The sequence below is a fragment of the Papaver somniferum genome, chromosome 9, assembly GCF_003573695.1.
Source record: "Papaver somniferum cultivar HN1 chromosome 9, ASM357369v1, whole genome shotgun sequence".
NCBI lineage: Eukaryota > Viridiplantae > Streptophyta > Magnoliopsida > Ranunculales > Papaveraceae > Papaver > Papaver somniferum.
This window is the reverse complement of record NC_039366.1, coordinates 6,808,116-6,876,250: the sequence shown is the minus strand read 5'-3', so window position 1 is coordinate 6,876,250 and position 68,135 is coordinate 6,808,116. Positions and strand designations below refer to the sequence as shown.

Here is a 68,135-nt window from a genome sequence, read left to right as displayed (position 1 = left end):
ATCTCTTCTTCTAGATCACCATGTATGAATGCCGTCTTGATATCTAGCTGAACTAATTCTAGATCATATTGTGCTACCAACGCCAACAAAATTCAGATTGATGGGTGTTTCACAATTGGAGGTAAAACCTCATTATAGTCAATCCCTTATCTTTTGGCATAACCTTTCGCAACTAACCTTGCCTTATAGCGTACTTGATTCACCTGATATTCTTCTTTCTTAGCATATGACCATTTGCACCCAATATCCTTCTTACCGTTCGGAAGCTTCGTAAGAACCCAGGTGCCATTCTTGTAAAGAGATTCCATATCATCACGCATAGAAGCTTCCCATTTTTCACGCTCTACACTGTGTATAGATTCAAAATAGGTATTAAGAATTTCTTCTTCAATAACTGGTAATGCATAAGATACAAAATGATCCATCCAACCAGGCTTTCGGGTTTATCTTCTTGGTTTGCTGGTTTCTATGGTGTCAGTGACGATAGCTTCTGTATCTACTTCTTCTTGTTCCTCTTCATTCACAATGTTACTATCGTTTGGAACTTCAGTAGTTACTAAAAAAGACGAGGGTACCCAAATACACCACAATCTTTTAATATCAACATAATGTTTGTAGTAATTATTCTTAATTCTATCATCTATCTATTTTATTTCCTGATGAAGCCGTTTTTTGAACTTTGGGACATTAAAGATACTGATGCTGATTATGAGAGAGAAGAGAGTCACGAACTTGATGGTTGGATATCACCTGATATAATGGCTAGTGAATGCTTATTTCTACACCTTAGATCAGTTTGCTTCAAGCCCATGCTTAGGAGACCAATGACTGTGTGAAAGTAATTTTGAGGAAGGCAAAAGCTTTTGCAATCGTTGACTATTTATCATGATTTCTGTAGACGTCCTTTAAAAGTGACAGAACAAAAACTTATGGTGCAGATAGGAAGTTTTCCAAGAGGCTCAGCAAGTTGCACATTCAAAATATGCTCAAAGTATGGAAGTCGAAACCTTCAAGCGGACTAGTAGTAAAACCGAATCTTATATTTTTAAATTCTTAAATGCTATCATATGGAGGTACTTCCAAAAGAAATTAAACTCCAAGTTATATTTATTTTTATTGTTTTTGATGGTGAATAAAATACTAAGAATTTTAGAAATCCCAAATGACAGGAGTATATGAACGTTCTTCAGCCGGTAGATCGACGTCGAAGGATTTAATTAATATCTTGTATCAGTCTCGTATCGGCAAGGTGCGATAAACCCAAGACAAATAATTATATCGGATTTTATTGGTGATACACAATTAACTTTGTAATTTTTTATAATTTATAGGTAGATGTGCATTATGTTACTCATAGTTTTACTGAAAATAATTTATATAATATAAAAACATCAATTGAACTAGTTTTTTAAACCTAATATCCTCTAAACATAGAGTTTGTACGAGAAGAAAATTCAAAACAAAACGACGAAAACAAACATTGCTAATAAATACATTTATATCTTTCCCTATATTATCGGTCGATACTGTGGTATATATATTTGTGCGATATGACCGATAGATCAAGATGTTCATGTATTGCCGATATTTTGCGTACCGTCTAAGCTTATCTTTTTTATTATTGTTAATTATTAAAAAAAATTTGCTAGAAAGGAAGATTCATTAAAAGAAATTTAAGTTATAATTTTATGAATAATCAATGATGTGGGCATATTTAGCCATGCACCAGTTATCCTGTTTTTGTGCAATATTTAGCTGCGACGTCTGCAGTAGAATTGTAATTTCTATTAATATACTTAAATTATAAAAAAATGAAAAAACTTTGCCCGATACACGATATATTCAGATATTATCGGTCGGTATGAACGATATCAATATTGATTAAGGTAAACTTGAACCAAATTGGAATTGATGTTTTGGTAGCGGAATAAATTGATTTGGAATTAATCATCTATTAAATTGATGATTAAATTGAATCTTTTAACATTGTCATCCGAATCTATAGGAATGCATGATGGTCGAAAGTTAAGGGTGAGTATGGGCCGGTATGGCCGAATTTTTTCTTATCCGCATCTAATTTAATAGATGAGGTATTCTAAATTTGGCATCCGCATCCAATCCAACATCTTATGGATGCACAGATGGACGGACTGGACGCGAATGATTCAATGGATTTTTTTTTTTATAATTAAATTTCAAACTAAAGAAAATAAAACTAACGAAAATGATTTGAATAATGAAAAGAGAAAAAATTGACTTGATTTTGCGTCTCAAGACCTAAAGAAAAAAGGAAGAAGAGATAAATCGACTATATGGTGGGCTAATAAAATTATATAATGAACTTCATATTTTATAAAAGGGGAACTTAGGCGCAGGCCAAAAAAAAAAATTTCTTACCGCCAGGCCCACAATTAATTTCTGATACAGTCGCACCCATAATTATTTAAAAATATTTAAAACATACCGAAAGACTCTATTACCCTTCATCGTTTTTGGGCATAATTTTTTTTCTTCTCCGCCGGTTTCTTTCCCTATTCCTCAATTAATCTCTGTAACGGATCTGCAAAGATTTTTTCTCCATCATTTAAAGAAATAAATGATTTAAAATCGATGATTCAAAGAAGTAAATCATTTTTGACTAAACCCTAGAATACATTTCAACAAAAATGGATGAAACAGACGAAGAAGAAAAAATCAAGTAGAAGAAACAGAAAAAAAGTTATGCAGCTGAATTTTCCCTTATATTGTCTTATGCACTAAACAAAATGATGCAGAAGACATTATGCACGTGCATAAAAATCCATAAATCAGAAAAGTGAAAAAAGTAATGCATAAGACAATATGCAGCTAAAACAAAATAATGCATAATGTCTTATGCATCTAAAAAAAAACTGATGCATAACCAGAAAAGTGAGAAAAGTAATGCATAAGACATTATGCATCTAAAACAAAATAATGCATAATGTCTTATGCATCTAAAAAAAACTGATGCATAACCAGAAAAGTGAAAAAAAGTAATGCATAAGACATTATGCAGCTAAAACAAAAATAATGCATAATGTATTATGCATCTAAAAAAAACTGATGCATAACCAGAAAAGTGAAAAAGTAATGCATAAGACATTATGCGCTAAAAAAAATAATGCATAATGTCTTATGCATCTAAACAAAACTGATGCATAACCAGAAAAGTGAAAAAGTAATGCATAAGACATTATGCAGCTAAAACAAAATAATGCATAATGTTTTATGCATCTAAACAAAACTGATGTTATGCATAAGACATTATGCATAACATCTTTAATTCAAATCTAATCATAAATTTCCGATTGAGATCAAAAACATGGAGACAAATAAGGTATGAAAATTTCCAATTCAGTTGATATCGAAATACTGCAACACACTTCTTACCCTTTTCAACTTCAATTTTAATTTCTTTTTACTTCTCGAATAATCAAAGACAACAGAAACCCAAAATCCCCAGATTTAAACCGCAGATTTTGAAACAGAAACCCTAGTTTTATTGAGAAGATTATTCAGAAAAGGATTTGGGAAAAGATTTGACAAAGGGAAAAATCCAAATGTTAAAAACGAAGAATCGGGGTTCACCATTGTTTTCTTCTCGCTTCTCTCTGTTCGTCGCTCGAAGAAAAGGGTAGTTTGGCCTTTTGAAAACTAAAGCAGAATTTCATAAATTATGGGTCTGCTACGAATTTTTGACGGGAAAATGGGTGCGCGCCTGAACTTTTCTGTCCGTGGGTTTGACAGTGAAAAAATCTGGGAGAATGAGTCTCTCTGTAGTTTTCACTTTATAAAAATATTAAAAGTATTTCAAATCTAATGAATGCGGATGTCCAACTGATTTTTAAGAATGTATCCGCTTCCAATCCAATATCGGTCGGATTCTAAAATATATATCCACGTTTAATCTACTAGTAAACATTTCGGGCGTCCATCCGCCGGGCCACATTTTATCAAAAGTAACAGATCGAAAGTAAGCCCAGTTGACCAATTTAGGGGAAACAATATCTATGGGGTTTGTATTTGGGCTGGACAGCAGGTTCAGTTTGGTGGAGGGTAAAACTGTAATTATAACTCCAACGAAACCCTACAAGAGAATAAGGAAATCATATAAATAGAAGAATTGCTCTGGATAAGGCAATACCTGCCTCGCCTACAGTCTACCTGATTAAGAAGGGGAAAAAAAGCGGCAGCGATGTATAAAATATGATGAATTAGGGTATCTGGTAAATCACTCTTTGAATAGCCTACTGTTAATCAATGGTTCTTTGTATCGATGCTAATTCATGATATTCTCTCTTTCGTTGACATCCCAGGAGATTACTGGGTATTTAGTTCAGGAGCCAGGAGGAGGCGGTGATTTCATAGTTGGGTTTGTATATTTCCAGATTTTTTACTAATTTTATTTCTATCTTCCATGGACATTGCAGATCTGGCATCCATTTCTCAATTGATTTGATTTACCTGTTGTTTATGTAATATGGTAATTCTGTTTGTTTCATACATGTGGTGGTGCACCCCGTTCTAAGGCTCCTCAGCAGAGGTTTCTTTTTAACTTTTCTTAAAATATAGAGGTGGTTGTGACAGAGTAGTTATCTTCTAACTAAGACATGTACACCTAATTAAAAAGCTAAAAATCAGAGATTTGGAGATATCTTCCCTGGAAATAAATAAATTTTGAACTTATTATTATTAGCAGAAAGCAAAATAGAACATGCTAGGATTTTAGTCCCACATTGCTAAGATAGTGTTTCATGGATTTGAGTTATATCCATGTTTTAGCTAGAACCTTATTCCGTCTTAACAATGTGGGATTAAGGTCCTAACAGAACAATCTCATATCTGGTCGTCGACTGCTGAAGGGTAATTGTTCTTTGTTGAAATTGTTGCTTTATAATATAGAAAGTAGTAGAGTGAAGTGTTCGCTTTGAAATTTTGAGCTTACGACAACCCTACGTCTCTTCGGATACTGATCTGATTGGTATTGATTTTCTTTAGTTTCCAATAAAGAAGAAAGTTTCATGAAAATTGAATTTGTATGATAGTCTGTCTAGTTAGTACTAAATGATAGCAAATGGGTTTGCTGATATTTGAGCTATGAACAACAATTGCTATACCAAGTGCTTTGGAGCCAGTTGGGCTAGGGGTGCAATTACACACCCCTGCACTTCGCTGGATCTGCCCTGGTTAAGTCATTTTGTTAAACCAGGTCAAACTTTTGTGATAGATGTTATGGCATGTTCTGATTGTTATATACGGAAACATAAATGGAGGCATTTTGGTGGCTACAGATCATGCTATTATTTTTTATTTCGCTATCTTTTCTAAGTTTCTCATTGGGAAGGAAAGCCCATGTTCCCTGCCATGTCAAGATTAAATATGTTCATGTACCCACTTAAGATAAAATTATGAAGCACAATTAGGATCTATTAAAGACGTTAGCGGATCTGCAAAATAAGATACATTGTCGGGTATATGTACACATTCAATTTTGATCATATACTGCCCTAGTAACACATGATTTTGGCATATATACTGCCACTTTTTGATCATATACATGCTACTGCTATGAGGGACATGTACACAAATAGCAAATGGTTGGTTACGGGCTTTCCAAACACAATTTGGTATATTCTTCTCATCATGCCTTTTAAGATTCTCCGAGAAATCTTTTGTTAACTGTCTATCATTTTCTAAGATGCACTTACATCATATTAATCATCCTAGGATTAAGATGATTCAAGTGCATCTGAGAGAATGATGGATGATTAACAAAACCAACGGAGTCATTTGACATCAAGGAAACAAAACACTTATGCTTTGAAGCAGCTGGAGGATGACGCGAACCCTGAATAAGTTGGTATTATTCTTTGAGTTTTTAAAGTAATATTCATACAATTATATGGACTTTTAAGTTTCACTGTATTGGATAATGCTATTGGCATATGCTATGAGAATATTCTTAACCACCAGGTCCAAAACCGAATGCAAGTGATCCGTTTGTCTTCAGATAATGCCATTTTTCCATTTCCATTTGAAGGACCTGCATCAAAGTTGCAGACTACTAGTGTAAATTTATTTTGGATCAATGTGGCCAGTGAGGACTAAAACTTCATGACCATTTTGAGGAGACTGCATATATTATGGAATACGGTGCTGTGGCTGGTCCATTTTGTCTGATATTTATGGAACACGTTGCTGTGGCTGGTCCATTTTGTCTGATATTTACGGAATAAGTAAGTGCATGTTGGAAACGTCAGGTGTTCTTAATGTTTTCCTTGTACCTTGTAAACAGATTGCATCTTTCTTCGACTGTTGTCCATCAGCTAAAATTCTATTGATACGAAGTAGCAATATATTTCATCAGAAAGTTGCAGCATTGGTAGCACCTTGCCTTATTCTGCTCAGCATATGGTAGTGATAATTGACTTATTCTGCTCACAGCATATAGTAGTGATAAGCAGATTATACGGCAATCTCCATAAGCATGGAAACTGAGGAAACAAAGCTCAAAATGTCAGATATGCAGGCAGTCGAGAATACTCTTCCCTTGTCAGTTGTCACCCACCGGGGATATTTTTTTGAAAAATGTCTCAAGATTTTAGAAAACCCAATTGGTAGATTAAGGTGAAGTTGAATCACAGGTTAATCCAGTGTTGAGCCCTCTCCCTTTTTACCTGCACTACCATGGCAGAACAACCAATGAGACTATGCCATATACCGTCAGAGTGAACTGTGGGACCCATCGTAACAACTTTATAATCCCAATGTAGAGAAACATTCCTAGGACCACACTCATCTTTGACTTGTGCACACGAACAGTCACGTACTAGACTCAAAAATTCAACACAAATACCAAACTCCACAGAACTCAAAAAAAAGACGTGGTAATGGAAGATGTGATGCAGTACAACCCAGCAAGGCAATCCTTGTTCTTGTTCATGTTGTAAAAAAAAAAACACACCATCTGTTATAATGGAGGCAGGTCATTGTTGGTCGATAACCGTCTTTCAAAACACCAGCAATTTAAACTAATATTTCAGATTAAAACTTCCACTTTAATTCAAGCAGGTTTTATATCATCAAAATGACAAAATGCATAAGTATTTTTGGGTACGTAATGGAATCGCACAGGCTAAGTTCTTGGTGAAGTTAATTAAGCTACGTACAGCTATTCAAAAAATTCTTAACTTAAGAATTCTATCTAAATACCAGTAAAAACTCAACAAAAAGATTATCTTTAAATGTGCAATAAGAAATAAAATCATCTACTAATTATTATTATATGCTGTTACACACCAATCGCAATCACCATAAGTCGATAAAGCATTCTTGTTGTCATACCAATAGTGGAAATCATTCTCATCAAAATATTTTGGATGTCTTCTTTTCTTTTCATAACATATGGCCGGCCCTGCCTGAATTAAATCCCATTGTTTTAACTCCATGTCATAAGAGTAGGTATATCTTCTTTTCTTTTCTGTCGACAAAGGTGAATATAATTCTGCATTTAGGATCCGTGACAATTATAACGGGCTCACGAACTCCAAGAATATCTTATTAGCTGTTGTGAACTAATACAAGTTTCCAAGTTAATAGTGCACTTTGCAACCCATCCATGATCCCTGTTGCCACCATTGTGCTTCTTCTTCTTCAAATACTACAACTTCAATCGATTATTATGGCCATGAACCGAATGAATGAACCATAGCAATCCTCCCATCCCCAGAAGGCGACACCATGTAGATGAACCCTTTACCGGTAGTCTAATTATTGAAACTTCTTCTTTACAAGCATCAGATCTAAGTATATCTCCATAATCGGCAGTTCCTTTTTTTCTGCATATCCAATGTAAACCGTTATTTACGTAAACGGCCGGTTTCCCAAGTATATGAGTGTAATGGCGAGGCTTTGAAACACGTCTCCATTCATGGTGTTCACCAACAGTGAAGACAAAAAAAAATTCTTTATCATACCCAACCACTTTGTATCTTGATACGATTGGGTCATAAGCTAAAGAAAAATCAAGGATGATCACACGCTTGTTTTTCTTTCTCACAAGACATTCATTTTGATTTTAAACTCATGAAATAAATTAGAAAAACTCACTCACTAGAAAAGTCTTCTAAAATTCTCCTAATTCTTTTCATAAAAAAATTCTGATTTTTGCTTAAAAACCAAAGAGATAAATGTGAGTAAATGAAAGACATTATTAAGATGTTAATTAGCTTAATTAACTCACTCAATAAAAAACTGTTTTTGATATTAAAACAAAATAAATTCACTCTTTAAGGAAAAGAATAATGGTCACATTTAAACTCATTTAACTGAGAGAATAAAAATTTGGAAATTAATTAATGTTTTTAAAAACATATATCCCAACATCTTCATAATAGGTTGCTTCGTGTTCTCTGCATATCTTCATAATAGTAAGTAATATTGGTGTGTCTATTACTTCTGACACCCACCTATTAATTCAGTAACCCACTCATCTTTGACTTGTGCACACGAACAGTAAGTACTAGACTCAAACATTCAACACAAATACCAAACTCCACAGAACTCAAAGAAAGACGTGGTAATGGAAGATTTGAGGTTACTTAGTGTATGGTACAGCCCTTTTGGTTGAAGAGAGTTAAATGTGATAGGTCTTAATCATGAATGCATTGAAGAAGATCTTAAAAGCAAGAGTGATTTGTTACTGCAGTACAACCCAGCAAGGTAACCCTTGTTCTTGTTCATGGTGTAAAACCCATTGTTGAATCATTCTTCATTGATCATACTCGAGTACATCGATGAGACATGGCCCCAGGAATACTCAGTACTTCGCAAAGATCCTTATGAAAGGTTGGTATTGGACAAAATTTCTGGCAGACAAGTTAAGATTGTTTTATACGTTACATTTTTCATTGGTTCTTGGATTTTTTTTTATTTTTTTTCATTTTGTTTACTTAGTAATCAACATTTTCGAGTTAACATCTTGCTACTGGGGAAGCCAAAGAGAAAAGAATCAGTGAAAGTTTTCAGCGGAGATGATATCGGAATCATAGACTTAGTTAGTAATTGGAACTGTAGTTCATTGGTTTAAGGTAGTTGAAGACATCAATGAAGTGAAGATAGTTGAAACTTGTGCAGGTTTGCAGGCTTGGCTCGAAAAGGTTGAATGAAATTCCTGTAATCAAATACATATCAAGGCTGTCTGCTGCCATATGCTTCTGGGCATTACGTAGTCGGATTAATTAGACTACGTTCATATCAGCACACCAAAAAACAGTCAAGCCATGAATATTCTACCTCATGGGATCTATATCATCAGAAAAATGCGCTAAGTATTTTAGGGTACTAGGATTCAAGGACTTGGGGAATCTACCCATGATCCACAAGGCACAGGCTAAGTTCTTGGTGAAGTTAATTAGGCCAGTTAAAAAGATTCCAAATTCAAGAAATCTTAACAAAAAGAGGTGAAGATCAAGGCAGTATAGTCTTCCATTAGAACCTCAAGAGCGGTGATCAAAATGATTATCATTAAATGTGAAATAAGCAATAAAATTCACTACTTCTACGTGCTATAGTGCTAATATAAATTCATAATTTTATTAAAACCCGAGAGCAGAGAACAAAAAAAAGTTTATTTAAATGTGCATTGTGCAACATGCAATAAAATCATCTACTAGTTACTACTATATGCTGGAAAATACCAATGGCAATCACCGTAAGTCGATAAAGCGTTCTTGTTGTCATACCAATAGTGGAATTCCTGCTCATCAAAGTGTTTTGTAAATATTATTTTGTTATCATAACATACGGCCGGCCCTGCATGAATTAAATCCCAGTGTTTCAACTCGATGTCAAAAGAGTAGGTATATCTGTTATTACCGTCTTCTTCGACAAAGCGATTCCAAGAGTATCCACTAATAACAGTATCCAAGTTAATACTGCACTTTGCAACCCATTCATGATCAGCATTGTGGTTCTTCTTCTTCAAATACCACAACTTCAATGGATAACTATCGTCCGAATTGGAATGAATAAACCCTAGCAATCCTTCCATCTCCCGCAGACAACACGATGCACATGAACCCTCTACCGGTAATTTGATTATAGAAACTTTATGAAAGGACAAATAGTCTCACATCCCTAGTTTCCGCATAATGAACTTAAAATATAATATGGAGGGACCGCTCCACTCATTGCCAATTGGTTTTGAGTTGGATGCCCGTGGAGTTTAACATGGTATCAGAGCTAGGTCCCATACGCGGGATGTAGGCCGAATTAGTAGCCGTCGTGATCCGAGTGGGAACATGTACACCCGTGACCGAATGACTGGTCACTTGTATGACCTGTACGTGGGATGGACCGTGACCGATGTCACATGCACACCCAAGACCCACACGTGCGTAGGTCCACGTGTTAGGCCGAGTGACTAGCCTTACACGTGAGAGAGGGTGTGAAAGGACAAATAGTCTCACATCCCTAGTTTCCACATAATGAACTTAAAATATAATAGGAAAGCGCCGCTCCACTCATTGCCAATTGGTTTTGAGTTGGATGCCCGCGAACTTTAACAAACTTCTTCTTTAATATTATCAAATCTAAGTATGTCTTTAGAATAGGTTTCTCTGCATATCCAATGTAAAGCATGATTTACGTAAACAGGTTTACCAAGTATATCATCAGCGTAATCTGCAGGCTTTGAAACACATCACCATTTATGGTCTTCACCAACAGTGAAGATATAAAAAGTTTATTCATCATACCCGACCACTTTGTATCTTGATATGATTGGATCATAAGCCAAAGAATAATCATCCAGTGTGAGATCCAAACAAACAAAGCGCTATGTGTGGTGATAAGCACCCAGCCACCACAAGCCGGGTTATAAACATAATATCGATTATTATGAGCGCAATGTATCTGGAAACGTAAAAGCAACACACCGTTAAAAGAGTCTTTAATACTCATATTAGCACCGTTCATGCTTATTTTATAAGCATAGTTATCTCCTGGTAATTGAAAAGGAATTCGCTTAGATTTCTTCTTATCAATATCAAGGAAGGAAAAATATTTGTCTGAATTTCCATCGACGAAATAGTCCTCTTCGCAGCAGATGAAACCTCGTTCGTTATAAGCACTACTAGTAATATTGTTACTTCTATGATGTAAATATGAAGATCTGAATAAAGGATCATGGCGTAAGTTATACCACTGTTTGCATACGCACCTGATTTGGTTCAAACTCTTATCATCGGGTACTCTAGTGAGTATATTGTAGAATATGATATCCTGAGGGAGATTAGCAGCTGCAGGAAAGCCGTCAATACCGTTGTTGGATGGTTCCATGGCAAATTAATTTGCAAGCTGAAACAAAAAAATATTATGGAAGGAATCAGACTGATTCACATTGATTATGATTAGGGTTTCATAAGAGAATTCTTTTTCTTATAAAACCTTTGAACTTGATTCCCAAGAATCGCTGGAAAAGTTTCCGGCCGGTTGCAATTTGCAAAACATATGTTAAGGATCGAGCAAGAGAGAGGAGAGTATAAACGCGGAAGCATAAAAGACTACATTGATAATAATTCGGTGTGTCAACTTTCATGGCTCAACAGCCTATTTATATTGTTCACAAACTTGACGACCACTCAAGGTACTTTCCTAACTAAGATCAAACTCTAAAATAGACACTTTATTAATATAACTCTCACAACTTAATGTGCATATCTCCTAAATATAGACTCTCATATATTATTTCCTAATACCCTCCCTCAAGATGGAGCATGTAGATCACGAATGCCCATCTTGGACAAAAGAAATTTAACTTCAGTTTTCTTCTTTTTTTTTTCAACACTTTTGTGAAAAAAATCTCCAGATCGTAGTTTAAGGACATTTCGGTCCCCTTCGTAGTTTAAGGACATTTCGGTCCCATCTTCTTAGTTTTAGGACATCTCGGTCCCCTTCGTAGTTTTAGGACATCTCGGTCCCATCTTCATAGTTTTAGGACATCTCGGTCCCCTTCGGAAGTTTTAGGACATTACGGTCCCATCTTCTTAGTTTTAGGACATCTCGTTCCCCTTCGTAGTTTTAGGACATCTCGGTCCCCTTCGTAGTTTAGGGACATTTCGGTCCTCTTCGTAGTTTAAGGACATTTCGGTCCTCTTCGGAAGTTTAAGGACATTACGGTCCCATCTTCGGAAGTTTAAGGACATTTCGGTCCCATCTTTATAGTTTTAGGTAGAATACTTCTTGTACTCTTGGTTTCTTGGTTTCTTCGATAGAATACTTTTTGTACTCTCTCGACAACTCGTAGGACTTTAACCTACTATTGTTGTTTCTTTTCTTTTTTTTCTTTTTTTTTCTCATCACCTCTTGGTGATTTTTCTTTGTTCTTCAAGATTCTCTCACAATCTTTCTTTTGTTACGCTTCTACCACAAGCAATAACTAACACAAAGTCTGCCACACTTTGTAATTTTTCCAAGTTTCTGTCACAAACTCTTCAAACACACTTCAATCTTCCAACATGTTTGAGCTTAAACTCCTACCATCCTCCCTTAAGCTCAAACAACCACTCACCCAAAGCTTCTTTACCTTCTAAAATTAACCAATGCTCTGCCATAGAAACCCTTGTTCTCGATCATCATTAATTCTGATTTCTGCAACACCTCTTACGGAAAGTGCCACACTTCTTCATTGTTATAACCCCTTTGTCACGTTCACTGTCACAACTGTGACATTTTGTAACTGCAACACTAACCTTTGTAACACCCAAACTTTTCAATAACACTTTCCCTTTTCCACCAACTCTGCCAAACTCAAACTCAGCTTTTCTGAAATACTCAGAACAGATTTTTGCTTACTTTTGATCTCGCCAGATTCTAGCCACCGACCTACATCTTGGGTTGCTTGCCATCATACCATGGAACACCATCCACGAACGACCATACGATCAAACCACAACAACAACAACTCTCGTCTTGCCTCTTACTACTCGGCCTCTGTAACAAACCATCAAGTCTCGTGTTGTTCGAATCTTCCAAACAAGCCAATCTTCGCAACCAATCAATCAAACCACGCGATTAACAATCTTCTTCTCTAAACACAATGACAACACTCAACTTCTTCCTTCTCGAACTCACGTACTCCTTGGAATCATGATCAATATCATCGTCTTACTCGTCTTCATCCCTAGACCTTCTCATATCAGCATCCATCCGTAGGTGATTAATACCTAATTTTCATCATCACTGTTGGTTTCTTAACTCAAGTTCGAATACGCCAGCTAAACCCAACACACAAACCACGGACCCTAATCCATCAAATCCAGGAAACTGATACAACTTCCTTATTTATTTTGACTTCCAAAAGAAGCCCATAAACATTCGCAAATACTGACATCAATCATCGCAACAACCACTCTCTCTATTCATCTTTGCCACAGACTTTCAAGCACAATGATCAACCCATTGATAATCAGTTTGGGCTCTTTCTTTGAAATCACCACCATGATCAACCATGGTTAGCACCAACCTCACAGATTCATGATCGATAACACCAAGCCTTCACAGCGTCGAGTATCTCTCAGTTTTATTCACCTCCAATGGTAATAGCGAAACTATCTTCTATTGCTGTCATCTTCAGCTCCATCAGTCACCGGTTGTGTTATCACTTCCAATCACTCATCGTCCCCATCGCTTCCATGCTCCATGCAGATGAGCATTGACCATAAACACATCAACTCAGGCTCAAACTTTTTCAGCATCAACGAACTCGCCTAAACCAATGTTTTACGGCGATGACCTTAGCACTTAATCAACAACCCAGCTTTGACATATTGAACTTACAGACGTGATTCAATCACCAACGAACACTTCAACAACATCAACAAGGCTTGACAAACCTTCAACTTCTTTCTTCTTCACGCAAACAGCAACCAAACAACGATTTTTTTTTTTTTTTTTTGATAACCCTAAAACGAAAAACAATAGAACTTCTGTATCTCTTTCTCCTTCTCCTCTCTCTTCCTCTCACCTTGCTCTGATACCATGTTAAGGATCGAGCAAGAGAGGAGAGAGTATAAACGCGGAAGCATAAAACACTACATTGATAATAATTCGGTGTGTCAACTTTCATGGCTCAACAGCCTATTTATATTGTTCACAAACTTTACGACCACTCAAGGTACTTTCCTAACTAAGATCAAACTCTAAACATAGACACTTTCTTAATATAACTCTCACAACTTAATGTGCATATCTCCTAAATATAGACTCTCATATATTATTTCCTAATAACATAACCTAAAATAAGCTAGACGGCGGCTAGGTTTGGGTGATGGTTTTCGTGTAACTACCTGGCATCGTAGTTAGACGGTCCATTTAAGAAAGCCAGGTATTAATAGTCCAAAAATAAGATACATGAAAAACAATTAATGCCGATATGGCTCCACCGCCCCGGATCCTCCGTCCCGATTTCTCCCCTGTGCTCCTTTCTAATGCTGCTAGTGCTAACAGACAATTTGTAAGCAAAGGGACATCATATGGATTCTTCAGGCCTACAAAACTCATCACCTTGAAAATATCCGTGTCGTAATAACCGAACATCCTAAGTAGTTGGTGTTCCACATAACATTTATGGGTGGTACTTGGGACATTCATAAAACTCAATGCGGCTGCATGCCATGTCTCAAAGGATAGTCAATACTAGCACGACCATCACAGTTAAAGTTGCAATTTTACTAGCAAACCAAAACCTATTTTGCAGTTGTAAGGATTCATCTACTGAATCATCTACAGAGTCAGCTACAATAATAGAGTTAGTTTGAGTCAGTCTTGTAGGTGTGTGTTACACACATGTCTTGTCCTGTAACTGACAATAACAGCTCAGCTGTAATATCAAGACTGTTATGTCTGCATATACACAGAGTCTGTCTGTATTTGTTTTTAATGAAAAATTAATAAAAATATCTCATTCACCTTTTCTTTCATGGTATTAGTCTTCTAAGGAAGATCTTGATTCTTTCATCTCTTTTGATCCTACATCTCTCAAAATTCATTCCGTTGCAACTACTCAATTCTAGAATTTCTTAAAAATTCTACTATCAATCTTTACAACAAATTTATTCGGACTCTGAGTTTTAGATCTATTATTTCTTGATATTAAGATTTGGATTTCTTCAGACTCTTTACACATTGTTGTGTTTCAATCTTGAAAGTATGTCTTCTTCATCATCTTATGCTCTACCTTTTCAGAACATCACTAATTTTGTTTCTGTGAAACTTCGAGACGATGGATCAAATTACGTAATCTGGAAAAACCAATTCGTGTCCATTCTCATCACGACGGATTTATATGAATTTGTTGATGGAAGTGTAGATCAACCACAAGAAACAGTTGAAGTTGATGACGATGTTACAGTGAATCCTTTATATCTTCATTGGCGCAAGATGAATATGTTCATTATGTCCTGCTTGAATGCTACTTTTGATGAAGCGATTTCTCGTTGGATAATTGGGTTTCCTTCAGCAAGAGACATTTGGGTTTTCTAGAACGCAAGTTTCTTCAGAAATTTGCAGCCAAGAAATCTCTTCTGCGCAGTCAGCTTCATTCCATAAAGAAAGGTACTAAAAGTATTTCTACTTATTTTGATAATATTAAGATAATTACTGATTCCCTTGCTGCAATAGGAGAAGTGGCAGAGGAATATGATATTGTCATGTATGCCTTAATGGGGTTAGGGAAGGAGTATAGACAATTTGTCATATCTGCTCATAATAGGGATAGTCCTTTTCCATTACATGATCTTATTCCAAGGCTATAACATCATGAGCAGTGGCTTAAAGTAGAAGATGATGAGTCCTCATCGGTTCTTGATTCTCAGAGTTCTGCTTTTTATGCGAAGGACAAGAACTCTCACAATGCTTTAATGTCTAAGTCTAATAATGATACTAAAAACAAGAATGTGATACATGACTTCAGTGAAGTTGAGTGCCATATTTGTAAAAAGAAGGGACATACAAGGAATAAATGTCATTTTAGGTACATTCTTAATAAAGTTTCTTCTGATAAGGGCAAGGATAAGGCTGAGAGTAGTGGTGCTACAAATACTCTTCAACAAGCTTTTGCTTCAATACAAGTGAATTCTGCATCCTTAACCAGCTCAGACTGCAATGTGGGTTCTGTTTGGTTACCTGACTCAGGAGTAACCAGTCACTTGACCAAGGATATTCATCTATTAGGCAATGCCAGAAGTTATGATGGGACAAACAAAGTTATGGTAGCAGATGGCACCATGTTACCCATTGAGAAGACATGTAATATTGTGTTGGATACTAATCACAGTCAGTTTCACTTAGATGATATTTTGTATGTGCCTACAATCAAGCAGAATTTTTTGTCAATAGCCAAGTTTACAAAGGATAACAAAGTTTCTGTAGAATTCTTTGACTGGGGATATGAGATCAAATGTGTCAAAACTAGAAAGCTTCTAGAAGAAGGAAAAATTAAGAATAATTTGTATCCTATGGAAGGTATTACTTCCTTTGCTTTGACTGCTACTACTTCTGCTTCTTCAAATACTTCACTTTGGCACAGAAGATTGGGCCATACTTCTGATTTGATTCTCAACAAAATAGCTTGTACTTCATCAATACAACTTACACAAGCTGAGGAATGTTTATGTGAAGCTTGTCAGATGGGTAAGAATCATAAACTACCTTTTTCATTTGTCTAAAAGAACAACAACAACTCCATTAAGCTTGATCCACTGTGACAGCTGGGGTCCAACTCCAACACCATCAAATTTGGGGTTTAAATACTATATTCTCTTCATTGATGATATCTCAAGGTTTAATTAGATTTATCCATTGAAGGATAGAACATAATTTTTGTCTTGTTTCCGGCACTTCAAAGCTATTGCTGAAAATATATTATCAGCTTCAATCAAATTTTTTCAATGTGATGGTGCTTGGAGTTAGTGAAGGGAAAGTTCAGAGAATTTCTTGATTTGTCAAGGATAGTTTATAAAGTTTCTTGTCCTCATCTACATCAACAAAATGGTCTAGCTGAGTGCAAGCATAGACATATCACAGAGATTGGAAATACCTTATCATTTCAAGCCTCTCTACCAAAACATTTTTGGTATGAATCCTTCTTAACAGCTTCATATATTATCAACAGACTACCAGCAAAGGTTCTGCATTTTCAATCTCCTTATGAAGTTCTTTTTAATACTCTGCCAGACTACTCCTTTTTTCAATGTTTTTGGATGCTTTTGTTATCCAAATTTAGAACCTTATAGAGCAGATAAACTTAGCCCTAAGAGTGTGAAATGTGTCTTTCTAGGCTATAACCCAATTCATAAAGCGTATAAGTGTTATGACTTGAAATGTAGAAAGACATACATATCGGTTCATGTGAACTTTGATGAAATTTATCTTCCTTTTGATGAGAATTCCCAGTCTTCACTAGTTATTGAGGATAATTCTGATTCTCAGACTTCATCAATTTTTTTGGGAATTGAAGCAGCATTTCAGAATAATTCAACTCAACTATTACTGATTCAGCAAAAGTACACAATAGAAATATTGCAGAAGTATGATTTGATAGACTGTAAACCTTCAAAGACTCATGTTTCTAAAGGTCCAAGATTGTCAGTATCTACTGGAATTCCTTTATCAGATGTTACTATGTTCAGAAGCTTAGTTGGTGGACCACAACATCTTACAATGACAAGACCTGATATAAGTTACAGTGTTAACTATGTTGCACAGTTTATGCAAGATCCTACAGATGAACGCTTATTACTGGCAAAGAGGATTTTAAGATATCTAAAAGGTACTCTTGGCTCAGGAGTATTGCTTTCAGTAGGAGATATTTCTTTTATATATGCATACTCAGATTCTGATTGGGCTGGGTGCCCTGATACAAGAAGATCCACTTCAGGTATGTGTGTATTTTTGGGTTCTTCTCTTGTTTCCTGGTCCTCAGCTGAAGCTGAGTACAAGTCATTGGCAGTGACTGCAGCAGAGGTAGTTTGGATATCATTTCTTCTGAATGAGTTTGGTATTACTCTTAACACTCCATTTACTCTCAATTGTGATAATATATCTGCAAACAACTTAGCCACAAATCCAGTCTTTCATGCTAGAACTAAACATATAGTAATTGATTATCACTTCATCAGAGAGCTTATTAGTTCTGGTTTCTTGAAAGTTAGCTATGTTACTTCTTCACAACAACTGGCTGATTTGTTCACAAAGAGTTTAGTTCACTTTGTCTTTCTATCATTGACCAGCAAGCTTCAATGCTTACACCAGTATCAGCTTTAGGGGGATTGTAAGGATTCGGCTACTGAATCAGCTACAGAGTCAGCTACAATAATAGAGTTAGTTTGAGTCAGTCTTGTAAGTGTATGTTACACACATGTCTTGTCCTGTAACTGACAATAACAACGCATCTGTAATATCAAGACTGTTATGTCTGGATATATACAGAGTCTGTCTGTATTTGTTTTTTAATGAAAAATTAATAAAAATATCTCATTCATCTTTTGTTTCAGCAGTTATGAAGACTATCTTGTTCGGTTACCGTATAATTAAACCTTGTTTCAAGTGTTGTGATTGAAGATCAAGTTGCTAAAGTGCCATGATTGAACATCAAATTCCCCGTCAACTCTTGTATTCAAAGTTCAAGTACACGGTGTGTCATGAGTTTTTTGGTTCAAGAAATTGTTCTAAGTTGCACCTTCAATTCTCTATGTGTCCAACTTGAGGGGGTATTGGAATATATGGCATGTTTATTAGCCACCGAAGTGAGTGAGGTGACTGTGAATCAAGTTAGTTCAAGTACATTCAGTTCACGTACACATAAGACCAAGGCAAACAAATCTAGCTAGTAAATCCTGTTTAATCATCTATCTAGTTTTTTTTTTATGTTCTGATTCATCCTATCATTTCTTATAAATAGGAATCTCTTGTGTAAATGTAAATCATCTCAGCAGTTACTGAAGGTCATAGTACAATACAATCATCCCTCCAGGTTCATCCGGGGGCGTAGGCCGTTAGTGGCAAACCACGTTTCATCGTTTTCTCTTTTATTTACCTTCCTTCCTTACCCTGCTAATAATTTAATATGTTACAGAACAGGAAAAAAAATCCATTGCTTTCGTTTTATTAATTCCAGTCATCACCCGAGACTAACATGAGTTTTTACTGTTTTTTTCTTTTTTAGCATCATATTATTTTTCTTTTTCTTGTTCAACAAAATTAAACTGCCTCCGCTTCCAATATTTTTTTTCTCCATATCATTTTGCATCAACTATATTCTTTATGTAAGACTTATAATTATCAATTTATCGATTTGTTTTATTTATGTCGACATTCATTGACATTGTTTTCACCAAGCAATATTCATGGATCTTCTCTAATAATTCCCTGTTCAGATCCTTAACTACAGTTTATTGATTTCTTATATTTTTGTATTGGCAGTTCAAAAAAAATACGGCGACGACTTGGCCTTAGACGAACATCAATGCATTAGTTGGTTTCCCTAGGCAGCTAGGCTATCCCAATGCATGTGCCAAATTATTTGATGTGTATTACTGTTCGGTTGTGTGCTAGACAGGTAAAAAATAAACTGCACTTAAACATATAGGCCTTGCAACTGCACTTGCGAATCACATCTTTTCTGTGTCTCAGTTCTCTCAGTTCATTCTATGAGCATAGATATACATCATCAACCACATAAGAGGTAACGCTCTGTAGAGACATCGAAAATCAGGTGTTGACTTGATTCAGAGTTTACTCAACAGAGCAGGAAAAAAAAACCACTAGTAGATATAAAAGATATAGATAGACTAAAAATTAAACTGATTACAGCTAGGATTTCTATGGCAACTTAGAATCTGATGATGAAAAACATTGGATTACTATGCGATGAAGTAAGTTGGGGCTGGGCTAATCCAACGACCAACTAAGATATCTCAATTTGATAAAGGCAGCATAGTCTTCCATCAAAACCTCCAGAGCAGTGAACAAAAAGATAATCTTTAAAGGTGCAATAAAGCAATAATATTAACTATTTCTACGTACTACACTGCTTTATAATTTCATAGTTTCATTAGAACTTGAGAGCAGTGAACAAAAAAAGCTTTTTTAAAATGTGCAATATGCAATAAAATCTCCTACAAAAAACTTCTACTTCCGTACCAATTGCTACCACCATAAATCGATAAAGCGTTCTTGTTGTCATACCAATAATGGAATTCCTGCTCATCAATATCTTTTGCATATATTGTTTTCTTATCATAACATACGGCCGGCCCTGCATGAATTAGTCCTCTTTGCAACAGATAAAACCTCGTTCGTTATAAGCAGTGTTTGTACCCTATTCAAATAGCGTACGTGCGTATCACACGAGGCTTACAATGGAAGTCTAAGTCCGGTTTATTACGGAACCAGTCGGTTTATTATGGAAACCGGTGGGTTTGTCATGAAAACCCACAAGGCTTATTATGGAAGCCTGGATTTGGTTTATTATGAAAACCGTTGGGTTTATTACGGAAACCCACTTGGCTTAATATGGAAGCCCAATTCGGTTTATGTTAGAAACCCATTTGACTTATTATTGAAGTCCAAAAGTCCATGAATAATAAGATCCTAATAAAAAGAAGTTAAGATTTCCATGAGATAATTATTATAGATAATTATTAATATTATTTAAGATAATTGCAAAATCCTAACAGAAAGAGGATAATTATCTTAAGTGGTTATAATTATTATTCAAGATAATAATTATTTAAGATGAATAAGGATTATGATAAGTAATCGATATTATAACAAATTTTATCATGAATCTGGTTGTTATTTGGGATTTATACAGATGGGAAAGTTATTTGGATAACTATTAAACCCTAAAGCTACATCTACTTTCTGCCTATATATAATCAAAAGGTACAAAATTCTATTCTTTCACCACAACACACTTGCATAGAACATCCTCTGACTTTAGCATCATAGTGTTTTTGCACGTACCCCACCTCTTTGCAACAACTTTTTGGAGATTTATCATCAACGGTAGCGATTGGATTAACTCACACGCATACTCACACGCATCTCGAAGATTCTTGGAGTGATCAATTTTTGCACCAACATCTTTTGACCCCGACTAAGGGGAAACGAATGAAAGAAACGTGCTTTCCCTGCAATGGAAGTATTTCAACAACTTAAAAGTTATGTTCGAGAAAAAAGATGTGTGTGTCCTTCAACAGCGTAAGGAAGCATGAAAGAGATGAAACCAAAGGAGTTCTCGATATGTCACATTTAAAAAGAAAAGAAATACTGTAAAAAAAAAAAAGACCGTTCTTAGTTATTTTGGTCTTTCCTTTAATCAAAAGATGGTGAGGTTTCACCGGAATCTCTTTGGTGTTCGTATTGTCAACGGTGGAAGGAGAAACGCACCTCGAAAGACAAACTTGTGGGAAAAGCCTCACAATTATAATACGGTCATCCTCAAAGGATCAGATTTTCAAAAGAATAAGACCCGAGAAGATCGAGAAAATCGTTTCCAACAACTTCACTAAGGAGAAATACGTCTTCGCTGGGAGGCGCTCCTGAATCAATACCACCGGCTGCAGTCATGGTTTTGGTAACAAGACCAAATAGCAACAAGCTCCGGAAGCAGCACATTAAAAGGGGATAAGATTCTTCTATCCTTACTCTCCTGTTACTTTGTTTTAGTTCCATTAATTCCATGCCTAACATGTTTTCACAACGGTGATATATTGAAATAAAAGAATGAACACCACTTTTACATGCACCTTCCTGCATTAGGCGAGCACTAATGCACACAGATAGCATGCATATATGAACAAAGTTCAGGGCAATTATATATGAACCGCATGTAATGGGGCTGTTATTTCTCTACTGACGTCTCTTTCCAGGGAAATTCACTAATTAATTAGTGATCACTACTGCAAAGAATAAGCCTTTGCCATGACCACATCAAAGCCTCACCCTTGCTGTGAGCACCGGAAGTCTCACGTCTACACCAGACATGACCGGAACTGAAGACGCCATGGAAGATCTGTACGATTGGATATAATCTGCCGTCCAGCTTGCGTGCTCGCAACTCACAGCCTATCTTGTACCAGTTAAAACCTCAAATCACCACAGCTCCAGTGGTGAAGTTTATAATGCCGTTGTGTATCACGAACGTACAATCTGCAGCATTTCTCAACCTAATCCACACTTGATCATTGGAATTGGCGTTCAAGAACCCAGAACAGGCTATTGGGACACCAATGATACATCCAGGATGCAGGTTCACTATGCAAAGAAAAACCCAGTGTTATCCATCTCGACTAAATTTTTTACAAAGTTCCCATATATTAGATTGGGGGCGAAAATTGGGTTCACTTAGTAGTTGTTACCCAACCGTCATGTTTATTTCCAGGCACGAAGTTATAACATTACAACGGCCAATACTTCATAATGATGGCAAAATATTTCTTCTGGGATTGGATATCTTTCGTTTTCCAACCAATTTGGACCATACTTATCACCAGCATCAGCACATTATTTATTTTCGATAAACGAGTGTGCAGTCAATTTTTGTACCAGATTCAAGTAATTAAGCCTCCCCAGCGCTCCATCCTGCTGATTGAAGGAACTAGCTATCAGCCGTATCATACTATTATCAAATACGGCAAACGACATCACTTCAGCTAGATCGACAAAACAAGTTTCTGGTGCTCTTTCTTAAGGCGGCGAAAGTATGGGCATTCTCACAACGAGCAGCAAGAATCTATAGAAAGGATCCTTACTATAATAGCTATCTTCATATGGTCATAAGACAACACGAAGGCCTAATAAAGAAAATTAAATCCTTCAGGCATTCGCGCAAGAAGCCTTCCAGGCATTCAGTAAATCCTGAGGCAAGAAGACGTCATCCAGCACTGCAGCTCGACGTCATCATTGTTGTTGCAAAAGGAAGGCTATTACCTCCAACAAGAACTTATGGTCCAACATTTGTGGCTGCTTTAGAGATTAATTCTCGGTTTTTGATTACTAGTTCGTATTCAAAGTCAGAAACATCAGGACATAGGAAGGAGTAATCCTTCATTACCAATCGACTCCGAGGAGTTCAACAGTTCAAGAACATATTGGCGATCACCCTTCTATGGAGATGTTTGCTGGTATATGATCAACTATGCGAAAGTTTGAGGACCTACAACGGGACAAGTTCGAGGCCAACCGCTCAAATTAGAGCACACAACTAGTTTGATAAATCTGATTATCCACCTAATGGACAGTGCCAAAGTTCAAATGTGGAAACAAGTTTCTGCCGAAAAGAAATGAGTTTTACTTTCGGCCATAGGCGTACGACAAATATAGCTGCAACGTTACACCACCAAACTCACTGCGCCAACCATCTTGCAACGTTAAGGGAAAGTTACAATTTGAGGAATACCAACACAATGGGTACTGACTGTCACGGAATCACCCAAGATAAGCTTCCCTCAATTCAGCAAGGACGGGCAGCAGAGTGCAGAACCATTATACCATTATATCTAAAGAGCTACAAAAAGGCAACGAAATCATCCGCCAAATCCGTAGAGTTGGCATCCTGGATTCAAGCTCGTTTATAGAGATTTCGCAAGGTCGCCAATATTACAACCGAGAACTTTAACCTGTATGATGTGGTACAAGCTGCAGTCCATCTCGAATAGATGAGTCCCCGTCTTGTTTACTAGAACGTCAATGAAGGACGGTGAACAAACTAAGGTCCAAGGACCACGAGTGGGAAAGATCTCACTTGCATGTTTGTGGCCGCAAGAGTAAACTCACAAGCACCACACCATGACGCGAAGATGAGGAACACTTCCTTTCTACTGCTACGATATCGCAAAAAGTACAACGCCACTTATATGAATTGTAAACTAGAGTTTGTATAAGAAGCAAATTCTAAAGGAAATCAAAATATGATTTGATTTGGTGGTTCTCTTTTAATCGATCCAAGGAAGAACATAACACTACAAGTATTACCGAGGGCCACGTGTATTTGATAGAGAGGAAATTGTTCTCTTTGCCCGCAAGTATAGGAGTTTTACCAGCCGTATGGGGAAGCCACTACTAGTCACTCCAGAACACACGCGTTTGTGCATAAATACTTGGGATTGGTTTTTGGCTCAAACATTAAGATGGAGCTAGCAAGTGGGATCATACAATTTTCTTAAACCAATACCAATCTGAAATTGGGGTACACGTGGATATCTATGAGGTTTGCGGGTGGATTTATAACCTTTCTTCATATATGCTAATGTGTTATCGGTTTTTATAGAAGGGAATGCAACTGTTGGTGACTTCGTTATGTTAGCTAGCGGTTGGAAGCTATTGGAACCGTATGAAGCGTGACGCTCAATTTGTGATCGTCACACTAAAAATTTAAAAGAAAAGTTTTGTTGGATATCGACCACCCAAGAAAGAACTGCAAAGGTCCTGTCAAAGAAGGATTCAATCGGGTCGTGGTATATTGTTTATCCTGCAGAAGATGACTTGGCAACGTTTACACATATGTCAAGGAGGCTCTGTAAGGAAGTTAGTGATGTTAGAAAGGTTGATGCTGCTCTCGTAATGTAGATATACAAGAATGCATTGAGTTACAACGTGCTTCGAATTTATATCTCCTAATAGTTCAACTGGGAAAGAAAAGAAAGCAAAGTTAACACGTACGTCGAAAGGGTCTGGAATCGAGGTACACGCTACACCAAGATAATATTTCGATGACGATTCCGAAAAGAAAAATCATGATGGACCCAGAAATAGAGATGGCAACGGAGAAGATACCCAATTATAAGCCCGGAATCATCTAGCAAGTAAGGAACGGATATAATAGATCTGTTTCCTGTTTCATCTGGGGGCGTCTTTGCTATTTGAAAATATCTCTACGGATAATGGGGGCGGCTAAACTGTCTCCATACACGCAATTAAAGTCAACTTGTTTAAAGAAGTCGAACAATAGAAGACATGTTTTTCAGTATCTCTTGAATTGAGGGCGGCTAAGGTTGAACGAACGAACGCCTGGGGAGTAAAGAGAAAGACAAAAACGAAGTATTTTGATTGTTAAGGAAACAACTACAATGTCTTTCTAATAAAGAGAAAGGCGAAAGAAAAATGTTTCAATACAATTAAGCCGAAGCTAAAATGGATCAAAAGGAGCGAAAGGAAAATATTAGAGAGCGTATGGATACGTAAAGCCTCAATGCCGGTACGTGGTAAATTTATATATAGTACATTATTGGTACTTTGGACATGTTTCCAGTGTGCTAGGTACTTGGAGTATGTGGGTGCATGGAAATTTTAAGTATAATTCCTATATTTAGAAATATTGACATAAAACCGAGCGCACTCCGAAAAGTTAGCTACGCTAAATTCGTGGCAAGATGATCGTAAAAGTAACGGGTCATCGTAGGCACGCTGCGACGGACAGTCGGAATTATATTTTGACGAGTTTGAAGTTTTAAGAGAGATCAAACTCTTAATTCCCATGGGGATTGAACTTCTGCCAGCTATGAGAACACAGCGTAAAGTAATTGAGCTGGAGTAATCATAGGAAAACAGAAGTTGAGATCGATAGGAACTAGTTTCCTAGTTCCACAAGGAATCGATTCTACAGTTTTATGCGGATTTGGACTCTTGATAAGCGATGATGGTCAGTGGCTAAGAACGGTAGGATTTAGTTCCTGTGGAGGAGGAGAGTCGAACGGTGTTGCACACGGCAAAGATCTGGCATAGTTTCATGTGACCTCAAAAGCCATGCGCTAATGCTATCTCAGTCCGGCCGTTAAAGGAAGGTGAAGGCGCGAGATAAGGTCATGAATGAACGTGTATGGGCTGCATATTTTGGATGGGCAATGAAATTTGGATTTATGGATTCATTACGTGGATTTGTGACACCAAACGACTGTTAGGATTACAAATAAAGGCATTCTTGGATGAATATGAACTTGACAAGCTGCATACTTAAGAAGAGGAATTTCAGGTATGTATTACGTTCTTTGAGATTATGAGTTAGCATGTGTATATCTTACAGGAAAGTCACGCCGGACATGCATTAGACTGTGCCATGATACATTCGTACATTCATGCAAACAACGCCGTTGCATGTAGCCTTAATCTTCTTAACTCTTCGACAAGTAGAGAGTTAACAAGGGGGCGATGTTTGTACCCTATTTAAATAGGGTACGTGCGTATCACTCGAGGCTTATAATGGAAGCCTAAGTCCGATTTATTATGGAACCGGTGGGTTTGTCATGGAAACCCACAAGGCTTATTATGAAAGTCTGGATTTGGTTTATTATGGAAACCGGTGGGTTTATTATGGGAACCCACTTGGATTAATATGGAAGCCCAATTCGATTTATGATACAAACCCACTTGGCTTATTATTGAAGCCCAAAAGTCCATGGGTAATAAGATCTTAATAAAAAAAGGTTAAGATTTCCATGGGATAATTATTATAGATAATTATTAATATTATTTAAGATAATTGCAAAATCCTAACAGAAAGAGGATAATTATCTTAAGTGGTTATAATTATTATTCAAGATACTAATTATTTAAGATAAATAAGGATTATGATAAGTACTAGATAGAATAACAAATTTTATCATGAATCTGGTTGTTATTTGGGATTTATACAGATGGGGGAAGTTATTTGGATAACTATTAAACCCTAAAGCTACATCTACTTTCTGCCTTTATATAGAGGCTAAATCTCAACTCAAAAGGTACATAATTCTATTCTTTTAACCACAACACACTTTCATAGAACATCCTCTGACTTTAGCATCGGAGTGTTTTGCAGGTACCCCACCTCTTTGCAACAATCTTTGGAGATTTATCATCAACTGTAGCGATTGGATCAACTCACACGCATCTCGAAGATTGTTGGAGTGATCAATTTTTGCACCAACAAGCAGTACTAGTGATATTACCATCAATATTGTTAATTTGATTACTTCTATGATGTAAATATGAAGATTTGAATAAAGGATCACGGGGTAAGTTAGACCATTGTTTGCATACGCACCTGATTTGGTTCAAACTCTTATCATCGGATACTCGCGTGAGTATGTTGTAGAATGTGATATCATGAAGGAGATGAGCAGCTGCAGGATGGCCGTCAACACCATTGTTGTGTCGTTCCATGGCGATGATTTTCATTGATTAGGGTTTCATAAGAGAATTCTTTCTCTAATAAAACTTGATTCCCAAGAATCGGTGGAAAAAGTTTTCGGTTGCAAACCAAGCATGCATGACCTAAATATAAGCTTGCCGGCACCTAGGGATGTTTCTTAGACTATGGTCACCTTTTATGCCAGGTAGTTAGGTCCATCTGAGAAAGCCTTGTCTTACTCGTCCAAATTTGAGAGTGCGTCTACTAGAAGATGAATGTAGGAATTACTGTTTAGTCCAATTTTTCATGACCCAGTTAATGGCTAGTCCACCCGTGAAAAACATTTTCTCCCTAGTCCAAAAACATGTTTTTGGACTAGATTATTTACTCTCTAGTCCAAAAACTTCGTGGAGATTATAAAGTGTATTTTCTAAATACCTAAAACACCCTTCCAGATCTAATTAGTATCAACACATGTAAATGTTACTAGTAGTATGTTACTACATACTAGTAATATCAATACAGTGATACTACACATTGATATGTACTATACTAGTAGTAACAAAAATATCTTACTAATTTGTTACTAGTAAATTAGGTAACTACTTTACTATACTAGTTACTACTAATATACTATACTAGTAACTAGTATACTAGTAGTATATTAGTAACTAGTACTAGTAGCAATACATAACAATTTTTTGATATGTAGTATCAATACATAACATACTACATATCAATATATAGTATCAATATATAACATACTATTTATCAATATATAACATACTACATATTGATATGTAGTATCAATATATAACATACTATTTATCAATATGTAGGATTATGATAAGTACTAGATAGAATACCAAATTTTATCATGAATCTGGTTGTTATTTGGGATTTATACAGATGTGGGAAGTTATTTGGATAACTATTAAACCCTAAAGCTACATCTACTTTCTGCCTTTATATAGAGGCTAAATCTCACCTCAAAAGGTACATAATTCTATTCTTTTAACCACAACACACTTGCATAGAACATCCTATGACTTTAGCATCGGAGTGTTTTTCAGGTACCCCACCTCTTTGCAACAATCTTTGGAGATTTATCATCAACTTTAGCGATTGGATCAACTCACACGCATCTCGAAGATTGTTGGAGTGATCAATTTTTGCACCAACAAGCAGTACTAGTGATATTACCATCAATATTGTTAATTTGATTACTTCTATGATGTAAATATGAAGATTTGAATAAAGGATCACGGGGTAAGTTAGACCATTGTTTGCATATGCACCTGATTTGGTTCAAACTCTTATCATCGGATACTCGCGTGAGTATGTTGTAGAATGTGATATCATGAAGGAGATGAGAAGCTGCAGGATGGCCGTCAACACCATTGTTGTGTCGTTCCATGGCGATGATTTTCATTGATTAGGGTTTCATAAGAGAATTCTTTCTCTAATAAAACTTGATTCCCAAGAATCGGTGGAAAAAGTTATCGGTTGCAAACCAAGCATGCATGACCTAAATATAAGCTTGCCGGCACCTAGGGATGTTTCTTAGACTATGGTCACCTTTTATGCCAGGTAGTTAGGTCCATCTGAGAAAGCCTTGTCTTACTCGTCCAAATTTGAGAGTGCGTCTACTAGAAGATGAATGTAGGAATTACTGTTTAGTCCAATTTTTCATGACCCAGTTAATGGCTAGTCCACCCGTGAAAAATATTTTCTCCCTAGTCCAAAAACATGTTTTTGGACTAGATTATTTACTCTCTAGTCCAAAAACTTCGTGGAGATTATAAAGTGTATTTTCTAAATACCTAAAACACCCTTCCAGATCTAATTAGTATCAACACATGTAAATGTTACTAGTAGTATGTTACTACATAATAGTAATACCAATACGGTGATACTACATATTGATATGTACTATACTAGTAGTAACAAAAATATCTTACTAATTTGTTACTAGTAAATTAGATAACTACTTTACTATACTAGTTACTACTAATATACTATACTAGTAACTAGTATACTAGTAGTATATTAGTAACTAGTACTAGTAGCAATACATAACAATTTTTTGATATGTAGTATCAATACATAACATACTACATATCAATATATAGTATCAATATATAACATACTACATATTGATATGTAGTATCAATATATAACATGCTATTTATCAATATGTAGGATTATGATAATTACTAGATAGAATACCAAATTTTATCATGAATCTGGTTGTTATTTGGGATTTATACAGATGTGGGAAGTTATTTGGATAACTATTAAACCCTAAAGATACATCTACTTTCTGTCTTTATATAGAGGCTAAATCTTAACTCAAAAGGTACATAATTCTATTCTTTTCACCAAAACACACTTGCATAGAACATCCGCTGACTTTAGCATCGGAGTGTTTTTCAGGTACCCCACCTCTTTGCAACAATTCTTTGGAGATTTATCATCAACGGTAGCGATTGGATCAACTCACACGCATCTCGAAGATTGTTGGAGTGATCAATTTTTGCACCAACAAGCAGTACTAGTGATATTACCATCAATATTGTTAATTTGATCACTTCTATGATATAAATATGAAGATTTTAATAAAGGATCACGGGGTAAGTTAGACCATTGTTTGCATACGCACCTGATTTGGTTCAAACTCTTATCATCGGATACTCGCGTGAGTATGTTGTAGAATGTGATATCGTGAAGGAGATGAGAAGCTGCAGGATGGCTGTCAACACCATTATTGTGTCGTTCCATGGCGATGATTTTCATTGATTAGGGTTTCATAAGAGAATTCTTTCTCTAATAAAACTTGATTCCCAAGAATCGGTGGAAAAAGTTGCCGGTTGCAAACCAAGCATGCATGACCTAAATATAAGCTTGCCGGCGGCTAGGGATGTTTCTTAGACTATGGTCACCTTTTATTCCAGGTAGTTAGGTCCATCTGAGAAATCCTTGTCTTACTCGTCCAAATTTGAGAGTGCGTTTACTAGAAGATGAATGTAGGAATTATTGTTTAATCCAATTTTTCATGACCCAGTTAATGGCTAGTCTACCCTGAAAAACATTTACTCCCTAGTCCAAAAACATGTTTTTGGACTAGATTATTTACTCTCTAGTCCAAAAATTTCGTGGAGATTATAAAATGTATTTCCTAAATAGCTAAAACACCCTTCCAGGTCTAATTAGTATCAACACATGTAAATGTTACTAGTAGTATGTTACTACATACTAGTAATATCAATACAATGATACTACATATTGATATGTACTATACTAGTAGTAACAAAAATATCTTACTAATTTGTTAGTGGTAAATTAGGTAACTACTTTACTATACTAGTTACTACTAATATACTATACTAGTAACTAGTATACTGATAGTAACTAGTACTAGTAGTATACTAGTAACTAGTACTAGTAGTAACATGTAGTATCAATACATAACAATTTTTTGATATGTAGTATCAATACATAACATACTACATATCAATATATGACATACTACATATGAATATGTAGTATCAATATATAACATATTACATATCAATATATAACATACTACATATTGATATGTAGTATCAATATATAACATACTATATATCAATATGTAGTATCAATACATAACATAACAATATTGAACATAACATATTGATACTACATATTAATATATGGTATCAATATATAACGCACTACATATTGATATGTAGTACCAATATTAATATGTAGTATCAATATATAACATATTACTACTAGTACTAGTTACTAGTAGTATACTGCATATTACTACTAGTATATTCAGGGCCGTAGCAAAGGTTTTAGAGGCCCTAGGCGAACTTGCTAAAATTGGGGCCTATATACAAAACAACAAAATTCAAGCTATTTGATATAACATAACACTGTCAAAGATAAAAAAAAAAGAGGCTAAAAACATAAAGCAAATACATTTATCTCATAATAAAAAATGATCTTCCCGCTTTTTCCAACGCGAAATCTTCAATTGTACTATCAAAATCAATGTCATCTAACATCTCGATCTCAATATATAGATAATATTGCTAACTCATTCAACCTTTCTTGTGACATCGTCGACCGAAGATAATTTTTGATTTACTTCAACTTCGAAAAACTTCGTTCGGCCGAGGCGACTGTAACTGGAATTGTTAATAAGATTCGGTATGCAATAAACACATTCGGGTAGCAACCTTCCGTATCCTTTAAGAAATTCAGTACATCAATTGCTTTACTGGTTTCAGCTGGAAAATAAGTTTTTATAACTTTCAATTCCGCATACAAGTCATGCCAATTAATATCTGAACTCATACCATGTTTTAGATGATTTTCAAGATTATACAAGAAGCCATTAAGATATCATCATCAAGAGAACGCAACTGATCAACATTATATAACAATCCAAAAATTTCTGCGAACTCTTGAAATTGTTTAAATCTACTATTGAGTGAAGATATAGCTTGATCTAATATGTAATTGAAATAATTAACTTCAAAGGAATCTTTACCTGATGGCGGTGCTTCTTCAGGTGCACTTTCATCATCAAACTGTCTTATTCTTTTAATTATGCGTTTTTCTGGAAAAATAGGTTCAATCCCCATTACTGCGGCGACCGTTGTAGCTTCAATCAACGAATTCTCAAATCCAGTCTTTCTATAGTTGTCAATGAAGGAAACAACATCTTTAATCGCATCACGGCAGTATCGAGATGCATATCCTTATTTTGAAGCAACTTACTAACTGAATTAACCACAAGCAATAGATGGTGCCAAACAACCTTCCCAATTATAATTTCAAAATTCTCAAATTCATACTCTAATGGTGAAAAAGCTTCAGCTTTTTTTTCGGCAGAAAACTTACTGGACTCTGACAAGTAAAGTAAAGCCTCTTGAATTTTGGGAGCTTGAAATCTTATTACTCTAATAGCCTCAATATGGATTTCCCATCGAGTATCTGACAATGCTTTAACTGTGAGACCACCAACCTTATCTCAATAAAGCTCAAAAAATTACCATTATGTGCTTCGCCAATCTTGTAGACATCTCCACGGAAATCCAAATTATTCTTGGCAAGAGTTTTAACAAGAGACACTATTCTTATCAAGACTTGCTTCCAATAATCCTTCTCTTTCTTGATCTGTTCCTGCATCTCCTTGTCTATGGTTACCTTCTTTAGCAATCTATTTTCCAATTCAACCCACTTAATAAGATTTATGATATGTCTTAAAGAAGTTTTATGACTACTATGTTTAGCAGTAATATTCTTCCAATCTTTAGAACCCTTTGTATCCAACTGAAACTTTTTCCCATCTTGTTTAAATAACTTGCAGCAAAAACAAAAAACTTTGTCCACTGTACTTGAATACACTAGCCATTTCCTGTCCCAACTTTCCCCATTCTCCATCTTCCGTATGTAGTGATCATCATTGTAGCATCTATTATATTTGTCAATAGGAAACCGAAAATTCTTATCTATTTCTCTTATTGGACCTTTCTTTACCAAAATATCTCTCAAACTTCGGTTAATATTGTTACGCCAATTTCCTGGATCATAGATATTCACTGGTCTATATTCTTCATGTTCAACTTCATTTTGTACAATCTCGTTTGTATCAGATGATGATAACTCTTCCCCGTTTGGATCTTCATCTGGCTGGATATCAATTGTATTTGGTGGTAACAATTCTTGCCCCATTGGTTCTTCATTCTTCCTATGTGCATTCTCATCATTCACCAACAAGTCACCATTTATTTCCTTCTTAGTAACCAAACTTTCTCATTCTTCATCACTGTCAGTCATTGCTTCTTCATGGATGTTATTATTTGAAACCAAATACTTATTCATTGCTCCTCGTAGAGAATTCTTAAGTTTTTCATCTCTTGCCTTTGCCTTTTTTTTAGCAGCACCACTCTTGCATTTTGTTCTTCTAAATTGACCCATGATTAGAATCAATGTTTGATCACTTCAAGTTCAAGAATCAAAAGATACAAAACCTGTTCACAAACATGCCAATTTTGTATCTCCATGTCAGTTAACTAGCAATTGAAATTTAACAATCACCATTTGACAACAAGAATAATTCAACAATCAACATAATCTAATTCAAAAGAGTAACCACCACTTGAGAAAATCTGAATCACTGAGTGAGCCTTAAAGGCTGATGCTAACTGAATTAAAAAAATCCAGAAAAAACCCAATGGAAACTGAATCAGAATTTGACAATAGATAAAATCAATTTTCCCCCAAGACCCTAAATTTCAATACTGTGAGCACTTTTCATATGTAATAACTAACGAATTCTTAAATAGGAAGTAGAAACAAGAGAAGATTAAGACTCTAAATTGATGGGACTTACTTGATTTCAGTAGTCTTCTTCTTATTTTTTGATTAAAGATCTGTTCGGAGGAAACCCTAGAACTTCCGTTAAGAGAGATAATAGGAAAGGAGAAAACAAGATGATGATGTACACGATAGACCATACCGATGCCTCCAAAGCTTATCAAAAAGGAATATTCTATGTTCCTCTAATCACCCATTGCCGACAAACAAAAAACAGGAAATCAATAAAAAAAACTGCGATGGCAATAGCTTTCCAAGGGTGTAGACATATACTATATACCACCAGACATATTATTTGGGAATTTTAGGGGACCTAGGAAGTTTCCTAGCTGGTCTATAGCCAGCGACGGTCCTGTATACTACATATTACTATTAGTATATTAGTTACTACTATACCACTAGTATATTAGTAGTTACTACTATACCACTACATATTTCATACTAGTATACTAATTACTATTAGTTATTACATATTACTATTAGTTATTACATACTACATATGTAGTAACATATATTTGTATTAATATACATAATATTATATGTTAGGATTAGTAAAGTAATTTTTTTTTTTTCAAAACTTTTTTGGATTAGCGAGTAAATATGTTTTCCAGCTGGACTAGCCATTAATTCAGATGGTTTACTGGACTAAATAAGAAAGTTCTCGAATCTGCTTATCTTAGCTAACCGGTTGACACTGGGGTGGATGAGCGCTTTCGTAAAATTTCCCTAGGGCTTTAAGCCCTAGCCCACCCATCCTCAAAAACAGCTAAAGAGAGATACCGACTTTAGGCTAAACTACAATGTGGTGATAAAGCAGAGAGTAGAAAAACGCACTTGTTAATCCGTGTATGGACCATTGAAGAATAGTGGAGGGCGCCGACATGGCAATATTTTTGATGTTTACTTCCCACATCCTTGTCGCTCATAAGTCGACAGGCACATTTCTTAGTGATTGTGGATGGAATTCGGTAATAGAGAGCTTGAGTCGAGGATTACCTATCATCGGATTTCCCTTACCATCAAAGCAATGTTATAATTGTAGAGGAAATGGGTGTTTGTGTGGAATTGGCTAGAGTAGATTGACCAGTAGTCAGTAAAAATGTGACAAGTAATGGATAATAGTACAGGAGAAGAAATGAGGAAGAATTCAATGGTGATTCAGGAGTATTGATTTTAGTATTTTCAGTCTTTAATTAGGGTTCTGTATATTTTGTATAAATTTCCACGGATTATGATTTTCTGCGTTCTCATTTGAATTATGGTTTTTCTAGTTAGTACTTATGGAGGCCAGGAAAAGACAAAAGACAGAAGGAATAATGATAGACCAAAAATTGAGAAAGACTTTTGTTTTGGTTCATCTATCGCGGTATCGGTAATTTCGTGACCAAATTTGAGAAACTTGGTTTGAAGTTTACAGATAAAAGTGATTTTCGTATAACAAGTTTATTTCTTTGGTGCTTTTTTCTTCATGTCATCTGAAGAGTGTTACGAGATACTATAGTATCTTTACATATCCTCTTCTTAACTGCATATATACTTAGTGTTATCATAATATTGTACGTATCCCTTGTACGTATCTTTTGTATATTTTGTTTCCTTTCTTTTCGTTGTAATCTCTGTATATGTACTACAGCTTTGCCAATCTAATATACACAATGCAATAGAGATTTCTCTCTCAATATGTTTAGTTTTCCTCTGATGCTCATGTTCTATCATGGCATCAGAGCTAGGTAAGATCTGATAGGCCACCTTCTGCTGCAAACAAACAATCTCCTTAAGCCAGCCAGGAATCTTTTACTCTTGTGTCTCAGCACCTTTTTATCTTTAGTTTTTAAACCCTAATACAATTTTTTTTTTCTCATCCTCCTGACAATCATGTCATGCGAAGATTTTCAGCATATTACTGCAAAACTAGATGGTACTAATTACACTCACTGGTTTTTCCTTATGAAAAGCTTTCTCAAAGGCAAAAGCATGTGGAAATACATAGATGGGACAGAAACAAAACCCAAAGAATCTACCTCTATCATCAAAGATAAGGGAACCGAAACATTAGCAAGTAGTCTTGAAACCTGGGAGACAAACAATCACAAGATCCCGACTTGGATTGGCAACACATTGATTACTTCAATAAGTATGCAACTTACAAGTTTTGAAGTTGCTAAAGATGCTTGGGACTTTTTCTCAAAAAGGTACACACAAATTAACTTTGCTCAAAGATACAAACTTGAACAAGATATTCGTTCTATGAAGCAACCATTAAATCAATCGATTTCTAACTTTCACTCTGAGATGTATGTGATTTGGAATCAACTTGCACTTATGGAGCCAAAATGGATAAATGATTTGGAAATATGGGAAAAATATAGAGAAGATACAAGACTGGTTAAACTCTTGATGGCCCTATGAGAAGAGTTTGAATCAGTCAGAGGTGTTATTCTTCATTGGTCACCTCTACCATCCGTAGAAATTGCTTTATCTGAGCTGATCACTGAAGAAACATGCAAACGGATCAAGCCAGAAATCTCAGGAGTATTTGCTATGCCTGCACCTCGTCCAAACTTCAACAATCAGAAGAATAGTTTTGCAACACACCGTGATTCTTCACAACCTGTTTGTCATAATTGCAAGAAAACTGGTCACATAGCAAGGAAATGCACTCTGCAACCTGTTGCAATACCGCAAGATACTCCTACCACACAGTGCAACTACTACAAAGAACTTGGACATTCTACCAGAAACCGTACATCTCCAACCTCCAGGAATATACGGAGATTAAATGCTAACGGTACAACCAGGTTTAATGGTTCAAGTAGATTCTCTGCTGCACCAGTTTCATATGCTGAAGCAATACCATTTGCACCATCTCAATCAATAGTTCCGTCTGATACATCATCACCTAGTCTTGCTGACATACAGGAGATGATTAAACAAGCTCTTTTAGTCAGTAACAATACTGCAGTTGCATCAGTCTTTTCTACTTCCTCAGGTATTTTCTCAATTGGATGGTATCTAGATTCTGGAGCATCCAATCATATGACTTATGATTCAAATTTTTTTCACAGTCTTTGTCCAGTTGTTGCTCCTAAGATTCACACTGCTGATGGAACTGTTGTAACCGACAGTCACATTGGGGTGGTTAGAGACTCAAATAACATTTGTGTACCAGATATTCTTTCTGTTCCTAAGATTACAATGAATCTCATCTCAATTGGTCAACTATGTGATCAATGTTTTAACATTGTTTTCTCTCCTATTGGTTGTTCTATTCAGGATCTCAAAACAGGGAAGCTAGTTGGGATAGGCCGTAAAGTGGGTCGATTGTATCTTCTACAGACTATGATTATTCCATCAAAACCCAGAAATCATGTTGCACATACAACCTCTACATCTCATTCCACATCTCCTTTTATGTCTTGGCATTCTAGACTAGGTCATGTTTCATTTTCTCGTCTTTCATATATGGTCAATAAAGGTCTACTAGGAGATATACAAGTAGAGAAAGAAGCTAGTTTCATTTCTTATAAACTGGCAAAACAACCAGCACTTTCTTTTAATGCAAGCACCTCAAAAACTACTGAACCTTTTGCTCTTATTCACTCTGATGTTTGGGGTAAATCTCCAGTGATGTCAAAAGGAGGTGCATTATACTATGTGAGTTTCATTGATGATTATTCTCGGTTTACTTGGGTTTATCTATTTAGTTCAAGAACATAATTTCTTAACTTATATATAACCTTTTCAACTATGGTCAAAACTCAGTTTGGTAAATCTATCAAAATCTTGCGTGTTGATCAAGGAAGTGAATATATATCCACTCCTTTCAAAGATTTTCTCAAAACTCAAGGCACATTATTACAACTATCTTGTACTGAAACTCCAGAACAAAACGGAGTTGCAGAACGTAAACATCGTCATATTATCGAAACAACTAGAACCCAACTTGTTTCTGCATCAGTTCCATCAAATTTCTGGGGAGAGTCAGTTCTTACAACAGTTTATACCATCAATCATGTTTCAAAATCTATCATTGGAGGTATTTCTCCTTATGAATGCCTTTATGGTAAGAAACCTGATTACTCAGAGCTTAAAATTTTTGGTTCAACATGTTTTGTTCTCCTTCCTGAGCGTGAACGAAATAAGCTTACTCAAAAGAATGTTCTTTGTGTGTTTCTTGTCTATGGTATTGAACAGAAGGGATATCGCTGCTATGATCCTGTTAGTAGAAAACTTCGAGTCTCTAGACATGTAACCTTTTGGGAAAAGGTTCCATTTTGGTCTCTTCCAAACAGTAAATCATCTTCCTTTGAGAACTTCATTTACACTGATCTTTTTTCTAGTGAAGTTAGCACCAATACATCTCTAGTGCCTGTTCTAGTAATGAAACTGTTCCACATACTGATGATACTCATCAGTTTCCAGCTGCGTCCGACCACTTTATGCCTCCACCTAACAATGCTGCCTTGGAAAGAGATTCTGATTCTCAAGTTGACACATTCCCACCTCGTAATCGAAGGCCTCCAGCTAAGTTCTCTGACTATCATTGCTCATTATCTACCATTATGTTTGTTTATGAACCAAGAAACTACAGAGAAGCTGCAGCTATACCAGACTGGTAGGTTACGATGACAAATGAGTTGACTGCACATAAAGAAGCTGGTACATGGGAAATGGTAGATCTTCCCACTGGAAAATCAGTTGTTGGAAGTAGATGTGTCTACAAAGTCAAAACCAAGTCAGATGGGAGTCTTGAACGGTGCAAATCTCGTGTTGTTATTCAGGGTTATACTCAAGAATATGGCATAGACTATGAGGAAACATTTGCTCCTGTTGCTCGCATGGTAACTATTCGTACACTCATTGCAGTTGCTGCTGTTCTTAATGGGTAATTGCAAGAAGAAGTCTACATGCGTCCTCCTCCTGGATTAGATCATGCTCCAAATCAGGTGTGTAAACTTCGTCGATCTCTCTATGGACGGAAACAAGCTCCTCGTGCTTGGTTTGAAAAATTCAGTAGTGCAATTCTTCAATATGGCTTTACACAGAGTTACTACGATTCAGCAATGTTTACACGATCATCAAACAAAGGTATTGTTATCTTTTTATTGTACGTAGATGATATGGTTATCACTGGCAGTGATATTGAAGGTATCAGAGATCTTAAAAACCATCTAAGTACATGTTTTCAAATGAAGGATCTTGGTCCACTCAGTTATTTTCTTGGTATTGAGGTGAGCAAGTCAGCTGATGGTAATTTCGTTTCTCAAGCTAAATATGCATCTGAAATCATTGCACGCTCTGGAATTATGGATGCTAAAATTACAGACACTTCACTAGAAGTGAATGTCAGACTTGGTCCTTCAGATGGAAAGCTTTTATCCAATCCAACATTATATCGACAATTGGTAGGAAGTCTGAATTACTTAACCATTACTTGACCTGATATAAGTCATGCAGTTCATATTGTAAGTCAATTCATGTCAGCTCCTCGTTCTACTCATTATGCTGTTGTTCTTAGAATACTTCATTATCTCAAGGGAACCTTATATCATGTGTTGCAGTTCTCATCTAAATCTAAACTTATCCTTAGAGCATACTCAGATTCAGATTGGGCAGGGGATGTTACAGATAGCTCGATCCATTACAGGGTACTGCTTGTTCTTGGGAGATTCTCTTATATCTTGGAGAAGTATGAAGCAGACTGTTGTATCTCGTTCAAGTGCTGAAGCAGAATATCGAGTTCTGGCTCATACTACTTCTGAGATCATATGGCTTCCATGGTTACTCAGTGACATGGGAGTTGTCATTTCTACGCCTACACCTCTATTTTGTGACAACAAAGCTGCAATTCATATTACTCATAATGACGTTTTTGATGAAAGAACAAAGCATATAGAGATTGACTGTCATTTTACAAGACATCACTTTAAGCATGGAACAATTACTCTTCCTAACGTAAGCTCTGAATTTCAATTGACAGATTTATTCACCAAGTCACATCCTGCTCCTCGACTAAACTTCTTGCTTTCCAGACTCAAGATGAGTTCAGCACCATCTTGAGTCTGAGGGGGGGTGTTACGAGATACTATAGTATTTTTACATATCCTCTTCTTAACTGCATATATATTTAGTGTTATCATAATATTGTACGTATCCCTTGTACGTATCTTTTGTATATTTTGTTTCCTTTCTTTTCGTTGTAATCTCTGTATATGTACTACAGCTTTGCCAATCTAATATACACAATACAATAGAGATTTCTCTCTCAATCTGTTTAGTTTTCCTCTGATGCTCATGTTCTATCAAAGAGATGTATGGACGTGAGTTTCTTTTTTTCATAAGACTTCAAGATATCATGCATGCTCACATGACCTTTTTTTTCTTCTTTTCCTTACAAGAGATGAGATGTATGGACGTGAGTGAAGATTTCGCTTGGAAGCACCTCGTTAATATTAAACGTGTATCCGAAAGGGTGAAGGTGACGATCAGAAAGGCTGTTCTGTTGGTGATTTTCTTGCAAGGGTAACATATGGAAAAGTAGAGGTATAAGATGTTATATGATTGGCCATGAAATTTAATTGATTCTTGGAGGAGTTATGTCCCAAAAAGACTTGGAGAAAGAAATCAAACTGTATGTTCAAGAGAGGAAGTGGAGAAGTGCTACTATGATCACTGCCTCATATTTTTCAGGGTGGAGAAGTGCTACTATGTTCAACAAAGTCGCGGTGGTAGTGGTGAACATCATTATCTGGTGTTTTATAGGAGGATGATAGATGAAGTTCCTTCGTGACACGGTGTTTTATAAGACTCTATACCGTCGAATTGTTGGTTTCGTGTATTACAGATTGTGGGAATTCAATTTACCTACTTTCATTCGAAAAACAGAGTGATCAAATAAGTCATTATTGTGTATTAATTGCAATTGCCTGTATTGGGTTGGTAGATGTTCTGTTTAGTCATTATATGCATGATTCTGTACTGTAAATTAATATTCGGGAATAATTGTGCGAGACCTGCCTTTTCCGAAACGTTATTCATATTCAGATATCAGGGTTTGCATTTTCCGTAAGTCACATCCAGGAACATTTTGTTTTCATCTTTGGGAGGTTTTAAATTTAAAATTCTAGGGGTTTCTCAGAAAAGACTGATGATGGCGACGAAGGAGCAGAAACAAATCGGTGTTGGTGACTCTGAAACTGAAAGGTCCAGTAATTCTCTTCCTTCTCTTCCATCTGATATTATTGTAAACGATATACTCACTAGAATACCGACAGATTATTTAATTTCATCTAGAAGTGTCTGCAAATCATGGTCTAATTTAATCCTCCATGATTCCGATTTTATTAAGTTACATTCAACACGAACTTCATCCCCGGGTTTCATCGAACTCGCTGAAAATTATTCGGATTCTGACACCGAAGATAAGATCTCCGATGAAACAAATTTGAATGATGATAATTCTGATTATGACAATGATATTTGTGGTGGCGTCGAAGTTGAAGAATCTGAAGCATTTCAAGATTGGCAGCGCGGCCTTAAAAAATCTAAGGGGATTGGTTTCTATGACATTGAGAAGGAAAAATACATGTTATTCTATTTTAGAGAGGGTTTGTCTAACAAGAAACTACAGATTCGAGGATCGTTCTATGGTTTGGTAATTTTGTCTTGTGAAGAACAAGAGGATCAGTTTAGTCATCATGTTTTCTATCCAATCATATGCCATTCAATCAAACTTCCTACTCTTATTGAGTTCGATCAAACCAGTGATCTTCCCTATTTTCATATAGTTTTTGATCCGGTCATGAAGAAGTATAAAGTTGTCTGTATTGTATGGAATTATATTGAGATATTGCCTAGGCAGATTGTGCCGGTTTTTAATCAACAGTACTTTTTTAAGATTGTTACTCTTGGTAACGGAGCCGGAAGTGATTCGTGGAGAGATATTGATATTCCGGAGATGAGTTTTTGGTTAGGAGATGAAGGATATAATGCAGTGTCTGCAAATGGGTTTTTGAATTTGTTGTGTCGGTCTGACAGGAAAGTACTTCGCATTGATGTTAGCAGAGAAACGTACAGTACAATAGAGTACCCAAAGGGAGCTTTAAAAACTTCAAAACTAATAGAGATCGATGAATCGCTCTGTATCCTTGATCACCTGGAACCGAAGGAAGAATTTGATATTGCGTCTAAAGGAAAGTTCACACTGTGGTTTTTGATAGAGGATGAGGAAACGATGAAATGGGTAAAGAAGTATAATATTGATATGTTCCACAACCCTTCTTATGTGGCAAGCCCCTATAATTCTCCTCCTGTTTTCATAGCGGCTTTTTCAAATCCTACTCTAAAGATCATCTTTAGTGTTGCTACAAAAAAATATCAGCACATGAGCGGTGAGGATGAGGATTGTTACTACAGTTACGACGTGGAGCTGAAAAGGTTGGAATCTATCTTGAACCCGAACCCATTGGAGTATCAGCAATGGCATTTCCATCGTCTTACCAGCTGGTATGTATCATGAAATTTTATTGTTACGTTTCTAGTTTAGCATAGAGCAATGCTAGTTTTACTTTGTAGTTCTTTTTTGCTGGGTACTTAGATTGTATGTTTACATTTATTTAATTAAGGTGTCAATGGATCTCCGAAAACTACGTAATTAGTTTGATTATCCGAAATACCAAATATAAATATTATTTGAAAATAACTTTCGCATATGATATCTGAAGTTCTTTTTTTGCTAGCTTTTTTTCATTTCTTTTTATAGGGTAGGATCCGTTGACATGGTTATAATGACATAATCTTGACATTTTAGCGCCATTTTTTCTACCAAACTCAACCGGCAATGAATTTGAAACTAATTTTTTTATGACATGTTCTTCTTATAAGTCTCTACACTCTCACCAAAAATTAAAGCATTCTGAGATGTATAAGACCACTGTCTACCATTTAGAATATCAGTCGTCGAAAACTAACTGTTGAAATTAAAATTTATGGACGGTGAAGTTTCGTATTTCGGAATATTCTCATTTTTAGTAGGAATGTAGAGTTTTGTATGAGGAACATGTCACCAAAATATTATCTTTAAATACATTGCCGGTTGGGTATGGTAGAAAAACTGAACCATGTCAACGGATTACGTCATTATAACTATGTCAACGGATCCTACTGCTTTAATAAAACCATTTATAATGATGAAAGTAAAAGCTTATTTGCTGTGCAGCAGTGGTACTTGGTGTCTCTGGAAAGAGGATGATGCATGTGTGTCTTTGGACATAGAAAAGCTGATCCTGACACTATTGTTAGGAAAAAAAATTAAAACATTTGTAGTGATGAAATTTGTTAACTAGTTCCTTGCATGCAGGGAAAAATAAAAGAAACTATAACGCTACTAAAAACTAGCTTGGCTTCCTCTAGAAAATGATCATGTTAAAATAAACTGTGATGGTTCTTTCTGTTATCATACAAAAATTGGTGGATGAGGACTAATAGTTCGTGAAAATGCAGGTAAGCACATCGAACCCGAGAGCATCAGCATTAACAATGCAGTAGACGCAGAGGAGATGGAGTGCTTAGCAGCAGAAGAAGGAAATTGCATGGACACTCTCCAGAGGACATAAGTAGCTGATTCTCAGCTAGTAGTTAAAGCAATAAATGGACATGAAAAGTGGAGTCTCTTGGCAGTATAGAGGCATCACAAAGACATTTTATTTAATTTAAAACAGTTTGATTGTTGGAGTTCCATCTCCACTTGAACGGTCATTAATTGTTTGTCAAGGCTTTATCTCAATTCTCAAATCATGCCAGCACTTGAAGTCTTGAATGTCAAAGTCAATGGACTTTTAAAGGGAATTGTTGATATTGGTCCCTTGATGAGATTAATCTGGTAAGATATTATCCATATATACCTCGAGCCTAAACCCTAGTTCTCATTTCTTCTCAAACCAGAAAACGTGATATTGCTGCTTCTAGGAGGTATTCACTGCTGATCTTGTAGAATCTTGATAAGTTAAAAGGAGCTCTGCTGCTCAGTTTATTTCCTAGAAACTGTTTTCAATGAGATGATTTTTCAATAACTAAAGTTTTGATATTTTCGTTTTATTGGTATCAATTATGTAAAAGCTACCTGAAGGGAGACATATCAGTATGATGGGTACAGCCGAGGATAGGATCAGCAACTTACCCAACTCAATTTTACATCATGTACTATCATTCCTTCCAATCAAAATTGTTGCTCGCACTAGCCTTCTATCTCACAGATGGAAATACATTTGGACCTCTATCCCTAACCTTGAACTTGAATGGTGGAGGATGCCGAACAATCTATCTTCTGATGATACGGATGAATTCATAAATTTTGTTAATGGTACATTGTGTCGTCGTTCTTTGTCAAATAACATACAAAACTTCAGTGTCAAGTCATGGATGCACTTGGATGAATCTCATCTAATGTCATGCATCTCCAATGTATTAAGGCATAAAGTCCAAGAGTTCAGATTATCCTTAAACCAAGCCAGCCCCTTGATCATTCCCATGTCTGGTTTTACTTGTGCATCACTTGTATCTTTAGAGCTACACAGACACCTTAATATCTGTTTTCCTGATAATATCACATTTCCACGACTCAAGCGCCTTCAACTTTTCAGTTTAAAGCTTAGTAGTAATGACTGCTGGAGTTCCAAACTCATCTCCAATTCTCCTGTCCTTGAAGAATTCCTACACTTGGAATTTTGGAAATTAACTATACTTACGGTAAGGAAAACTGTGCTCTCAAAATCCATGCGCCAAGTCTTTTGACTTTGTTCTACAAGTGGGGGTTAAACTAGTCGAAGCATTTGTTCACCTCCATGGTACGTTAGGGAAAAAGTCTACAGACGAAGCTGTAGATCAGATTTTTCGAGCCCTTGCACATGTTACATGTCTGACTGTGAAGGTGAATTCTTGCTTCCTGTTACATTTAGATTGCTGTATTTCTTTCTCTTCTTCTGTAATTTAACTGACACTTTATTTATTTGTTGATATTGCCTTGTAATGATTAGGGGGAAGATCTGTTAAAGAATTTGCCAATATATCATAATCTCAAACACTTGAAAATAACTTGGGTACCAACTGACTCGGACGTAACAGTAATTGCTTTGCTAAAAGTAACACCCAATCTGGAGTCACTCGTAATTGAAAAGGCAAGCGCACATGACTTTTGATTTTGCAGTCCCTTGTAATTGTTAACTTATCATGTCTAGAGTAATTATTCTTAATTTATCGTTATCTTTCTATTTGTTTCATTTCCAGAGGGAGCCTTTTTTTGAACTTGAGGACTTTGAAGATTCTGATAGTGATTATGAGAGCGAATGGAGCAATTACACTGAAGATGAAGACAATGTTTCCAACGCTTCTGAGGTCCATGACAATGATGAGGGTGATGAAGACAAACACAAAGTTGATGGTTGGGAATCACTTGATGTAGTCTACTGAATGTTTATTTCGTCACCTTAAATCAGTTTTCTAAGCCAATGCTTTGGGGACCAAATGAGATGATATGTGTCAAAATAATTTTGAGAAACGCAAAAGCTTTCCAATCGTTAACTATTTATCATGATTTCTCTAGACGCCCTTTAAAAGTGACAGAACAAGAACTCATGGTGCAGATAGAAAGTTTTCCAAGAGCCTCATCAAGTTGCATGTTTAAAATCCGTTCAAAGGAAAGAAGTTGAAGTACCTCCAAGGAGCGGATGAGTAGTAAAACTGAATCTTATATTTCAGTCGTAAATGTTATTTTCGGGAGGAACTTCCAGAAATAATTAAGCTTCCAGGTTAAGTTCATTTTTATTTTTCTAAGATTTATTTATCTCCGAGATGGTAACTTTTGTTTTTCCAAGATTTATTTATCATGTTATTTTTCATATTCAAAAACCGTTGTCTGTGATCTTTATTCAATGTTTTCATTCTTAAAAATAAAAATATACTAGGTAATTTTTATGCTTTGGTGAATGATGCCAAAGTTAAACATAACAGAAATAATGACTTGCCAGTTGTGTAGTTGAGTGCCTGAAAAGTGTGCTTGCTTTAGGAAAGCAATTGATTCAAGCTAGCTAACTTCCATAGCCATTTTAAGCTAAGTATTAAATAATTCTTGTCAGTTTGTCATTGTACCTCATCGCTCACTGTCTTCATCAGCATAAAACTATTTTCAAGATGCAAAAACCATCAACATTATTGCTTGTCTCTATCATATACCTACTCATCTTTATTTAGCAAGACACGTTCTTGTCAAGATGTTAAATGTATGTTATATTTAGAGTAAGATTCATGTGATCTTTTCTTCCACAGTATACATAACTTTCATAGAAGAAGCATATATAAGCAAGAAGTGTATAGAACAGAGCAGAATAAAGTACAGTTTTAACCTGTTACACGTGTAAAGAACTTGTGAAACCAGTACATCGTAACGGTCAAATGACTCAAATCTGCGTCTATTAAAGAGTATGCTGTCTGATTCTTCCGCAGAAACACAGGCACTCAGCTGTAGACCAACACCCTCCACATATCCCTTTATGTCATTTTCATTCCTTTGAAAAAAACACCCTGAACTCTAGAAAAACCTCCAGCAAAAGGAAAATGGATCCATACCAAAACTCCCAAGCAATCAAAAGAAAGAATAGTGGATCATCTTCAGAGGAACTGTTAGAAAAAACGCTTTAAAAATACCAATTTTTACATGGATTATGTTTGATCCCTAGACCTATTGCCCATTAATTGTTTTTCATTTGAATAGATAAAACAATAGTCCCACGTTGACTAAAATCTAAAGATTTTTAGACTTAAATACCATATAATTGGCTATAAGGGCATGGCCCTTGGGTCATTAGACTTTTGTGCTTGGAGGGAAGGCCTAGACTAGGGCAAGGTTACCTTTCCCGTACGCGCGGTGCTTCGCATATAAGCACGCACGCCGCCGTCCGGCTCCGGTGTGGGTTCATTAGATCCTATCTTTTTGCTGAAATTTTTGGTACGTGTTTTTGCTGAAGACACAAGACAGTGAACCAACTACTCTCTACTGGCATCATCTCTATAGACTTTGTAAGGTCTAAAGAGAATATTGCAGATCCTTTGACGAAAGGGTTATCTAGAGAGGTAGTTAGATCCACATCGAAGGGGATGGGACTCAAGCTCATAGAATAAATCGCCATGAAGGACACTCAACCTTGTGAATGGATCTCCAAGATCAAGGTTCAACGAGATAACTAATTTTTGGTGATGTCGAGAGAGAGCATTATCTTTGTCCCTCCCTATGGTGTAACCGTATGATAGTGTTGCCTGCATGTTTTAGGATGATCTGTCAAGATCTTAATGAGTTCCATGGCTTTGCTTAAAGCGGAGTGTGGCAGGACACTCTTAATGGACTCACCTATGTGGATGTTGGAAGTGGGGCCGCTTCCTATGAGAATTTCAGCTTTTTCTCTAGAGACATTCATTAAGTCCGGGATTTAACCCACGGCCAAAACGGGCACAACGGCAACAGCTTGGCAGCTTTCTTTGAGACATCAAAGTGTGGTTGTTATTTCTGAATTGCACTCACTGTTGACGGTTCAAGACATTGTGTTCACCGTAACAACAAGCAGTTCCGGTAACCTCTCACTAAGTTAAGGTTCAATCTCTGGGACACCTTAGCCTAATATTGATGTATTATGCTTTCTCGTATTTCGTCGATATGTTTTATCATTCATGTGAGGGATTGTTAGAAAAAACGCTTTAAAAATACCAATTTTTACATGGACTATGTTTTGATCCCTAGACCTATTGCCCATTAATTATTTTTTCATTTGAATAGATAAAACAATAGTCCCACATTGACTAAAATCTAAAGATTTTTAGACTTAAATACCATAGAATTGCCTATAAGGGCATGGCCCTTGGGTCATTAGACTTTTGTGCTTGGAGGGAAGGCCTAGACTAGGGCAAGGTTGCCTTTCCCGTACGCGCAGTGCTTCGCACAGAAGCACGCACGCCGCCGTCCGGTCGGTCGGTCGGGTCGGGTCGGGGTCGGGCTCGGGTGTGGGTGTGGGTTCATTAGATCCTATGCTTGTCTTGGTTTCTTTGTCTGAACGTGCTTGTCTTGGCTTCTTTGTATGTACGTGTTTTTTCCTGGCTCCTTTGTCTGTACGTATTTGGCTTGGCAGCAACACACTGCTCCATGCCTGACAAAACAAATTTTCTTGCACTATCTTTAACCCAACATTACCAGTATTTCTGTCATAAGCATGGGTTTTCTTTCTTGTTTGTAACTACACAAACACTATATAAGAGAGTAGTTGTAAGCTCAGAAAATACACCACAGAGAAACATCTCTTCTACTCTCCCTCTGTTTTTCTGTAAACATCTCTTCTACTGTTTTAAGTTCTGCCAAGCTCTAAGGGTACCATCATTGTATGCTACATTGAGGGGTACTAACTGTAGTTGTATCATGGAGGTGACTCGCCAACTGCTGTAGCATCTCAGAGGAGTGGCAGGCGATATTTCCTTTAGGACAGCGTAGTTTACGTGCCTCTACATTTTCTGTGCACCAACATCAGCAACATTATTTTGAGCTAAGTATCTTCTTCTCAGTTACATTATTAGTAATTACCCAACAGGAACAACAACAAACACCTCCTACAAGAGTTAGGATCTCATCGTCCTCATCACCTGAAAATGGATCTTATCATCATTGTATTGAACCTTCTCCTGAATTTAAAACTACAAGAGGCCATCTCTTTAGAATCATGCCACAAGATCCCCATCATGAACCGTTAGAAAAATTATCTTCTAGTGCTCGTAATGGTTTCAGGATGGTGTTGGATATAAATTTCGTGAATCTCGCTCAAAAAATTTCAGCACAAGTTGATCCTGTTGAGTTCTCTAATAGTATAGAGGAGTATGCTTCTCAACTCTCAACCCTGGAAAACAATGGTTACAACATCGCCAAACTTCGGAAAAGGTTTGATATACTTAGAAGGATCTCAGCTGAGGAGAAGACGATTAGAGAGAACATCAAGGAGAAGGAAGAAGAGAGGAAAGATAAAAATGTTAAAGCTTGTTTTAATCTGAATAAGATTGATAGCTTGAAGAAAGAGTTGAATGCGCTGGAAGCTACTGCAGAGTTTCGGAAGAAAGAGATTGAGACCCTTGAGTTGACGGAGATGTGTTATTCCGAAAAAAGAAATAAGGTCTTGGAGAAATTGTCAGCAGCTGCATCAGCACCTTGGTAGAGAAAAATTAAAAATCAAAGTAGGATAGAGCATGAAGATAAGAAGAATAAGTAGTGAAATTTGGTCATTTAGTCAGGGCTTTTTGTCTAGTTCAGTTATATTGTATTTAGTAGTTGTTGTGAATGTTTGTGTGGTAAATCCCAAATTTCATTCCGGTATTCCTGGATTTTAAACCCAATATTACCAATCCCAATGAATTAGGAAGAAAAAATTGCAGTTGTGATTCACAAATTATGGATTCATAAACTTCATTCAGCAATCCCAGCTATTTGGTTTGTTTCAGCAAATAATGCTGGTCTACCACAAAATTTCTATATAAACCCAAAAAGAATTTGTCAGAAATACTAGAAGCAGCATGAAATTCCAACTTGAATTGGTGGATGGGGACTAATAGTTCTTGATATTGCAATGGGCACATTGGATCCAAATGCACCAGCATTAACAGACGCTGAGGATATGGAATGCTTAGAAGCAGAAGAAGGCAAAATAGCATGGACACTCTCCGGAGGACACAAAAAGTTTATCTGAGGCTGATTCTCAGCTAGTAGTTAAAGCAATAAACGGACATAAAAAATGAAGTCTCTTGATAAGAGACTTTTTATTTAATTTGAAACAGTTCGATAGTTGGAGTTCCATCTCCACTTGAACTGTCGCTAATTCTTTGTCAATGTTCTATCTCAATTCTCAAATCATACCCAGCACTTTGACTTGAACGAATTTCGTGTAATTTCGCTAATTTCATGCATCTCCAATGCTATTACACGTCATAATGTGCATGAATATGTCTTGTCTAGTTTTGTTAAACTAGTGACAGCATGTTGTTCACCATTTGCTGGAAAGGGCTACAGATGAAGCAGCAGTGAGATTTTTCGAGCGCTTACCCACTTAAAATGTTTAACTGCTAATGTTTAACTACAGATGAACTGCTGCACACCTCTAACGTTGTCATCCAACAGGATAGAGTTCGTATGATAGTTGGAAGTAACGTTGACAATAAAGTAAATTAGGAATCTAGCTCAATCATTTTTAATGGACAAGTTCCTTAAAATTAAGGTCTTATTGGGCCTCCTAATTAAGGTCTTATTACGCCTCACCTTGTTTTTAAGGGTAATACTTCGGCGAAGTCTCAGGCGCTTGCTATTTTTGCAAATATCAATCCATCAACCTCGCCTTAACATTTTTGATAAGTTTTCTTTCTGCGACAATATGACAGGTCTATCTATTCCCATGAATAGCATCCCCGTGACATTACCGTCTTTTTTGGTCACACAGCTCCCTAATCTAGAGGGTGCCATCCCTTTATATTCTCCCTGAGTGCCCTTCAAGGAGGTTAACCCTAACATGCATGTTGGTCTCCTCCCATCCGGTTATTACGACATTCAATTGTTTTCGTGACTTCTTATCCTCTAGAGGCTCTTTCGTCATGATGCTGAATATTTTGTTTCCCTCGAAATCCCTCTTGTGTACTCTTTTAAGCACATTATCATGAAAGTCTTGGAGACTTCTTGCCACGTGAATTATCGAATTACAGTTTAATTGTTGCTTTCCTCGGTCTATCTCGATCCGATATATTGGCTGATTCTCACGAGGTGGCGGGGTGGCACATAACTCTCTAGGAAATGCGCGAGTTTCCCTTGGTCTATCAAGCGAAGTATAATTCGCTGAACGTTCCTGCAATCACCTGTTTGGTGTCCATGGGAGCGATGATCCATACAAAATTCATGACTTCGAGACCCTGGTGGGGGCTCTCTTCCGAAATTTGGTGGGGGCGGGAGTTCCTCCGTCAGCACTATTGCCTCCCAAACTTTTTCCATAGTTGTGTTAAGTCGTGGGAGTTTCACATCTTCAAAGATTGGTCCATTGGGCCTCCATTCCCCGTATATGGGTCCCCAATTATTACTAGGTTGGTATCTCGTATTGTAGCTTCGTGGCTCATGATTTCTTCGTTTTGACTCCTCATACCTTTGTTGATCAATCCACTCCTGATCTCCACTCGAGACGACCACAAGCTTCGTTGGGAAGAGAACTGCTGGCTCTCCCTTTCCTCGCCCGAGTTTATCCTCTACTGCGTGCACCGCCCTTGGTAATAGCCTAGAATTCCCTTCTTTCGCTGGGGCCAACGTCATTTCGCTGACCTGCCTCTGCTTTTCCTCCAACGCTATGTATTCCTCATGGTACTCCCTCAGCTCATTCATCGTTATCGAGTTTCGAATAATGAATATCTGTGTGTACAGCAGGTCCGTTGGGATCAAAGCATTCACGAAGGCTAAGATGAAGTTTTATCAACTCTCCCGACTAACTCGCTGCATATTGTTCTCCATCTCGTGACCAACACCCGCAAGCTTTCTGTTGGCCTTCTCCTCAAGTTGAACAGTGTCTCTATCCCTGGTCTCAACAAGTTGTTACTTATGTACGTCGTCAAGAATATCCTATGCAAATCTCTGAATGATGATATTGACTTTTCCGGGAGTCCATCGAACCAGGATAATGCCTCCCATGTTAAGCTCGCGGGGAAATATCGACAAAGTACCGCGTCATTTCGGCCCCATTGCATCAGCGAAAGGGTATATTGTTTCAAGTGTTGCGCTGCACTTTCCGATCCACTGAATATGCTTGCAAGCGTTGGTAATACGCATTTCTACGGGATGCCCATATGCATGATCTCGTAGGTGAATGGCGATTTATCTGGTTCCTCTATTGCTTCTGCTAACTGTACTCTTCCACCTCTTCGTGAGTTATTAATTAAAGCCCTCATGTCTCTCAACTCGTTCAGGACTTCTTGGTTCAAGTTTCCTCCATCCTCTTCATGGTGACGGCCTCTCATCACGTTAATCCTCCCTTCGCCTGGTCGTCGCCTTTCCTCCTCGTCTCGTATAAGGTTCGCCCGACGTTGCGGTTCGTCCTCCTGCCTCTGTTCCTCCTCATGTCTCTGCCTCTGGTCTTCCCATTGTGAGATCTCCAGTGCTCTTCTCAAGTCTCTTTCTTCATATTCATTCATTCATCGTCTTCTTCTTCGTCCTCCTTCATCTTCCTCGTGGTCATATCTCCTTCGCCGCAGTTCATCTTCCTCCGAATATACAGTGTTTCCTTCCGAATCTATGGCATTCATATCCACATTTTCATTAAGTTGCCGGTTTTGTTGCCTCAACCTAGCATTATACCTTTCCAACTGTACCTGTTGTTCCGCCAAGTCCCGGTCCCGTTCTCGTTTACGATGGAGCGTCTCCCTTAGCTGGTCCAACGTCATGTTTTCTTCTCCGATATTCTCTTCCATATCCTCACGAGTCATCTCCTTCTCGACAACGGTGTCTGTATCAGATATGTGCACTGAACCTTCCCTGAGGCCGTCTTCCTCCGTCTGCCGCTGGTTCTCTTCTCGTCTGCCTCCTACAGCTGATGTTCCGTCCCGTTCCATCCTTCCTCTCCTCTCCTCTATACGTTTGCTTCTTCTTGTTGCTATCACATGCCTTGCTCGATCTGGCGCCCTGTCCATCTAACAATCTTCAACTTCCACGATCTTTCTCTGCTCTCCACGCGAAATTCCAAGATCTCTTCTTATTTTATGTCCCTAACCTTGTCTACGAATGTAAAAACTCAAGATCTACAACCCTAACTTCAAACAACTAGCTAGATCTATAATCTCTACAATCTCTAAGACAACTTCTTTCCTTTTCTAACTCTTAGATGAGGATAAATCCCCAATCTAAGTTTCCTTTTTCTGGACGCCAAAATGTGATTACTGGAAATCCAGTAACACACCCAAATGGAGAATATGCAAGATCTAAGACATAATAAACACTAGAACTTAAACTTATTTATTAATCTCAAGCAAAATACAAGTTACACTCGTGGGTTACAAGAAACCCTAATCCCTTCTCCCAGCCTATGAATTACAAGGAAACTCTAACTCTCTCTCTCTCCTATGCTAGACCTTTCCCTCTCCAAAAAATCTCCCCCTTTACATTGTCCCTAAGCAACCTTAGTGGCATACTTCTCATATCATCTCGCCGAGGTTACTTTATGCTTCGCCCGGAACATATTCCATAAAGTTTTTCCCCACCTTTCGCTGACTTCACGTGGTCTTGTCGGGATACCTGTCCTTTTTCTTGCGCCCTACTGCTCCTACTTCGCGGTTTATCTTCTTCGCCAAGTAATCTTTTTATGGCTTCGCCTTAGTATCTTGATGTTCCTTCTACTTTATTCGGGGTGGAGAGTTATCTCGCGCTTGGGATTTGTATTTCGCCTTCTGATGTTGACTGATTTGACAGGTCACTGACACGGATCTTTGACTAGGATTTCTTTACCTTACTTGATATGACACGTGGCAGTCCTATTTCGTGTACCTATAATGTCATAATCAGGGGCCGAGCCAAGGGGGGGCTAGAGCCAGCCCTGGCTCTAGCCCCCCCTAAAATCTGCAAAACCATAAACCCTTAATTTCATTGTAAATTTTACATTTAGTCCACCTATTTTCATAATTTAGCCCACCTAGTGCACACATTTTATATAAATTTTTGTTTTAGTCCCCTCGTATTGAATATCCGGCTCCGCCACTGGTCATAATCACTTATCCTCTCAAAAACACACTAAAACGAAGTGGTCTCAAAGAAAGGCTAGACAACCCAACGGATGTGATATTTTGTGGACTTTCTTATGTGGAGACCCTTCTAAGGTATACTGATTGGGTTTTTATGAATTTTGAAATATCGAATTTTTTTTGCGGGGATTTCAGAAAATGCTGTGTGTATGTGTGTTAAATCAATGTTAAGAATCTTGAAATGGAAGAAAAGCCCGATTCAACTGTCGAAGAAGTCGAATAAGTGGAAATCGGATTACTGGTGTGGCCATATGGTTTGAATGCCTGCTTGGATTAAAAGACAACTTGCAACAGCTGAGCAAAAGCTACGATCTAGCAGATACACTTCTTGTGTAACATGTTTCTGAAGAAGTTCAGGGAAAAGAACCATGCCGGAAACAGCTTGGAGAGTTGTGCAAGAGACCCATGCAGGATAATGAGAATCAGATGCGAAAGTGAAGATTGAGGTAGCATTAAAGGAGGCCCTTGAATAGTTTGATTAGCACCAGTCTGGCAAGGAAGACTAGGACGAGAAACTTGTAGAAGCTGTTTGCACCCCATTTTTCACTGCTGAGAATAAGTCCCGATTGATGGGATGTAACGAAATTCTATGAGCTTTTTAATTTTCGGACTAGTGTAATTTTCATTTTTGTGCTCAGCAAACTTTTCTTCCGGGCTAACCGGTTTGGCTATGTTTTCAACTTTTGTCATGTCCAGCTAGTGGAGAAAAGGACTTGACATTATTTATGTGTTTCCTAATTCAAGAATGCTATAAATATAATTGATTATCTTGTTCATATTTGTGCATTAGAAAGTGATCTTGTACATATCTGTTAGGCAAAGAAAGTGTTGGATAATCATTAGCCAACTAACATGGTTAGGACTGTGCTGAAATATATGGCTCTTGTTGGCTAAGACCCTTTACAATTCCGCTCATTTGCACCAAAGCAATGCTTCTCAAAGCTAGAAACACCTCGGCGCATGTCCTTTAATGACTCAAGTAAAGCGTCGTGTAATTAGCTTCATACTTCCATCTTTAGTAGAAGTACGTCTATCTTAATCTCAGGTCATACTTTCTATGGTTGTACAAGGAGTAGCTTGAAGTTCTATAGTTTGGATAATGATAAATTTCACCTCCTTTTACAGCTCATTGAAGGTTCTAAATTATTTTTTCAATAAGCAAGTTGATTAGTTCTGTAGAATTGGAGAGTTTTAGTACATCTCACCTATTAGAAGTGCATTATCTCTAGTTTATAAGTTGCATCCTGATTGGATTCCTCCATTCAACTTCAGGTTGCAAACTTTCTAGCTTGTCAACTAGGACCCCGGAAAGAAAAATTTGTCTCTTTTTAAGTATTTGGTTTCATCCCCATAGTCATCAGACTCATCAAAGCAAATACAAAAAACAACTAAAAGTCCGAATTACCGTTAAATGATATACTGCCAACCCAAAGTAAGAAGTAAGTTAGTCTCAACAAAATAACAAATGACAGAAACTAAAAGCTTCACTGCAACCAGGCCACTTATATATGATCTGAGCTGCTGGAACTGTTAAGTCGCTATTACTTCATCTGAAATTCATTGCTGTCAGTCAGCATGGATGTAGCAATCGGTACCACCTCGCACATTAAAAAAATTCAGTCGACAATCGACATCTTACTTTGGGTGTTAGGCATGTAGCATTTGATCTCGGAACCAATTGACAAAATTTTCTGTATTAAATTATAAAATTTATGTAGATTCGGTCTTTGCAAAAATCAAAGAGAAGAATACACACCAATTAAACAAGGTCTCGTGGTCTGCAGTACAGATTTAAAAGATTTTAAATGCAGCATTGGTGATTTAAGTACACGCCAACTACAATAATAAAAGAGACCACCAATCAATAACTAACCTAGAATGAGATAGCATCAAAGGGCAGTCAAGTCGAGTTCTGATCATGAGAGAAATTATTCTCAATGGTTTGGACATCCAAGTAACCCGCTTACACAGCCGCTATTCGCTAAACAAAATGGCTCTGTCAAGCTGAGTACGCAATCCATGTCGTCAAAATATGATACTGGATGTGTAATGCAGCATTAAAGAACTTTTGAGTTTACACTTGCATCTCTCACACATCTTGCACAGTGTAATCCATCAAAGGCTCAAAGCAAATAAACAAGCTACAATGAACACAAAACATAAAACATAATTTGAAGTTGTAAGCATCTGAAATTGCAGAATATGTCACCATGGGGTTAAGCGGTTCAGTCCCAAGTTCTTTATAATTCGATATCCTCATAGGTGACATACATCAAAAACATGCATATATATAAACTAAAAGGAACATGACAAAATGTATGTCTCATGGTCAGACCAAGAGGTAATGGCTAGCTGTTTCTAAACAGATGACTAAACAATCAGATAAACTAGAAACATGCCCAGTAAGATGAGAGGAGTATCATTATGCACAGTGAATACGAACATGCAATTACTTCAAAATCCTAATCAATGCTGCTGCTGCTGCTGTTGAGTTTGTTCATACACACAGAGCACAATGATATCTCCTCTGATCTAGTTTGGTACCATTTTCCAGTGATATCATCATATATCACATACAAGACTCAACTCAAAAACTCTTAAATCATGCCGGACGAAAGTTAGATTACTGGAAATCAGATAAACTAGAGAAACAAAAAACCAAAGAGATGGGAAGAAAATCATTGTGCACGATAACATTTCTAAGTAACTAGAAAGATCACTAACACTCTAACAGAAGATCAGATAAACTAGAATCATACCCAGTTAGATGAGAGGAATATCATTGTGCACAGTGAATACAAACATGAAATTACCATAACTTCAAATCCTGATCTATGCTCTTCTGCTGCGTTTGCTCATCCTCACAGGACATAATGAGTTGTCCTCTCATCTAGTTTGGTAATTTTTTTCAGAGCTATCATCATATCATGTACAACACTTGAAACAATCACCACAAGTGAAACCCCTAAACAGGAGAGCAAACTAAGATTACTGGAAAAATCAGATAATACTATCTTCTCAACAATTTAGACCAAAATAATCTAAGATACTGAACTGAAAATGATATAAGAATTCATAGAAAATAGATCAAAACAAATATAACTATGAGTAGGAACTACATGAAAACCTAACTAGGGTATGGAGATAGAATGAAGAAAAAATTTGACATGATATATTTATAGAAGAAAATAAGATCTATATAGGGTAAGCTAGCCAAGTTGGCTGAGCAGAAGAAGACAAACCAAAACTTAATGGGATTTTATGATGGACACTTATGATCTGAGCTGCAACCTGTAACTAGGCCACTTACGATCTGAACTACAACTATAAATTCATCTGAAATTCAATTACTATCAGCATCAATGGATGCAGCAACCGGTGCAACTATAAAATTCATTTTTTCCCAGACTGGTTAATTATATGACAGACCAATCAACATCTATTTTGGAATGGAATACTGGACAAAAGTGAAAGTGGATTTGGGTATTAAGCATGCATGATTTTGGACATGTGACCCTTCATAATACCTGCAGAAGTAAAACACAAAATTAAATAAGGCCTTGGGGTCTGTCTCAAATTTAAGTGATGCATTGGTGATATACATATTCATAACAACTGGTACAAATAAATAGACCTGTATTTTTCTGGTTGCCCAGCTGAAGTTTTTACACTTGGGTAATAAATTAAATTCTTGTTTCAATGATTCGTACATGTGGTCATTCATTATGCTTAATGAAAGCAAAGCACAAAATCAATTAAGGTCCTGGGCTCTGTCCGAATTTAAGTAATTTGATGGTGGTTTAAATTTTCACACCAACTATATATAACAATAAAGAAACCAATCAACTTTCAATCGCTTAATAAAATCCCTAGGAAAATCAAATGGCGTAATAGACTAGTCATGATTTGTAGCATGTCATTAGGAACTTTAACCAATCTGACAAATAAAAACACAACTAAGAGCATGTTTGTTTTTGCCGACTAGGGGTCTGGATCTGAGTTGGTCTGAGTTAGATGTCAGACGATTTGAATCAGACCTAACTCCTAATTCGGATCCGTTTGAGTCATGTAATAAAATACTCCTGACTCATGGGAACAAAGCACTGACTTATATTTTTAAATCAGATGAGTGATCTGATTCAAAAAAACCAAACATATTGAATCAAATTCAAATAAATCGGGTGAATTCAGTCAGATCCAAGTGAGCTAGTCAGATCCAGAAGAGTCTGGAGAAAACAAACAAGGTGAAACTCCTTTAAAAGAAAAAAAACTACAACATTGGAGCATCAACATAATAGTACTCTACCCTGTCAAATTATTTATTGTCACACGTTCTTTACACCAGTGGTTGGAAAAAAATTATTTGTTTACCTGGAAAGTTTTAACGTGCAGATCATGTATTAATTGACTATAACTATTGGATATCTTATTCTCACGAATTATTGCATTTATACAAGAAATTCACAAACGACGAAAATCTCTCTTTTACATGCCCCTATCCCGATGAGTCGAAACACCAATCGTTGAGCTGGTGCTGCCGGTATATCCTGCTGCTGGTGTTTGTTAGCTCTTGTCGATCCCAGTTGCTTTCATTTCGTTGGTAGTTAGCATCCTAAAGTGTTAATTGTTTACTTGAAGTTTTTTTACGGTAATTTCGGATGATACATATTTCATTTAAATTGTCGTGATGATGTCCAAGTTAATGTATACCATTAAGTGATTTCAAATTGCTTATACCGCCGGCACAACACGAATGTTCGTGTGATGTGCACGGGGGTTGTGTTGTGCCTAGCTTTTGACTAGTAAAGCACAACACGACACATCACGTTTAAATCGTTGGCACAACACAACACGTCACATAGGATGTGAAGCACATATCTTTGTGTGTCGGCCCGATCTTACACCTCTATGACGGCTGCTTTATTTCCAACTACTGGTATAAAGAAGGTATGACAAAAATAAACTTGAGTCACTTGACAAGGGTCTAGGGTTTCCGAAAGGCCTTGTTATAGATACACTACTAGGTAGAGCAGATGCCATATATAACTCGCCTTCTTTTGCACCGTTTTCCCCCGAAATCATCTCCTCAAACACGATTGTTCAAAATTGCTTATACCACATGTGCCGGCATGGCACAACACGATTGTTCGTGTGATGTGCATGTGGGTTGTGTTGTGCCTACCTTTTGACTAGTAAAGCACCGCTCAGAACATCACGTTTAAATCGCTGGCACAACACAACACAACACGGCACACAGGACGTGAAGCACGTATCTTGGTGTGCCGGGCCAGTCTTACACCTCTACGACGGGCTCCTTGATCTCCAACCACTGGTGTATACAAGGTGTCAGAATAATTAAACTTGACAAGGGCCTAGGATTTTGGAGAGGCCTTGTTATAAATAAACTACTAGGTACAGCAGATCCCGCATCTTCTTGTGCGCCGTTTTCCCCCAAAATCACTCTCTGTCTACAATCTCCTCCAACTAGGGCTGAACATGGTGTCGGTTAACCGTTGGAAACCGACCGAACCAGACCAATAAGCAAGAAACCGAACCAAACCATTTAGATTTGGATTGGTTTGGTAAAAAATGTTGAAAAACCGACATTACTGGTTTGGTTTTGGTTTGACCTGAAAACCGAACCAAAAACCATTGGGGAACCGATTAATTTTTAAACTTAATTTCTACCGTCGATTTAAAAGTATTAGATTCTACCCATTAATTTAGAGGATAAATAGAAACCCTAAATCTAATATTTCATTATGATACTCTCCCTCTTTCTCTTTATCCTTCTCTCAGCTGCCTCCCTTCTCCACCCCCAACTACAGCTGCTGTTACTCGACTTTTTTCTTCCCGTCTTCCTTCTTTTTTATTTGTCAATATCTAAATTAAGATATATTATATATCTTCATTTGATCTCTAGAATTAGAGTAAGCTTTAACTATTCTTGATTTTTTTTTGTCTGTATATTTGTGTAAACCAATATTATCGGCAACTAGGATTTTTTTATCTGTAAATTTGTGTATTTTTTTTTGGTTTGACATAATTATTGGTTAACCAAAAACCACTGGGACAAACCGAAACCAACTGGAACCATTTAGAAACCGAACCAATGGTTAATGGATTGGTTTGGTTCAGATTTTTGGAAACCAATAATATTGGTTTCGGTTTTGGTTTGGCTAGAAACCGAACCAAAACCGACCATGAACAGCCCTACCTCCAACAAAGAAACGCACTTTCAGTTTGATTTTTCAATTGAATCAAAGATGGCTTTTGATGTTAACCTTGAGAATCATAGATGTAGATGTCCGCCTGTCATAATGACTTATCCTCTCGAAAACACATCATCTGGAGGTGGTTTCAAGGAAAGGAATGAGATCCCTATTTATATGAGATTTGACGTGCCGTAAATTAGGTGCTCTTGACCATAACATAAAAATACCAAAATACCCTCTTAAGTAAATTACAAAATTACCCTTTCAGTAAAATACGAAAATATCCTTGAAAATCGGATAGATATTATAACCTCACACACTTCAAGAAATTTAGTCCTCTAAATTTAAGGTAATATAGTGAGAAGAAAAGGTCGATCATTATGAAAAGATAAAAGAACCATATTTGAGTTTTCAGTAGACTCTAAAGGCTAAAACATGACATAGAATATTTAAAAAAATAGACAACTTCAGTAAAATTGAATCTGACAGAAAACGTCTGATCCTTGTATAGTGAAAACAATTGATTTAAAAATACTTCTGGAATTCAGAAAATTATGAAATTTTTATATGTAAATATTGAGAGATTTTTACATGTAACATAAAAAAAATGAGACAAAAACGTATTATATAATAATTATGATAGACAGTCAAACTGACATGATCCAGAAATTTCCATTATTCAATCAAATAGAGTAGTCTAAACAAAGCATTGTTTTCTTTGGTTATACATTAATCCAATAATCTTTAAAGCTTTAATAACCAATAAATAACTAATTAAATCATCTAAAAGAGTTGATGATATTTTATTACAATCCCAATCATAAATCCTATGCAAACTACTAATAATAGCACCAAAACCGATCTCTACGCTTTTCCGCCATTAACTCCTTGTGGTGCCATAAAATCTGGAATTTTTTGTCATTAAACGACGTGAGTTGTGACACCCAGTAGGAAAAGAAGCAACAAAACATTTTATCAAACATTTTCAATTTTTTTTAAAACAACTAGCATGGTTAATAGCATCACAAATACATGGAAACACCACATCCATAAGAACAATCAAATCAATCACATCAAATCCGCTCGCCCCAGGGAGCCCCACGTGGGTTTAGGGAACAAAACCGTTCCCAAGGATATCTCGTATACCATCATAGTTGTTTTTAAGAATCACAATCTATTGACCGCAGCCCAACATACATAATCATACACACAACATCGATTATCATTCATATATGAATCAAAACTTACAAAATAAAATTAATTAAAAGAAACTTAAATAAAAAGAAGGTTTTTGATTGTGTTGCGCCTACCTCAAACTCTAGCAATAATCCTTAGGAAGAACAGGAACATACGAAGTAGCAACTCAAGAATCGAAAGCCAAATTCTTAAGTCGTTTGTTCTCTCCGGATACTAAGTTTAAATTTCTTTTCGTTCTCTTTTTCTTTGTGCCGCTAGGTTTTTTCTTCTTAAAATCACATAAGCATGAATATATACTGGATGAAAACCTAATTGTGACACAGGCTCACACGAGTGACCGAACCTAAAATAATAGACTAACTTTTTTTCCTGATTGTAACTTACATTTTTAATTAGGCCCACTCACCAAACAGTGGCCCAAAATAGAGTGTCCATTACTAAATTAGTTCACCTAAATTATTCTTAACTAAATGTTAAATGAAAGGCAAATAGTTCTATCTTTCTCTTTCACGTGACTAAATTCCTATACATTCCAGAACTAAGTTCTCCATGTTTCCACATAATCCAACTAGTTAACCAATAAAGCATCGACACATGGCATATTGTATGCTATAAGAAAATTGTTTCCTTAATTTAATTTTTGATTAAACATAAAATCTAATTTAATTTTTCTTAGCAAGTAAGATATATATTTGACGTGCCGTAAATTAGGTGCTCTTGACCATAACATAAAAATACCAAAATACCTTTTTAAGTAAATTACAAAATTACCCTTTCAGTAAAATACGAAAATATCCTTGAAAATCGGATAGATATTACACTTTCCACACTTAATTTATCACACAATCGCTTTTCCAGCGTTATACCACAAAGTATTGGAAGCATGAATGGTTTAGAATCCTTGGATTTGAGTTTCAACAAATTAACTGGACTTATCCCATACTCTTTACCATCAATGAATTCTCTTGGGAGATTGAACCTATCTTACAATAACTTGAGTGGTACGATCCCAAGAGGACCACACTTTGATACATTGAGTGGAGATGGTTCAGCATATCTCAACAACAGTTTGTTGTGTGGCTTCTACACAAATAATAATTGCGAGGCTGATCAGAGAACTGACGCTACTGATGGGAATTCTCCAAATGAAGATGATAAAGATAAGTTGTTGTTGTATGCCATTATTGCTCTGGGGTTTGCAGTTGGATTTTGGGGTCTATTCTTTGTGTTGCTTCTCAAGAAACAGAAATGGTGGTTCCCGTATTGGAGATTAGTAGATGTGGTTGCAGTGGGAGTCGCTGATTGTATGTGGAAAACTTAAATATGGTCGTGTGCTAAAATGTTAATAAATGATACTAACTCTTTTACCATGTCTATATCTTTCTTTTACTGTTATTTCTTCCATGACAAATATTGTGCAGTTGAGCTTTAATCCAAACACCAGATAATTAAGCAAGCATGACATCTGTTCATGATTGTTAACGACAAATTTAGCACCAGGAATTATCTTCCTTCGAGTGAACTTTTGTTCACTTTTTGATTGCATGGATACTGAAATCATGATTCCACTTGAGATTGTTAACAACAAATTTAGCACCAGGAATTCTCTTCCTTCGAGTGAACTTTTGTTCACTTTTTGATTGCATGGATACTGAAATCATGATTCCAGTTGAGATTGTTAACAACAAATTTAGCACCAGATAACTGTTAAAAATAAAAATTAATTTGTGATCATTATTCTAGAATAATCTTGAAGTTCCCTAGACTAGGTAAAGCCCAATACATTCTAGAGTTTTTGGGCCTCTAGAGTTTTCTTTTTAGTCACATGTAATCTAGAGAATTCTTTCTCTAGAATTCTCTTAAGGCATAGTAGGTCATAGTCTCTAGAATTTTCATTTCTAGAGTTTTCTTCACTAGGCCTATAAATAGGCACTCCATGGTTTCATTTTAATCATCAAAAACTCAAGTGAGTAACCAAGTAGTAGAGTGAGAGCTAGAGTTAGAGTAAGAGCCAAAGTGCCTCTTTGTAAACAACTAGTGGAAGCCAAAGTTGCTACACAAACCTCTTGTAACATTTTCATTTTCATATTAATCAAAGCCTCACTTTCCAATTAACCAACCTCTCTTTCAAAATCATTTCCATAAACCCATCACATTTCCGCATTGCGCCAACAAATTTGGTATCAGAGCAAACCTAACCCAGTAATCCTAAAACTCTACTCATGGCAATTAACCAAAATATTCAAGGTTTCAACTATGCCCAAAGTCTAATTACAATTTTTGATGGTGAGAGTTACGATTATTGGAGTCTACAAAAAGACACTATTCATTTCACAAGACCTATGGGATTTTATAGAAGAAGGTTATAAAGTACCAGAGTCGGCAGAAACTCTGTCGTCATGGACGGACGCAGAGAAAAAAGAGTATAAGGAAAATAAGAAGAAAGATGCTAAAGCATTACTGTTTCTACAACAGGGCGTAAGCAAAGCTATTTTTCCTCGAATTTCGGTGGCAAAAACTTCACAGGAGGCCTGGAATATTCTCAAAGTAGCATTCCAAGGATCAGAAAGGTAATCTCCATTAAACTACAAAATTTATGGCGAGATTTTGATAATTTACTTATGAAAGAAAATGAAACTATCCAGAACTTTTCTCAAGAGTTACTGGCATAGTAAATCAAATCAGTAGTTATGGAGATACCATTGAAAATAAAAGAGTGTAGAAAAGATATTAAGAAGCTTACCATTCAAATTTGATCATATCGTCGCTGCCATTGAAGAATCAAAAAATTTATCGACTCTCTCGGTACATGAATTAATGGGTTCACTCGAGGCGCACGAGAAAAGAATAAATAGGTTCGCGGAGCAACCATTGGAGCAGGCATTTCAATCAAAAATAAATTTCAGTGAGAAGAAAAATACAGAAGCCAAAAAAAACTCTAGAGGGGGATCATCATCCAACTCGCAGTATGAGAAAGGGTCGACGTCAAATCAAGGACCCAGAAATTACTCCCGCGGACGTGGAAAAGGAAAAGGAGGTTATAGAAACAACAATCAAAGGTACGGAAAAAATAACTCCTCAAATCTCCGATGCAATGTTTGCAAAAATTTTGGACATGCAACTGAAGATTGCAAGTATAAGTGCACCAAGTGTGATAAATTAAATCACATGGAGAAAGATTGTTGGCTTAATGAAGCAAACTATTCCGAGAAAAACAATTCTCAGAATCAAGTATTCTATTCCTGCCTCACCTCGCAACAAGAATCGCAAGGTATATGGTACGTCGACAGCGGATGCAGCAGCCATATGACAGGAAACAAAGAATATTTCGTAAAATTGGAGGAACAAGAGATTCCGCCAGTCAAACTTGGAGATGGAAAGTTCCAGAATGTTGAAGGAAGAGGAGTCATATCCGTACGTACAAGGTCAGGTAAAACTCGATACATATCTGATGTTCTTTATGTTCCTGGCCTAGCTCAAAATTTATTAAGTGTTGGACAACTTATAAGAAAAGGGTACTCACTACATTTCGAAGACGGAGAATGCACAATTTACGATAAAATTAATAATCAATTGGTGGCAAAAGTAAAAATGTCAGGAAATTTTGTCTTTCCCCTATGCCATCAATTGAAAATTGTGCAATGAGTACCAACCATATTGACGAAGGAAAGCTATGGCATTTGAGATACGGGCATCTCAACTACAGATCCTTAAAGGTTCTAAAATCAAAAGGCATGGTAATTGGTCTTCCCAATATCGACGGTGGAGATAAAGTATGTGAAGGTTGTATTCTAGGGAAGTTTCATAGACTTCCATTTACGAAGACATCGTGGAGAGCAAGAAGGCCCCTCGAATTGGTGCACGCTGATATATGCGGTCCGACAAGAACAACTTCACTCAACAACAGAAGATATTTTCTCTTATTCGTGGACGATTATACCAGGATGATGTGGGTGTACATTCTTGAGCAAAAGTCCGAGGCATTCACTAAATTCCTAGAATTCAAGGCGCTGGCAGAGAAGCAAAGTGGCCATCAATTGAAAGTTTTCCGTACAGACCGTGGTGGAGAATTTACTTCAAAAGAGTTTATCAACTACTGCAAAGAAAATGGAATTAAAAAGGAGCTCACCGTCCGATACACTCCACAACAAAACGGCGTTGCGGAAAGGAAAAATCGTACGATCGTGGAAATGGCTCGCAGTATGCTAAAAGCAAGGAAGCTACCCAACACCTACTGGGCGGAAGCAGTCAACACAGCAGTGTACATCCTTAATCGCTCGCCAACAAAAGCGGTTCACAATAAAACTCCATACGAGGGATGGCATAAGAAAAAGCCTGAGGTAACTTCTTTCAGAATTTTTGGTTGTGTAGCATACTCACATATTCCATCCCAACATAGAGAAAAGTTCGATGAAAAAGGAGAAAAGCTTATATTCATCGGATATAGCGAGGAGTCTAAAGCCTATAGACTTCTAAATCCAGATACAAAGGAACTGGTAATATCAAGAGATGTTATCTTTGATGAATTCAAAGCTTGGGATTGGAATGATGAACCAGATAACCACGAGTCTCCACTACTCATCGAAGAAGAGCCATATCTGTCACACCAAGAAGAAAACACTCCACCAGCAAGCCCGAGATCTCCTAGTCCAACACAACAAAGTCCAAGCTCATCTGACTCAAGTGCCCCACCTAGAAAGGTGCGTTCCCTAAGAGATATTTATAATGTATCTAATTGTGCTTTTATAGCACTAGAACCTCAAAAATATGAGGATGCGGCGAAAGAAGAAAAATGGAGAAACGCCATGGACGAAGAAATGCGAGTAATTGAGAAAAATAAGACATGGGAGCTCGTCAATCAGCCAGTTGATAAAGAAATAATTGGTCTGAAATGGGTCTACAAGACAAAATATAATGAAGATGGGTCAATTCAAAAGCACAAAGCAGGCTAGTTGCAAAAGGATATTCCCAGCAACCAGGAATTGACTACAACGAGACATTCGCCCCAGTCGCTCGCATGGAAACAATTCGGATGGTGTTAGCTTTGGCAGCTCAACTCAAAATGAAAGTCTACCAATTAGACGTAAAGTCGGCGTTCCTAAACGGAGAACTAGAAGAAGAGGTGTACGTTGAACAACCTCAAGGATATATCCGAAAAGGAAAAGAAAAAATGGTATATCGTCTCCGCAAAGCACTATACGGTCTTAAGCAAGCACCGCGTGCATGGAACAGCAAAATCGACAAGTATTTCCGAGATAATGGATTTGAGAAAAGTCCAAGTGAGCCATCACTCTACATCAGAAAACAAGGTACGGACTTCCTAATTGTCTGTCTCTATGTTGATGATTTAATTTATGCCAGTACAAAACAAGAGATGACAGAAAAATTTAAGAAGGAGATGATGAAAGAATATGAGATGACAGACTTAGGACTTATGCGATATTTTCTTGGGATTCAAGTAAAACAATCTCCAGAAGAAATATTCATTTCTCAAGAAAAATATGCGGAAGACTTACTGAAAAGGTTCAACATGATGGATTGCAAACCAATTGCAACTCCAATGGGTACCAATGAGAAATTGGTAAAAAATGATGGAGCGACAAAAGTTGATCCAACCTTATTCAGAAGTCTAGTCGGCTCACTGATCTACTTAACAAATACAAGGCCAGACATCGTCAATGCAACCAGTATTGTTTCTCGGTTCATGAGCGAGCCAAGCAAGTTACACTATGCAGCCGCAAAGAGAATTCTTCGGTATATCAAGGGAACGAAGGATTTTGGCATCAAGTATACAAAAGAAAAAGATAATGATTTAATTGGCTTCACAGATAGCGATTGGGCAGGTTCTATTGAAGACCGAAAGAGCACATCAGGCTATGTTTTCTGTATGGGAACAAAAGTTATCTCTTGGAGTTCTAAAAAGCAAAGCACGGTGGCATTATCGTCAGCCGAAGCAGAGTATATAGCATCAACAAGTGCAGCATGTGAAGCAGTGTGGCTAAGAAGAATAATGAATGACCTACAACAAAGGCAAATGCAGCCGACGACTATCTACTGTGACAATATGTCTACAATTGCAATGACAAAAAATCCAGTCTTCCACGGAAGGACGAAGCACATAGGGCTACGACACCACTTCATCAGAGAGCTTGTAGAAGACAAGGAAATCGAGCTCCAATTCTGTCCAACACAAGAACAAAATGCAGACATTTTCACGAAAGCAGTCACGGTGGATAAGTTCAATCATTTCAGAGAAAAGCTCAACATCACAAATTAAGAGGGAGTGTTAAAAATAAAAATTAATTTGTGATCATTATTCTAGAATAATCTTGAAGTTCCCTAGACTAGGTAAAGCCCAATACATTCTAGAGTTTTTGGGCCTCTAGAGTCTTCTTTTTAGTCACATGTAATCTAGAGAATTCTTTCTCTAGAATTCTCTTAAGGCATAGTAGGTCATAGTCTCTAGAATTTTCATTTCTAGAGTTTTCTTCACTAGGCCTATAAATAGGCACTCCATGGTTTCATTTTAATCATCAAAAACTCAAGTGAGTAACCAAGTAGTAGAGTGAGAGCTAGAGTTAGAGTAAGAGCCAAAGTGCCTCTTTGTAAACAACTAGTGGAAGCCAAAGTTGCTACACAAACCTCTTGTAACATTTTCATTTTCATATTAATCAAAGCCTCACTTTCCAATTAACCAACCTCTCTTTCAAAATCATTTCCATAAACCCATCACATTTCCGCATTGCGCCAACAATAACAGGTTTGGTTCTGTTTCGTCTCACTGTTTTAAACGGTTTATGTAAAACTTGTGTTAGCTATGTTCTCAACTTTTGTCATTTCCAGCCAGTTGAGAAGAGGATACTGTTTGAAACCTGCACTTATTTGTGTGTGTTTTTAACTTAAGGATGCTGATTTTGTTCATATTTCTGCACTAGAAAGAGATTTTGTACATTTGTTCTGGCTCTTGGCAAAGTCCCTTTTACAGTTCCCCTCATTTGCACCGAAGCAATGCTTTCTCAAAGCTGCAAACACGTCGGCCTCCACACTTGCTGAATATAATGTAGTATCAAGCATGTATATTTTACATAAACAACGGCATAAGACAACAAAGAGAAATACACGAAAAGGAACCCTGACTGACAAAATTTCATTGCAGATATGGTAGATCAACATTACCCCATACAGCAAGAAAAACACCACTAATATCTCAAAGATTATAAAATAATTACACCAAGAAAACCATATTTTGCACATATGAGAAATCAGCTTTACCCGTTTTAACAAGAAAGAAAAACACCCCTAACTGCTCAAAGAGCAGC

At 36.7% G+C, this 68,135-nt stretch overlaps 3 protein-coding genes and 1 long non-coding RNA gene across 6 annotated transcripts; 3 read left to right on the top strand and 1 right to left on the bottom strand.

The window, feature by feature from the left end:
* Positions 1-4,169: 4,169 nt before the first annotated feature.
* Positions 4,170-6,674, top strand: LOC113308381. The gene is made up of 2 exons (XR_003339720.1): positions 4,170-4,247; positions 4,338-6,674. It is a non-coding gene; the product is annotated as an uncharacterized LOC113308381 (long non-coding RNA).
* Positions 6,675-31,091: 24,417 nt separating this feature from the next.
* Positions 31,092-33,699, bottom strand: LOC113309498 (zinc finger MYM-type protein 5-like). Of its 3 annotated transcripts, none has more exons than XR_003340628.1 (3): positions 33,585-33,699; positions 31,737-33,222; positions 31,092-31,473 (listed from the first exon to the last, which is right to left on the bottom strand). XR_003340628.1 is itself a non-coding variant. In XM_026557925.1 (2 exons), exon 2 carries the CDS (start codon positions 32,921-32,923, stop codon positions 32,144-32,146), a length of 780 nt encoding a protein of 259 aa, XP_026413710.1. In that variant the 5' UTR covers positions 32,924-33,222; positions 33,585-33,699; the 3' UTR covers positions 31,092-32,143. The 3 variants fall into 3 exon arrangements, 1 of the variants encoding a protein (XP_026413710.1); XR_003340629.1 differs by having other exon boundaries at positions 31,092-31,371; XM_026557925.1 differs by having other exon boundaries at positions 31,092-33,222.
* A 1,744-nt stretch (positions 33,700-35,443) lies between these two features.
* LOC113311255 lies at positions 35,444-35,977 on the top strand. Its single transcript, XM_026560096.1, has one exon. It carries the CDS (start codon positions 35,444-35,446, stop codon positions 35,975-35,977), a length of 534 nt encoding a protein of 177 aa, XP_026415881.1.
* Positions 35,978-61,699: 25,722 nt separating this feature from the next.
* Positions 61,700-62,137, top strand: LOC113311254 (receptor-like protein 56). Its single transcript, XM_026560095.1, has one exon. The coding sequence runs from the start codon at positions 61,700-61,702 to the stop codon at positions 62,135-62,137; it is 438 nt and encodes a 145-aa protein (XP_026415880.1).
* The last annotated feature ends 5,998 nt before the right edge of the window (positions 62,138-68,135 follow it).

What these genes read in the sequence shown, in the direction of transcription:
- LOC113309498 (XM_026557925.1), bottom strand. Translation starts at nt 32,923, where the DNA reads ATGGGGCAAGAATTGTTACCACCAAATACAATTGATATCCAGCCAGAT.
- LOC113311255 (XM_026560096.1), top strand. Translation starts at nt 35,444, where the DNA reads ATGTCATGCGAAGATTTTCAGCATATTACTGCAAAACTAGATGGTACT.
- LOC113311254 (XM_026560095.1), top strand. Translation starts at nt 61,700, where the DNA reads ATGAATGGTTTAGAATCCTTGGATTTGAGTTTCAACAAATTAACTGGA.